This window comes from Lathyrus oleraceus, chromosome 7 (genome assembly GCF_024323335.1).
Source record: "Lathyrus oleraceus cultivar Zhongwan6 chromosome 7, CAAS_Psat_ZW6_1.0, whole genome shotgun sequence".
NCBI classification, from domain to species: domain Eukaryota; kingdom Viridiplantae; phylum Streptophyta; class Magnoliopsida; order Fabales; family Fabaceae; genus Lathyrus; species Lathyrus oleraceus.
In genome coordinates this window covers 522,648,054-522,720,142 of record NC_066585.1, presented here as the reverse complement: position 1 = coordinate 522,720,142, position 72,089 = coordinate 522,648,054, and the positions used below count along the sequence as shown (strand labels likewise).

The 72,089-nt window shown below is 35.8% G+C and overlaps 1 protein-coding gene and 1 non-coding gene across 5 annotated transcripts; one reads left to right on the top strand and one right to left on the bottom strand.

Annotated features, from left to right (window-relative positions):
- The first annotated feature begins 53,993 nt into the window (after window positions 1-53,993).
- Window positions 53,994-57,910, top strand: LOC127106415 (arginase 2, chloroplastic/mitochondrial). Of its 4 annotated transcripts, none has more exons than XM_051043708.1 (8): window positions 53,994-54,701; window positions 54,787-54,851; window positions 55,665-55,803; window positions 56,222-56,380; window positions 56,471-56,604; window positions 56,699-56,908; window positions 57,166-57,276; window positions 57,443-57,910. In XM_051043708.1, exons 3-8 carry the CDS (start codon window positions 55,665-55,667, stop codon window positions 57,707-57,709), a joined length of 1,020 nt encoding a protein of 339 aa, XP_050899665.1. In that variant the 5' UTR covers window positions 53,994-54,701; window positions 54,787-54,851; the 3' UTR covers window positions 57,710-57,910. The 4 variants fall into 4 exon arrangements, with proteins under 4 accessions (XP_050899665.1, XP_050899666.1, XP_050899664.1 ...); XM_051043709.1 differs by having other exon boundaries at window positions 53,998-54,701; window positions 54,793-54,851; window positions 55,665-55,799; window positions 56,218-56,380; XM_051043707.1 differs by having other exon boundaries at window positions 53,998-54,701; window positions 55,665-55,799; window positions 56,218-56,380.
- Window positions 57,911-63,361: 5,451 nt separating this feature from the next.
- Window positions 63,362-63,468, bottom strand: LOC127109398 (small nucleolar RNA R71). Its single transcript, XR_007796697.1, has one exon. It is a non-coding gene; the product is annotated as a small nucleolar RNA R71 (small nucleolar RNA).
- Between the last annotated feature and the right edge of the window lie 8,621 nt (window positions 63,469-72,089).

Here is a 72,089-nt window from a genome sequence, read left to right as displayed (position 1 = left end):
TTTGGAATGAATTATTGGAATGCTTGAATTTGGATTCTTGATGGAGCTTTGAGCGTATGGCTTGGCTTGTTAATGGAGCTTTGATTGTTCATTAGGATTGTACTTGTAGGGTTTATGTAATATGATGAACTTGTAAGAAAATATTGTGAAATGTAATTTGGAACATGACTTTGTAATTTATGGAAATGTTGTAATGGTTGTGTAATGTCATGGTTTTGTGGTTTATGTGCTTTGAGCACAAATGTATTTTGGAATTGGAATGAAATTGGTAAATGCTGAAGGTGAGAAAAACAAGAAAGGGGGGGTTTGAATTGTTTGGAAAAATAAGCGCTTTTCAAAAAGAAAATCACACAAGGATTTTATACTGGTTCGCTTATAACACAAAGCTACTCCAGTCCACCCGGCCGAGGTGATTTCGCCTTCAACAAGGACTTAATCCACTAATCTTGAAAGATTACAAACAACGTCTAAGAGAAAGATCTCTTAGTCCTCTCAAGTATACAGACTTCACAGAGTCACTTGAGGAAATAAACAAACAATAGATAAAAGATTTATGTAATCTAGAGTGCTTCTAAGAAAGCAAATATTACAGTATTAAGAACAAGAGTTTTTCACGTTATAAGCAAAAGCTTCGTGAAGATCTTAGAGAGCAAGAGTGTTTTTCTTGAGCGTTGATGTTTCAGTATAATTTTGGCTTGTTGGCTTGCTTATTCTTCAAAGTTGATTGCAGCCCATTTTATATATCAGTTGAAGTAGTAGTTGAAACTGGTGGATATTAAAATGAATTTACGCCATCACTTAAATAGCTTCTGCAGGATAACTTTCTCTCCTTGAAATGACTACTTACCACAAGTAGTATCTTCTTTATTGAAATTGGAGATTAACGTCTCTTTCTTAATTAGGAAAACCATTTGCAAATCTTTACTTGACTTTAACGTTACTCTTTCATGATTAGCAATTCCATGCTCAGAGTATTTGTGTTTCTGGAGAAGCTTGGAATCTTGCTTCTGATGTTGAGTTCAGATAGTTTCTTCAGACAGCGCTGATAACTTCTGGAATTTAGAGTTAGCATTGTTCAGAGTCAGAACTTCTAGAGCTTACTTCTTGTTCAGATGCTTCTGATACTTGTTGTTTTGCTCAGAGTTAGACTTTCTTGAACTTGTTTCTACTTCAGATGCTTCTTATCTTCTGATAATTTGTATCTGATCTGGTTTTGTATCTGATGACATCATCAGATTTCTTCCTTCTTTCTTTAGAATCCTGCACACTTAGAAACTTTTCGTTAGGGTGCCATTTTTGGTTTCATCCTTTGTTATCATCAAAATCAAGGAATCTGTTGTAGAACAATTTTTGTTCTTACAATCTCCCCCTTTTTGATGATGACAAAACAAACTTAATTAGCAGATGAAACATGAATAATATCAGATCAGATAGATAAGAGCTCCCCCTGAGATAGTGCTAGGGAGTTCAGAAGTTCTTACCAGAGCTTCTAAGTAAAGAGGTTTCTTGATACCTTCTGCAATTTCTTAAGTCCGGGTTAGATAAGTTTATTTTTAAGAAAAATATGTTGCAGAATGCTTAAGGTATTTAGACAATATTTTCATCAGAGCTATTAATGACTTCTCCCCCTTTTTGTCAGAATCAAAAAGACATAGCAAAATAAATAATTGAAGAGAAAAACATTGTATTTAGATAAAAGCACAAAGGCAACAAGAACATGAAAACATCAGAAAGCAAAAACAAAACAACAGGCAAACAAAAATCCTAAGTGTCTAGGGGTTCGGAGGCGGAGGCATTCTCTGAAGCAACATAGCAAGCATGTTCTGGATGTTGTCGTTGACAGTATCTTGCTTGTCCATTCTGGCCCGGAGTTCATTCTGATCTTGCTTAAGTTCTTTCAGAGTCTGAAGAACCATAGGGATAACAGAAGAGGACTCCCCCAGAGTCAGAGCCTGCTGTGCTTCAGCAGCGGCCTGTGCTTCAGCTTCTGCAGCAGCAGCATCTGCCAGAGCCTTAGCTTCAGCTTCCTTTTCCCTTAGGATTTCAGCTTGACGAGCCTTTTCTTCTTCCAATCTTCTGGCTTCTTCAGCTTCACGCGCAAGTCTCTCTTCCTCTAGCCTCCTGGCTTCTTCAGCAGCTTCTCTGGCAAGTCTTTCCTGGAGTCTTGCCTCAGCATCTCTGATGTAGCCATTTCTGACTTGTTCAGAGATGTTCTTCAGTCTAAAAGCCTCAGAGGTCATCCAGCCAATGACTCTGTTCCAGTGTGTCCTTACAGAGTCAGGATCATCACTGACTTCAGAGTTAATGGTCAGAGACTTGACCTTTTGTACTGAAGCCCCTGCAACCAGCATGATGGCTTCCTCAAGGGTAGGTATAGAAAGGTCAGGTTCAGAGGTATGAGGTGGAGATGTTGGAGGGCTGAGATTTAGAGTTAGAGGTTCTGGTTCAGTTTCTGATTCAGGTTGAGGTTCAGATCTTTGGGGTGAAGCGTAAAGAGGGTTTAAATCTAAGGGTTCAGTTTCAGTTTCTGATTCAGGTGCAGCAGAGGTGTTTGGTGGGTTGATATCAGAAGTGGGAAGGTCAGAGGGTTGGTCTTCAGAAGGTTGTATTTCAGAAGGGATGGTGGTTGTTTGTTGTGGTGGTGAAGTTATTTCAGGTTCTGTTGGTTGTTGTGAAGCGAGGTTTTGAGCATAAATTTGGGCTAAGGTTGGAGAGTCAGGGTCAGAGTAATCTTGGTCAGAGGAGATAGAAAGGTATGAGGGTGATTCTGGTTCTAAGGATGATGAAGAGGAAGTGCTTTGGTTCATTTGTTCAGGTTCAGAAGGAGGTATGAATGTACGGGCGATATTTAGAATTGGTGAAGATTGTGAAGTTCTGGTGGTTGAAGGTGGAATTTCAGAGGTTGTATAGATGGGTGGTGTTGGGAGAGGATTAGAGGGAGGAGTAGAGGAAACCATCAGAGGTTCAGAGGAAATAAGAGGAACAGACATACCAGTAGAAATTTGCAGAGGAGTTGGAGATCTGCTTCCAGAAGATTCTCCAATTCTTGCCTTCTTTGCCTGAGATGCTATCTTCTTCTCAGAGAGACCTCTCTTGTATCTGACGAAGTCTTCTTCTGAATCTAGACAATCGTCGAGGCTGAAATCAGATATGTCAACACCTTCATCCAGCAGACGATTAAGATAGATAGCAACCGCATCTTTGGGTTCATTCTTGTAGAACCTAGCAAGACCATGAGGCAGCTTCCTCTGATCTTTCAACGAATCCCAGGATGTGTCCAGAGTGGGTCTGACTTGAATCTTCTTGATTATTCCCATACTCTTGAGATTTCTGGCGTTCAGAGGCTTCCCAGTATCTATTGCCAGATCTTGCATCAGCTTGGCTTTCTCCAGATGATCTACCAACCCATTCTCAATGAAGACATCAGATATGAGCCTTCCCAGAGGGATGTAGGATCTGGGCTTCATGTTGTTCCTGGTTTCCCTTACAGAATCTCTGAGATATCTGAAGAGAAGTGCAGGAAGGCAGATCTTCACACCCTTCTGAATGCAGTACAGAATGCACTTCTGATCTGCATTGATGTAATCAGAGGAGTTGGATGCTGGGCGGTGGTGAATAGTTCCCAGAATGATCTTCAGCCACACTCTGAGGTTCTGATGCAGCTCTTTGTTCTTTGAAGGATTTCCTTCAGTGTTGGGTTTGAAGATGGTGGGATTGATTACATCAGTAATGTGCTTTGACCTAGGAGGGATGTTGTAAATCCTTTTTCCTCCATCTTTCTCCATGTTCAATAGGGAGGCAATTGACTCTTCAGTGATTACTATCTTTACCCCCAAAACATGAGAGACAATGAAATGATCATCAGCATCTGCAAATCTCCAGAACTCCTTGATGAGAAGTGGGTAAACAGGGCCATAGAGCCTTTGGAAATAGTTTCCCCAACCTTGTTTACGAAGTTCTTCAGTAAGATCAACGCCATTTCTCTTCAAGTTGTCGAAATCTACTAGTGTTTCACACAACACGTCCAGTCCTTCAAAAGGGGTTGCTAGGTTTATATGGGGTTCACGGTCAAGAATATGGGGTTCCTTGTAAACAGGGGTGATAGAGACGCCTGTAACCGTTGGAGTTGGAATGCTTGAAGTTTGAGCAGTTGAGCTTGATTCCATTTGTTGAGAAAAGTTAAACACTTCTTGTTGTTGAGCGTCCATGGTGAAGAAGAAGATGAAGATTGAGAGTTTGCAGAGAATGCTTCAGAGAGGTTTAGGGTTTTAGAGAGGGTTTGAGAGTGAGTGAGAGTGAAAAGTGTGTGAAATGTGAGAAAAGTGTTTAAATACTCTAAGTAAAACACATGCAAAACGACACATCAAATTGCGTTAGTACAAAGCTCAAGATTGCACGCTTGGGGGAAAAATGATTACAGCTAATTAATGAATGTCTAATCCCAACAGTACGCACACTGCTCAAGGAGATTTCAAACGTCTGTCCTTTGAATTTCTTTTGACAGCTGTCTAGAAGTTCTAGGGTTAGACGCTTAGTGTTCCACGTGTTGATGTATCTGATCTTCAGGAATACCAAAAGATTGATTCCTGGAGATTTCTAACTCAGATATCTTCTTAACTGGTAGAAGTATCAGAGTCAGAGGCAGAAGTACATTTGTTTTTATATCAGAGTCTCATTTTACATTTTCAGAGCCACACTTCATTCAGGGCAATTTTTAATGTTCAGATTTTCTAAGATGAAAAGAAATCTATCTTCAGCTAGAGGCTTAGTGAAGATATCTGCCCATTGATGTTCTGTATCAATGAACTTCAATGTTACTATCCCTTTCTGAACATAGTCTCTGATAAAATGATGTTTTATTTCAATGTGTTTGGCTCTGGAATGTAGAATGGGATTCTTACTTAAACAAATAGCAGCAGTATTATCACAAAAGATAGGAATGTTACTCTCAAAGATTTGCAGATCTTCTAACTGATGCTTCATCCAGAGCATCTGAGTTGTGCACAGTGATGCTGAGATGTATTCTGCTTCTGCAGTTGATAGAGCAATTGTTGACTGTCTTTTGCTAGCCCAGGATATCAGATTGTTTCCCAGAAGCTGGCAATTTCCAGATGTGCTTTTTCGTTCTAATCTATCTCCTGCATAATCTGCATCACAGTAACCAGAAAATCTATACTCTGATGTTTTCTTATACATCAGGCCCAGGTTAGGAGTTCCTTTCAGATACTTAAGAATTCTCTTAACTGCTGTTAAATGAGATTCTCTAGGATCTGATTGGAATCTGGCACAAAGACAGACGCTAAAGAGAATATCAGGACGAGTAGCAGTCAGATAGAGAAGAGAGCCTATCATACCTCGATAGAGCTTCTGACAAACCTTGTTGCTTACCTCTTCCTTTTCAAGAATGCAAGTTGGGTGCATGGGAGTTTTTGCAGAGTTGCATTCAGTCATGTCAAACTTCTTCAGAACATCTTTAATATATTTACTTTGATGGGCGTACGTGACTTCTGAAGTTTGATTAATTTGAATTCCCAGAAAGAACTTTAGTTCTTGCATTAAACTCATTTCAAATTCTGCCTGCATTAACTTAGAAAATTCTTGGCAAACAGAGATATTAGCAGAACCAAAAATAATATCATCAACGTAAATCTGGCATATCATGAGATCATTATTAAGGTTCTTACAGAAGAGTGTGGAATCAACTTTCCCTCTGATAAAATTTTGTTCCAGAAGAAAATTGCTTAAACGTTCATACCAAGCTCTGGGAGCTTGTTTAAGTCCATATAAGGATTTCTTAAGTTTAAAAACATGTTCTGGAAAATTTGAATTTTCAAAACCTGGAGGTTGGTTGACATACACTTCTTCTGAAATATAACCATTAAGGAATGCACTCTTGACATCCATTTGGTATAATTTGATAGAGTGATTAATAGCAAAAGATACAAGAAGACGAATAGATTCTAACCTCGCGACTGGAGCAAAGGTTTCATTATAGTCAATACCTTCTTGTTGACTGTAACCTTGAGCTACCAGTCGAGCTTTGTTTCTGACAACTTCTCCTTTCTCGTTCAGCTTGTTTCTGAAAACCCATCTGGTTCCAATGACATGAGTGCCTCTGGGTTTAGGAACGAGATCCCAGACATCATTCTTTGAGAATTGATCTAATTCTTCTTGCATGGCTGAAACCCATTCGTTATCTTGAAGTGCTTCATCACAAGACATAGGCTCAATCAGAGACACTAGTCCCAAAGGAGTATCTTCAGAGGTCCTGAAGGTAGATCTGGTTCTGACAGGTTCGTCCTTGTTTCCCAGAATCAAATCTTCAGAAACATTGATACGACTTTTAACTTTCTTTGGGATTTCTGGAGATTTAATTTCTTCAGAGTTCTGAGTGACAGTTGCTTCTGGAGTTTTATCAGATTCTACAAGAGTGATTTCTAAATCTGCAAACTTTTCAACTAGCTTTGACTTTTCAGGGTCAAGCTTATCATCAAATCTGACATGAATTGATTCTTCCACAATTTTGGTTTCTGTGTTGTATACTCTGTAGCCTTTAGAGCGTTCTGAGTATCCTAACATAATACCTTTCTGTGCTTTGGAATCAAACTTGTTCAGATGTTCTTTAGTATTTAAGATAAAGCAGGAACATCCAAAAGGATGAAAATATGAAATGTTTGGTTTTCTTCCTTTACACAGTTCATAGGGAGTCTTTTCCAAAATAGGTCTTATAGAGATTCTATTCTGAATGTAACATGCTGTATTTACAGCTTCTGCCCAAAAATGCTTTGCCACATTAATTTCATTGATCATGGTTCTGGCCATCTCTTGGAGTGTCCTATTCTTTCTCTCTACAACTCCATTTTGTTGTGGAGTTCTAGGGCAGGAGAAATCATGGGATATTCCATTAGAATCAAATAATTCTTCAAAATCTTTGTTTTAAAATTCTCCACCATGATCACTTCTGACTCTAATAATTTTAGAGTCAAATTCTTTTTGCACTTTGGAACAGAAACTAGTGAATACAGAGTGAGACTCACTCTTGTGCTTTAGGAATTTTACCCATGTCCAGCGACTGTAATCATCAACAATGACTAGTCCATACTTCTTTCCATTAACTGATGCTGTTTTCACAGGACCAAATAAGTCAATGTGAAGAAGTTCCAGAGGCTTAGAGGTAGAAACAACATTTTTCCTTTTAAAGGATGTTTTTGAAAATTTTCCTTTCTGACATGCTTCACACAGAGCATCTGAAGAAAACTTCAATTTAGGTAGGCCTCTGACTAACTCGAGTTTAGTTAGCTGAGAAAGTTTCCTCATGCTAATGTGGCCCAAGCGTCTATGCCATACCCATTGCTCTTCATGAACTGACATCAGACATTTAACATTTTGTTCTTTTAAATCAGAAAGATTAATTTTATAAATGTTGTTTTTCCTCTTGCCTGTGAAAAGGACAGAGCCATCGTTCTGATTAATGGCTTTACATGTTTTTTGATTAAAGATTACATCATAACCGTTATCACTTAATTGACTTATGGATAACAAGTTATGCATTAATCCTTCTACATAAAGGACATCAGATATAGAGGGAAGAGTACCATTACCAATAGTTCCGGAGCCTCTGATCCTTCCTTTTTGATCTCCTCCGAAGCCTACAAATCCAGCGTCTTTAAGTTCCAGACTTTGGAACATAGACTTTCTTCCCGTCATGTGTCGCGAGCATCCAGAGTCCAGGTACCATGATTGGTGTCTGAACTTTGCTGCATAGGATATCTGCAACATAGATAATCTTATCCTTTGGTACCCAGAATCTCTTGGGTCCTTTCAGATTAGTTTTCCCAGAGTTTCTTATAACTTTGGGTTTTCTAGCATTTTTAAATTTTTGTTCTTGTGTGTGTGTATAGTGATATGAAAAGGGAGACTTAAGTTGGTTACTGGTAGAAGTTTTATCTTCCTTAGGATCATACCCAATTCCCTTTTTATTGTTCTGACTAACTCCATAAATCATGGATGCCATAATACTCCTATCTATCCCATTTTTCAGAAATTCTTGAAAGGCTTCTTCGTATTTATAAATTATTTTATTTGAAGTTTGTGGTGCTTGAGACAACGCTTCTTCTAATTCTGAGCTTTTTGTTTTTGCTCCATCTCTTTCTAACGTTAAAGATCTGATTGTATCTTCTCGTGCTAGAATTGTTATCTCAAGTTCACTACATTCTTCAAATTTAGCTTTAAGACAGCCTTTAATGTTTTTAATTTTTGTTTTAATTTCTGATAAGAGCTAAGAGTTTCTGACAAGCATGATTCTAAATCAGATCGAGAAAGTTCAGAGAATACCTCTTCAGATTCTTCATCTGAGCTACTGGATGTGGTAGCCATAAGTGCCACGTTGGCCTGTTCATCAGAGTCAGATTCTGATGATCCAGATTCACTATCATCCCAGGTAGCCATCAGTCCTTTCTTTGTTTTGAAGGTATTTTTCTTGAAGCTTTCTTTTCTAGAGTTGTCTTTCTTTAGCTTGGGGCATTCATTCCTGTAATGACCTGTTTCTTTACATTCATAACAGGTAATATCTTTGTTAGCTTTACCTTTTGAAATTGACTCTGATCGATCCCCTCTGGGTCTTGGTCTTCTGAAATTGTTGTTCCTCTTTTTCCAGAGTTGCTTAACTCTTCTGGTTAGTAGGGACAACTCTTCTTCATCATCAGAGTCTTCTGGTTCAGAGTCGTCAGTATCTTCAGTTTCTGCCTGGAGAGCTTTGGTTCTGTCAGGTTTCCGTCTTTCAGATCTGGACTTTAGCGCTTGTTGAAAGGTATATTTCGTGTCGGGTTTTTGTTATCGTATCCACAGGGATTGTAAGATATCACCGCCGTTCGATGGTTGTATTAATCTTAGCTCAATGTAACAATAGGGTTTTGGTTTTAATCAAGTTATCTTGCATAAAAATTAATAAATTGCGGCAAAAGTTATGGTTTGATTAAATGAGAAATATTGTCAAAGTTAGGTTTCAATGATCACTTTGCATGTATTTGCTCGGTCAACAATCTTATAAACTCCTTTAGATGATAAATCATTTCACAAAGTCCTCTCAATATGTTTCTCTCGAACACATATTGTGAGTTTTGCCATTTTGATCCATTGTTTCTCTCGAACACAATCTATCAAAATGACAACTTTTTGGTTCAACCTTATGGTGAACAAAATCATTTGTTACTATCTCTAGCTAACAAACAAGTTTGGATGAAAACCTAGGTCAAGAGTCGGTAAACATCTCTCGATCATAAACCAACACAAAGAGTTTTAAATAGAAACAAAGTTTTCATCATATATTTACCGTTAAAGAGTTTACATATGAGGATCCTTACATTTACACACAAAGCTAGTAATCACCTACATCTAACCTTGACAAATGGATGACTTAGCTACTCATTTTCATGGTAGCTTGGTCGGCAAGTAAGGAAAGAAGGTTGATCAACATCCAAGTCGGATAATCGAAGTTGGATGGGAATCCACCTTCTTTTTGTAGAAGATGGTTCTAAGATGAAGAGAAAATGAAAACTAGGGCATAAAGATCCCAAGAACAATGCTGCAAAAATATCTAGAAGAAAGTACAAAAGTGGAAAAAGTTGGTAAAAATGAGGTATGGTGCTCAAAAGTGGCACCTGCTACTTATAGACCACTGTTGGGCTGTCATGTTCGCTAGGCGAGCAGAATGGCTCGCCTAGCGAGGGTCAAAAATGGGCACATAAGGCCCCTGCGCCCAGAGAAAACAGGGCCTGCTGAACTGTGATGTTCGCCTAGCGAACATACCTTCGCCTAGCGAAGGACACGCTTCAACCTTCGCCCCAGCGAGGTTGAGAGGTTTTGCTACTGGAATGCTCGCTGGGGACTCGCTAGAGCTTCGCCTAGCGAGTGAGTGCTGGCTGCGTTTTTCACCAAAACAGAATGAACTCGCTACCACCTTCGCCTTCAGCTCGCCTAGCGAATTAATTTGACAATTTACTGGAGCTGTTCGCCTGGAACTCGCCTAGCGAACCAATGCTTCGCCACAGCCTCGCCTAGCGAGCAGGCTGATGAAATGCTTGTATTCTTTGGTTCCTTTGCCAATTTTCTTGTGTCTTCATTTTTAATTAGTTCATGTCTTTCCTGCACAATAACACACAAATCAAAGGCACCAAGCTTGTTTATCAATGTAATGCATTCCATGTAAAACAAATGTGGTTTTGACAGTTTTAGCAAGGAAAAAGAGTGAAAGATGCCCACATATGATAGCTCTAATAAGCACTTTTGGGCATCTAACAGCGCTACGGACTTGTTCTTTTTCTGAGGCTCATCCTCCTCTAGTTCTATCTCATGGCTTCTGAGAGAACTGACAAGTTCTTCAAGGCTGATATTGTTCAGATCCTTTGACAGCTTCAGAGCAGTAACCATAGGTCTCCATTTCTTTGGCAGACTTCTGACTATCTTCTTAACATGATCTGCAGTTGTGTATCCTTTGTCTAGCACCTTGAGACCTGCAATAAGAGTTTGGAATCTAGAAAACATAGCCTCTATAGCTTCGTCATCTTCCATTTTGAAGGCTTCATATTTCTGGATAAGCGCCAGAGCCTTCGTCTCTTTGACTTGGGAGTTTCCTTCATGAGTCATCTTCAGAGAGTCAAGTATATCTTTGGCTGTCTCTCTGTTGGTGATATTTTCATAGTCGTTGTAAGATATAGCATTTAGGAGTATGGTTCTGGCCTTGTGGTGATTTTTGAAGACACGTTTCTGATCTTCTGACATCTTATTTCTGGGAACTTCAGCTCCATTTTCTAAGATTGGAGGTGTGTATCCATCTGTGACAATGTCCCAGAGGTCAGCATCATAACCCAGAAAGAAACTTTCGATTCTATCTTTCCAGTAGTCAAACTTCTCTCCATCAAAAACAGGAGGCTTAGCGTTATAACTATCTCTTTCATTTGAGTGGGCCATAGTTTTTCTCGTACTGGATCTCTCTACACTGTTAAGTGTTTGATTAGAAAATCAATAACAGAGCCGGAGCTCTGATACCAATTGAAGGTGAGAAAAACAAGAAAGGGGGGGTTTGAATTATTTGGAAAAATAAGCGCTTTTCAAAAAGAAAATCACACAAGGATTTTATACTGATTCGCTTATAACACAAAGCTACTCCAGTCCACCCGGCCGAGGTGATTTCGCCTTCAACAAGGACTTAATCCACTAATCTTGAAAGATTACAAACAACGTCTAAGAGAAAGATCTCTTAGCCCTCTCAAGTATACAGACTTCACAGAGTCACTTGAGGAAATAAACAAACAATAGATAAAAGATTTATGTAATCTAGAGTGCTTCTAAGAAAGCAAATATTACAGTATTAAGAACAAGAGTTTTTCACGTTATAAGCAAAAGCTTCGTGAAGATCTTAGAGAGCAAGAGTGTTTTTCTTGAGCGTTGATGTTTCAGTATAATTTTGGCTTGTTGGCTTGCTTATTCTTCAAAGTTGATTGCAGCCCATTTTATATATCAGTTGAAGTAGTAGTTGAAACTGGTGGATATTAAAATGAATTTACGCCATCACTTAAATAGCTTCTGCAGGATAACTTTCTCTCCTTGAAATGATTACTTACCACAAGTAGTATCTTCTTTATTGAAATTGGAGATTAACGTCTCTTTCTTAATTAGGAAAACCATTTGCAAATCTTTACTTGACTTTAACGTTACTCTTTCATGATTAGCAATTCCATGCTCAGAGTATTTGTGTTTCTGGAGAAGCTTGGAATCTTGCTTCTGATGTTGAGTTCAGATAGTTTCTTCAGACAGCGCTGATAAATTTTGGAATTTAGAGATAGCATTGTTCAGAGTCAGAACTTCTAGAGCTTACTTCTTGTTCAGATGCTTCTGATACTTGTTGTTTTGCTCAGAGTTAGACTTTCTTGAACTTGTTTCTACTTCAGATGCTTCTTATCTTCTGATAATTTGTATCTGATCTGGTTTTGTATCTGATGACATCATCAGATTTCTTCCTTCTTTCTTTAGAATCCTGCACACTTAGAAACTTTTCGTTAGGGTGCCATTTTTGGTTTCATCCTTTGTTATCATCAAAATCAAGGAATCTGTTGTAGAACAATTTTTGTTCTTACAAATGCAATGGTTATCTAGTGTTGGAAACTTATGACATTTACATAAAAAAAATGGTTGTAACAAACTTGGTTTGAATGAAATGAATTTGTGGTTTATGTAATTGAAAATGTGTGAGTTATATGGCCATTGGTTTATATTTTAGATTAATTGGAATCATGGATAGGGAATTGTTGTAATGGTTGTTTTCTTGAATGATTTGGGATAGTTATGGCATGGTTAAATTTAGGAAATTTTGATGGTCATGGTTGTTAAAAGGGTTAATGGATAAGTGGATATTTGGTTATAAAAATGGATATGGATTTTAGAAATAATCCAAGACTAATCTAAATGTCAATTTAAAATCAAAGAAACCAATAAAACCAATTAAAATCAAATTAATCTATAATTTGTTAAAATTAATTTGACATCAATTCTAACATTTATTTGAAAATTTAAAATCGATTAGAGCTTGAATCATTAGTAAAAAAAATAATTAAGATTAAACTGAAATTAGACTTAATTTGAAATTAAAATCAAATTGAAAATTAAAAAGTCAAATAACTTAAAGTATAATCCATTTTGTAATTAAAAGCAACATGGTCGAAAAGAAAAGCCTAGATAATGATCAATGTTTATCAAAATCAAGACAATATGGATTTGGGAATGGACGGTTGACTTTGGTCATGAATGTATGCAAATGAACTTTAGGCCAAGTGCCAAATGAAAAATGGAAAAACGAAAAAAAATTCAGGACCAAAATCAGGGTATGACAACGTGGTCCTTGTGCGAGGGAAGATCACGATGCCTTATTATTTTCTGATTTTCTTTACTTAAATAATTGCTATTTTTATTTAATTTTTATTGGATAATAGGATGTACATGGATCGCTAATATGAGCCTTTGATTAATCCCGATTTAATGGTCGAGATCAAATGAAAGAAACACAAATTGTAACCAACTTTAAAAATGCCTAAAATGCCCTCTCTTAGATAATTTAATTGATTTAAATAGTTTAAATCAATTAAATCAAATAAAATTGACAACTCTCTAAATAATCATGATAGAATTAAAATGAAGACATGAAAAATTCTATTTATTTAATCTGAATATTTTGGCGAAAAAATAAAATTAAAACGACTGAAAATGAATAGGAGTCGGGCAAAAGTTTGCTCAAAAAATTAAATCGGACGTACTAAAATGATCAGCATGAAATATACTTATTGAAAAAATACAGCGTTTTTTTTAATTTTGAAATAAATTGTCACCGGTTAAAAGGCTCAGACGGATTAAAACGAAACTGGAAAAGTCGTCGAAAAATGTAACGAGCACACTAGGTTAAACTACTTGAACCGTAGATTAATAATACTGACGTCTGTAGGCTTGATTTCGAAACTTTTTACCCGCTAATTTTGCACGCACTTGAGGAATAATCTAACCAATTTGTTTGTATTTTCAAGAATTTATTCCGACTGATATTTGAGGTGTTATTCATGATGAGATGCATATTATGTTGTACATATGATGCAAACTGAAAATGAAATCGAATTATGAAAGTTTAAAAAATGCCCGGACAAAATTGGGGTATGACAGCTGCCCCTATTTAATTACCTTGAACCAGAAGGTAAGATTGACAGTAGTCTTCGTACATTCGTGGTGGAAGATAATAAGATACGAAAATGCCCAAATTTTGTCCTTTGAAATGCAAGGAAGAAATGCAGAAAAATGCAGTGAGAAATGCGGTGAGAAAAGTTTATTAGAAGGCAAAATGAAACAATCAAGACTTTCTGGGAATTATCAGAACAATATCTTGGATGCCATGATCGAGATATTACAACCAGGGAATGATACCTCAAATGTACCTAAGATTTTTCTGAGCATTAGCAGAACAGTGTCTTGATTTGAAAGCACGAGATTCTCTGAGGATCAACGAAGCAGTAACTTATATGATATAATTGAGATATTCCATCAAGGGAATGATACCTTAATCGTGTCTAAGATTCTCCGAGGATACTAGAGCAGTATCTCTAAAAATAGGTGAGACTCTCCAAATTAATGAAGCAGTATCTCGAGCAGATAAATGAGATTCTCTGTATCAAATCGAAGTAGCATCTTATATGATAAAATTAAGATATTTGACCAAGGGAATGATACCTTAATCGTGTCTAAGATTCTCTGAGGATACTAGAGCAGTATCTCTAAAAAAACGAGATTCTTCAAATGAATGAAGCAGTATCTCAAAACAGACAAATGAGATTCTTCAGATAAATGAAGCAGTATCTCAAATAGATAAATGAGATTCTCCAGATAAATGAAGCCATATCTCAACTATTCGTCTGTTGGGGGGAATATTTTCGAAAAGACTCCTTTTGGAGGAAATTTACTGGCCAAGATCTGCAGGGGGAAAGCTCATAAGAGACTTTTTAGGGTAACCTCTGCTTGGGGAGCAATGATAGCAAAGATGTTGAGGAATATCATTATAAACATAAAAGTTGAAGAATGGTTTGCTGGGAAATAATTCCACGAGCACATGCAGGGTAATATCTTTATTTAGAGAAATACGGAATGTCCAGGATACATATGATTGACCCCGGAACCTGATATTTTGGTGTGATTTTTGTATGATGTTCTACTTTAGGTGGAAATACCATGCATGGGATGATGCATGAGATGTATGCAAGTATGCAATTGCTGTGGGATATTTAGGATGTGCATGGGAATGCAACTGATTTTTTAATTTTGTATAAGGTTATGCATAAATATGCCGACGATTGGTAAGATTATGTTTGGTGAAGGTTATGCATGAAGGTTATGCATGAATTGATGAATTGATGCATGCGGGAATGCAACTGAGTACTTGGATTTTTTTGTAGGGTTTATTTTTTTCAATGAGATTATTGGGGGATACCATCATCACAGGGTTGATGGAAGATAGTGAATGTCATCATCAAAGGGTTGATGGAAAGGATCATCATCAGAGGGATGATGGGAAGGTAAATGTCATCATCAGAGGGCTGATGGAAAAGAAATTGTCATCGTCAAAGGGTTGATGGAAAGAAACTTCACTATGGAGTGGCATCATCAAAGGGCTGATTGGAAAAGAATACGTCATCGTCAAAGGGTTGATGGAAAGACACTTCACTATAAAGTGGCGTCACCAAAGGGTTGGTGGAAAATAATTGTCATCGTCAAAGGGTTGACGGAAAGACACTTCACTATAGAGTGGCATCACCAAAGGGTTGGTGCAAAATAATTCGTCATCGTCAAAGGGTTGACGGAAAAGATTGTCATCATCCGAGGGCTTATGGAAAAGAATCGGTCATCGTCAAAGGGTTGACGGAAAATATTGTCATCATTAGAGGGCTGATGGAAAAGAATCGGTCATCGTCAAAGGATTGACGAAAAAGATTGTCATCATCAGAGGGCTGATGGAAAAGAATCGGTCATCGTCAAAGGGTTGACGGAAAAGATACTTCACTATGGAGTGGCATCATCAAAGGGTTGATGGAAGTAATTAAAAGATGTTATCACCAAAGGGTTGGTGGAAAATAATTCGTCATCGTCAAAGGGTTGATGAAAAAGATTGTCATCATCAGAGGGCTGATGGAAAAGAATCGATCATCATCAAAGGGTTGACGGAAAAGATACTTCACTATGGAGTGGCATCATCAAAGGGTTGATGGAATTTTTTTTATAGATGTATGCATATGATGCATATTAATGAAAATTTCTCGTTTTAGCGAGAAAGCTTTTGGGTATGGAACTTCCTGATTTGGCAGGAAAGTCATGTGTGTTTATTGTATGCAGTGCATGTGGTAATGCAAGAGGATTATTGGTTGTTTTTGGATTGATCTCCCTTTTTGAATGTGAGACTTTCTGGGTACCAATGTTGATTGGATTTTAGTTTATGAAGATGCCAACAAAGTGGACTTTTATTTTTGGTAGTTGCCAATATGCATTGGACTTTTGGTTTTGGAGATACCAATAGGGATTGGACTTTGGTTGGAGAAAGGTTTCGATTTCCCGACACTCTATATTTGACGATGCGATGTTTGGAGGATAAATATGGATGCCCTTGGTGCCCCAAGTTTCGATTTCTCGACACCAATGTGAACCCACCCAAACCAACAACCAATCACACAACATCACTCGACCACATACACACAACAACCAAACACCCAACATCGCAACCCGTTAATGCAAACCACCCAACAACCAACCATCCAATGTCGCACCCCGTTCATACCACCCACCTAAACACAAAACCAAGAATCAAACCCCGCATCCACAACTGTCTACAACCCAAATAATTCATATGGGTCACTTCATCGTAGCCCCCACCAATGAACATCCAACCACTGTTTAACTATAGTACGCCCTAGGAACCATTGCTTCGTTTTCAAAATGACTTAATGGCCTAATTTGGGCAACTATACCGTCCCTAATTCACCCAACCCCAACGCCCTAACTACGATGACATGGGCACTGAACTCCATTACGGAAGCGCCGTTGGCCAGAGCCCCTCCGGATATTGGGAGCAAATGATGAGACATCTGTCAAATACCGCCAGAACTTCCGCAGGACCTTCCAACCAGTCATCGCTCGATCAGGTCAGCACCCAAAGACCACAAACACCTCAAGAAAATCGTGGGAGACCTCGGAGACAAACTAACGCACCGGGATGTGGAACCGGGGAACGTTATAATCGGGCGGGTCATTAGTTTTTTGTTTGTCCAATGTAACCAATTATTACATACTTAATGAATTTATTTTTTTCATTATTATTTCTTATGTATTAAATCATAAATATTAAAAATTAAAAAAATTAAAAAAAATTAAAAAATTAAATAAATATTAAAAAGAAAATGAAAAAATAATAGGAGGGGTTGTATGCGCCAGATGAATTGGGGCATACACCCACCATGCAAAATACACTCAGGCGCCAGAGGCATTGACGCCTCCTCACGAGGCTCAATGCATGTGCGTCAATGCTATTGGCGCCTCCTCTTAGAGGTATGGGGGTGCGCCAATTCATCTGACACATCCTCTACCAAACTTGATTATTTTGGTATTTTTTTTTAAAAATTGATTATTTTCGATTTTTTTTAAAAAAATTGATTATTTAAAAAAAATCTAAATATACAACCTAATATATAATATATAGTACATAATGCTACATTTAATTGACATATATGATCAAATTTGTCATGACACCTAATTAAAGTGGTATTAAACACCACTTACCAATTCTTCTCAAATGGTTTAAATTTACAATATATTTTACTACCAAACTACCACATAAATATTATAGTAACAAATTCAATAAAAATAAAAATAAGTAACTTTGATAGATGATTTGTGAACAATAACTTATATTTCCTAAGATCTTGAAGTAAAAGTTTTTTTAACTTTTTTAATTTTAAATATAAATAAATATCAATAATATATACGTATTTAATGCATTTATTTTAAAAATATCTCTGTATTAATTATTTAATATTATAAATGAAAAATAATTTAATTGAAAATATATTAGTTATTATATTATCTCTCCCATGGATCAAGAAAATCAAACACTTATCTATTTTTTTTAAATAAACGTGATAGTACATTGTACAAATCCATGTCCATTACAATATCGACACGTTTTCAGTTTTCTTGTCATTTACCAACCAATAATTTTCCTCCATAAAATTAAAAATGTACACCTACCAATTGTTCAAATGAGGAGAAATGCATAGGACCACGTAGTAGGAGATAAGACTAGTGACCACACCACAAGCAAGGTTTCATATCCCTGCAATATTAAAACTACTGGGGCTAGTTTGATAAAGAGAGCACTATAAAAACATGCAATTAAAATTTATCAAAATGAATGATTAATTTTAATTTCGAATATAATTTTAATTTTTGAATTTTGAATTTTATTATTTAATTAAGATTATTTTTAATATTTGATAAAAAATATTTTAATAAAAATATTATTCTATTTCTTTTATTTATATATATTTTTAATTTATTTAAAATGATAAAATGTTTCGTTAATTACGAGACAAATAGTATATTTATCGATTCACATAGAAAAAACTTCATTTGCTTTGCAATAATTCTAATAATGCATTCCACTTACCCTCTTAACTAATAACTTTCCCTCGTAAGTAAGCACTTGACTAGCATAAAAGTTTCCACTTTTTTTTAACAAAATAGGAAATATACCATTAAGTTAATTATTATATGAAACTCAAAATATTTATGGGGGATATTCCTTCTTAATTCTACAACTTATATAAAGAAAAAATTTATTAAAGATTTGTAACATTTTAGCAAATGTTAGATAACATATATTATCATGATATATTTGAAAAAATATACGAGACCGCACATGATTCATCAATAATGAGTGGATATATCCCTAGTCTAAAGTAGAGTCTCTAGCCGCCCACATATTATTGTGTGTGTTAATTTATCACATTTTGCATCTATTTTTTTAGTCATATCGTCTGTTGTCGGGATTACTCACTCATTCACGGAAACAAGGGAAGTATTGTGTCCCTATCAATAATAGTATGGAAGGGGAAGTCAAAAAGGGGATGTTGCGTTCTTTAGTATAGTATGAGAAGTAATTATCCATTCTCCGTGCTTTTGAGAGATAATGTTCTTACTACTTTCTTAAAGTCTAAGATTTTGATACAAAAGATTCATATAAATATGCAGAGATGATGAGGTGCTCTGTGTACTGATGGTATGAAAGCAGAAGTAAAAAATGTTAGGGTCAATTCAGAGGGTTAAACACGAGGGAGCATTTTTTACACTTTAGGACTTTTCTTTAAGAGCAACACGCCTTTGTGAGAGAATTGTATGTGAGTTCTCGCACTTATAAATGTTGAAGTCTCCATATTTCTAACCAATGTGGGACTTCTCCATACAACTCACACTTATTATTCTAACATTCTCTCTCAAGTGTGAGTCTATCTACGATGCTCCCCCTCAAGTGAAAACTTCTTTTGTCCACATAAACATGTATCGTCGTTGACACTTTTTCAATGGAACACTCTATCCATGACCATGTGGGGATACTTTCGATACAAATGAGCCGTTATTTTCACTCGAGCCACTCTAATACCATTATTGGGGTCAATTAGGGGGATCAATCTTTTTTAGAATTGATAAATCTCTTGATCTTGATAACAATCAAGAACCAAGACCCACTCATCTAAAAACTTGATTGAACCCTGTGTGTATTCTTCATTCATCAAAACTGAATTACTTGACTAACACCTTGTAATGTCAGTGGTTGGTTCAGATTATGTGGCACTGTTCACCATCTTCATCCTTAGCCTTTTCCTTTGATTATTGACTCTCCTCTAAAGATTAAGTGTAAGGGAGACAAGTGGTACATTAGGTTATCTAATGTTTTTGTGTGTAGCTAGTTTTTATGTAACAGGTGCAGGTATCATTTCTTGAGTGATGTTTGGTATTAAGTTGTTATCTATCAAGATGAGTGTTTCCAATATACTCGAAGGAAGACTTTGTCAAGATCAAGTATCAACAGTCTGTAAGGGTGGAGTTGGAAGTTGTCATTCTTTGGTGGCATTGGAGAAAGATTGCTTGCAGACAAAGTTGGGAGTTTTTCAATATACACTCAGTTAAAGGCAATCGCTCAGACGAGAAATCAATGGGATCAAGGGATCGCCACACACGAAATACTTGGAGCAGGTTATTGGCTCAAGATCTTGAGGGATCTTATTTTTGTTAGTAGTTTAGTGGATGCATAATCAGAGGGAATTATCGTGTGATAGTTCTTTATAATCAAAAATTTGTAATCATTTTATCAAAATAGTGGAAGACTGTGATTATGTTTCGATGACATCATCCATTGAAAAAAGCGCATAGGCAAAGCGAGGATGAATGTCGAAGCACTATATATCTCTTTGTATCTTTCTCTTTCCTTATCTCTTTTATTTTACAAGGATTCATTCATATTTGATATTTCATCATTTCATGATTGCAACGATTGTATACCATATATGTTAGATCGTGCTTATATAGATTTAATGTATAAGCTTAGGTGTGCGGTGTATTAATCTTATGGAATCATCATAAAATCAATTATGCATTGTTAAGAACATCTAAGTAATATGTTTTTAAATCGCTTTGTTTAAAGCGACTTTGATTGACTTGTAAGTGACTTGCACTAGAAGCAATCAATCTCATGGTAACCTCATATGGCTTTATTCATTGAGATGCTTCCGAGCTCTCGTGATTTTGTGTTATGCTTTCGCGCTTCTTAAAATCTCTGATTTCATTTATGGGACCTAATTTTTTTTTAAATTGTCTAAAGGAAATATGGTTCTCTTGGGAAGGGTCATCGACCACTCAGTCAGTGGAAGACCTTTGAATACCTATTTCAAAGAAAGTCATGGGTCAGTTAATGGCCCTGACTTTTCTCTTCCTTAGAAACGTCTTTTCCCATGTTTCCCAAGACTAGGTGATAGGAAGATCTTGGGAGAGAGGCGATACCTCTTCTTGAGCGACACTTTATAGTCTTCTTTCCTTGGATGTCCTTTATATATCTCCCTAAGAGAGTCACCCTGTGAATATAATGCTACATGTACGTAAGGCTCATAAGGATGTCTTTGAGATGGAAAACATGAGACTCATAAGGGTCAAGGTTGAAGAATTCGATCATTAAGAACCACCATCGAGACCTTAAATGGTAAGTTTGAGCATAATTTGCATAGACAAGGAAATTACTTTCATTGATGAAAATAAATCAATGTATCCTAATGTTCCTATATCCATAAGCTAATGGTACACCCCAGGGAGGCCAATATACATGCCATCAAAATGGCACTCATATTCTAAAATTGTCTGCCATCATCAACGACATGACATGTGATACAAATGCTAAAAGTTGTCGTCCATTTAGAAATATCACAGGGGTGACAAAAATATCGCGATAATTAACTATTTCACTCAAAGGATCAGTAATTATTTCGTTTGTCCGGACCTCCAAAAAATATAGGCATGGGAACCTAATTTTGGGACAAAAAATCCTAATGACCATATTGAGATCGTGGATACTCCTCAATTTTCAAGATGCTAAGGGGCTAGAGAAGTACACATTATTCCTCTTCAATTTGAAAAAGGGAGATATCACCCTATTCAAAGCCTTAAGCCCAAATCCATCAACTCTTAGGTGAGGTACAATGTGTTAGGAGCTGGAAAATATCTAATCTTTAAGGAAAATTGTTATGTATTTTTTCGAAGAGGACATGCAAGCTTTGAATATAAGCCTAAAAAGGTTGATGCAATTGTGAATGAGCCAAAGAAAGGGTCGTCTAAAGTTTTTGAAAAATTATCAGGTGTAACTGGTTACACCTTTTCAAGTAACCGTTTACACACTAAAAAATTTCAAATTTTCATGAAAAATTTGATTCCAACATTTTGCAACTTTCATACATCAAAGATGATAATGTTTCATGAATATACACTCTTTTAGAAGAGTATTTTGCATGTATATGTACATGTGGTATCGGTTTTCAAAAAAATATCTTAGACACAAAACTTTTATATTTCAAAAGAGATTATGTGATATACAACTTTCACATCTCATAATTCAAACAAATTTCTACACTTTGAAATATGAAACTTTCTGCATGAACTTTCATACATATTCATTAAAGATTCATTCATATTATTCAGAGTACTTAAGTATATGTGTTTGGATTGTGATCAATACAAATATAAGATCAATTAATACATAATTGATTCAAGAGCTATAATTTCTATTAGAAACTCGTATTTGTGTATACCTTGTTATCCATAATTATTGGAATCAAGAGAGTGAAAAAGAAAGGATTATTTTCTTGTTTCACTTATTTTGGTTATATTAGAAGATTGTAGGATCGGTCTTGGTTGAAGACTTGTACAAAGATCTGACATAATGGAAAATCTCTCACAAGGAGTGTGGGGACTGAAGTACTCTCTGATTGTAAGGGGAACCAACATACATCGTTGTGTCCTTTACTTTATGCATTTATTTTTCATCATGTTTACTTTCATATTATTTTTGAAAAATAACAAAATTACTGATAATGCTTCAAATCGAGAAAAGTCCAATAAATATAATGCACCCCTCTCTTAGAGATCGGGAATAAACTTATAATTGGTATCAATGCGGGTTATTGGTAACTTGCTCCTTAGATCCAGAAGATGGCTTCCGCAAATCGTATTTTTAGAGATGATGCTCTAATCAAGAAATTCGAAAATTTCTTGAAAAAGAAAGGGGAAAAAAGAGTAAAACAGAAGCACCAAGAAGGAAAGTTACATGTTCTGAATGTGGAAAAAGGGGACATGTCAAAAGTGAATGTCCTACACTTGAAAAGAAACAAAAATTAAAAATCAAGAATTACAAAAGGGTAAAGAGAGCATATGTAGCATGTGATGACAATGGAATAAGTTTATTTTCAGATGAAGATCATGCAACCAAGACATTGATGGAATTTCACCATTCAAGTGATGAAGAACATGAGATTAGTGATTATGAAGTTGATTATAGAACTTCATATGATGAATTACAAAGTGGTTTTAATGAATTATATGGTGAATTTTTGAAACTTTCTAGAAATTTTTCAAATCAAAGGAAAACTATTTTAAAACTAGAAAGTAAGGGTAATGAAACAAAAGTGGAATTAAACTTAATAAAAAATTCATCTCTTGAGTCTAAAATTGTTGAGTTAAACCAAGTAATTATGAAATTTGAAAAATATAAAATTGATTTAGCAAATGTGTTAAGGAGTCAAAAAATTTCAAATGATAAATGTGGTCTTGGACTTACTAGCTCAGGTAAACCTAGTACAAGTCAAACTATATTTGTAAAGGCTATTAACAAATTCAACAAGGAAAAATAAAAGATGGAACATGTTGTAAATGATCATAAAAGGCCTTATAAAAGGAATCATGTTTTTAGATCTACTTGTTTCTATTGTAAATCAAAAGACCATACTACTAATGCTTTCTACATAAGAAATGATGACATTCCTTATAGTGAGTATGTATGGGTGAGGAAGGTATCTAAACCAAAAGGACCTAAAGAAAATTGGTTATCTAGATGGAACTGATTATTTTGTAGGTACTTGAAGGTCATATGCTAGCATTGTCAAATCAAGATTGATCATTCAAGACACAAGACCATATGATATGGTAGTTCTAAAAGTTTCATTGATTGAAAATGTGTTTTGAAGAAGCATCAACATTGATATCATCCTTAACATCAAATCCTTATGAAGGAGATAAGTGTCTAATTTTATGCTATTAATTTTCAATTATAATAGTATAGTCTTCCAATGCTATCACTTTGCTTTGTACTTTATTCTACTTTGTCTTCTTTTTTATGATGTCAAAAGGGGAATAAATAGTAGGTATTGTATTTTTTCTTGTTCATAATATTTTCAGGTGAGAAAGTCTTGAATTGCAAAAGCAAATGGGGGATATACAACATAAGGGGAGATTCTAGTTGCTACTCAATATTTCAAAAATTCACATATTGAAGCAACTCATTGATTAACAAATAAAATTTTAAAAGGATGATTTGTCATCATCAAAAAGGGGGAGAATGTGAAAAAGAGTTCTTCTTGTTCTTGGTTATAGTTTTGATGAAGACAAATGCATCAACAAAAAGAAGTCAAAGCTTGAAGACTAGAGCAATCATGTTTAAATGATCATAAGCTTTGGAAAATCAATGGATAAATCAAGATGGTTGAGTATTTTTTACAGCTCAAGTATATATATCTTAATTGCTCAGAATTATCATGATCCTTTCATCTTGTGCATGCATTCATTTTAACATTGTGTGGAACTTGTTTGAAACTTAATTTTTAAATACTTTTCACTTTCATAACAGGTGTAACAGGTTAAAATAACTGGTTAACCGATTACATAAACGTAAATATGGTTTTTCAAAAGATTGGTGAAAACATTATGTTTTTGGTAAATTGTGGCATTTAAAACTGACGTATCATGTGTAACCGATTAAACACTAAAATTTTAAATTTCCATGAAATATATGATTCCAACATTTTGCAACTTTCATACATTAAATATGATAATGTTTCATGAATATACACTCTTTCAGAAGGGTGGTTTCAGTTTTTAAAAAAAAAATCTTAGAGACAAAAATTTTATATTTCAAAAGAGATTCTTTGATATTCAACTTTCACATCTCATAACCCAAACAAGTTTCTACACTTTCAAATATGAAACTTTCTGCATGAACTTTCACATATATTCATTAAAGTTTCATTCATATTATTCTGAGCACTTAGGTGTATACGTTTGGATTATGATCAAGAAAAAGAGAAGATAAATTAATACATAATTGATTCAAGAGCTATAACTTATGTTACAAACTCAGATTTGTTTATACCTTGTTGTCAGGATTATTGAAAATAAGAGAGTGAAAAAGAAAGGATTGTTCTCTTTTTTCAATTGTGTTGCTTATGTTAGAAGATTGTATGATTGGTCTTGGTTGAAGACTTTTACAAAGATCTTACATAGTGGAAAATCTCTCACAGGGAGTGAGGGGACTACAATACTCTTGGATTGTAAGGGGAACCATGATACATCGTCGTGTTCTTTACATTTCAGCACTTTACCGCTTTCTAATCATCACCAAACCAGAAAGTTAAAAGCATAATTTTTAAGTAACCGAAAATTGTTCAAAGTACCTAATTCACCCACCTCTTAGGTGAAATCACTACTTACATTTTTTCCGTCTTATCTTCAAAACATGATCCTACATTGGGGTATTGATTCTAAAAAACTCCACTGAAAAGTTACTCATAATCAATAAAACCAAGGGGGGGGGGGGGAACAAATATGCACCAACACCACTCACATGAATACAAAATGAAGTTAAAAACAACAAAATAAAAGACATAAACTTACAATGGAAGAAATCATATAGTATAGAAATATGAGAAGATAAATCTTGATGGAATGGTCACACCCTAGTGTCGTGGCGGGAAACTTTTTAAGATTAAGCTATTGATTAACTTGACTCAGAAAAAGCAAGAGTCACCATTAAACTTTATTATTTTCAAAGGGAATGGGAAAAAAGTCAAACAAAACCTACAAAAGAGAAATCTGGATACGGGGGTTGGTTATACAAGGGGAAGGTATTAACACCCCTCACATCTATGGTACCATGGGAATCACTTGCAAATCTATGCTTATAAAAAAAGTTGGGTTGTTTATTGATTGATTTTAACTTGAAAAGACATTTTGTCGTATTCGAGTGGAAAACTCAGCTTACTACCCACAAGTATGAGGAAATGAGTATTTGCATCATCTTGATATGGAGAACTTTTACTTTGACTTTATCACAAGCATGTCTCAATATTCAAGTAGAAATGTCAATCATTTCTCAATATATTGTAGAAGTATATTGGTTTGCATCACTACAAGAATAGACTAATATCCAATCTTTTCAAAAAAAATCTCTTAAAGGAAAATGCACAAAGGCACAAAAAGAAGCTTTATAAGGTTTGTCTTTTTTAGAAGTTTTGAAAAAAAGTTTAAGTATGCTTAATTGTTTTAGCAATTATTGAGAAAAAGATTTTTTGGATCACCTAACAAAGTCAAGGTTTATTAAGAAAATGGTGTGAAGTTTAAAAACAAGAGGTTTTTGAAATAGGGAGAAGTTTTGAAAATTGAATAAGTGGGAAGGAGGTGAAGATACCAACCTAAATCATAAAGTAAATGACATGAAATAAAAGGTCTCATGGTAAGGTAGCCCAAGAGAAAGCCTTTGGGTGTGCAAGTGTACTAACCATAAAATGGAGCAAGCATTCGACATTAGTCAAAACAAGCATTCATTTCCCTTTGGATTGAGCCAAACGATGAGTAAGCACATGATTAGATGAATATCATAGTGAAGCTAGCGGAAATATACCCGAACGTATCGTACGTTCGAACATACAACAGAGTCGCCATCGAACTTTATTTACTCCCAAAGGAAAGGGAAAACATCGATAAAACCCGGGGAAAAGAGATAACTGGGTAAGGAATTCGGTTATGCAAGGGGAATGTATTAGCACCCCTAACATCCATTGTACTCAATGGGAACCACTTCGATCGTTCCTGCTCGAATGGGTGTGATATCTAAAGGTTACTCAGGAAAGAAGAAAAGGAAAAAAGAGAGAATAGATAGAATGCTCGGTGAGGATTGGGCCCCTCCTGCCTACATATCCTTATAGTGCAATAAGGAATTCAGAGATGAATAGTTCATAGAACTAGTGGTGGAAGGTGAAAGAAGAGTGATAACAAATATGGTTTGAACCAAAGGATAATGTTGTTTGACTCTAAAAAGGGATGAAATATGAACCCAAGAGTAAAACTGGAATTAACCAATATGTGGGTAGCCTGAAGCACTCGCTACTATACGGTACTGCCTAAAACAAAGAGAATTAAGTGTTTGGTTTCACAGTACAAACAATTATTGGTTCACAAGCAGACCCGAGATTAAGCTCAAAGAAATAGGTGTATTTGGCTCAAAGATAACAGTATATCGCATGAAGTGAATGAAGGTAAAAGATATTGAGTGTAGGTAGTGATTAATGATCCATGGAGATGAATGAGAGAATAGAGAAAGAATGAATAAATATGCTCGCGGAGGATTTAAATCCTCTTTCCTACGTATTCTCATAGTGTAATGAGAAAGTAAAAACTCCATAGTTAGTGGAACTGCGAAAACAAAGAAAGATAATTGATTGGATTGCCCAGAGGCAAAGCAAATTTCTTTAAAAAAGGATGTGGCATTAACTGATGATGGTAATCAACCACAGGGTATTCATGGAAACATGGTCTGAACCAAAGATGCTACCAGAGTTTGAGACTCCTTGTGGTAGGAAAAAATATTTACTGGGATTTAAACCCCACAAGGGAAGAATGAGAGATATCCAGAGTTTAAACTCCATAGGGCAAAGAGCATAGGGTGTGCCATAGTCTGAACTACACAAGGGAAAGAAACAAATTTCCAGAGTTTGTAACTCAATACGGGCAAATGAATAGGATGCCAAAGTCTGGACCTCAAAACAATATCAAAGGTTGCCAGAGTCTACACTCCATGGGCAGAATGAGTGAATGCTATAATCTGTAACTATACAAGGCAGGATAAATGATCTGAATGAAGGAGAATTGCGGTCCAAAACGCAGCGGAAATTAAAATTTCTCCTTTAGAGATCCTTACGAATGGTCATGATCAGTGATAGAATATTTACCTCTTGTGATGATCGAAACCTTTGGTGCAGATCTCTTGTGACGATCAAAACCTTTGATGCAGATCCACGAAGCGATCACGAACGTTGAACGATGACAACGTCTCTACTCAGTCCACACGAACGGGTTCCTTCAATCTCAGTGCTAGCTGGTACGAATGAAGGCTTTGAGTGAGAGAGAGAGAGTGAGAGAAAACGAAAATAATGCAACCGCTAACAAATGCTTTTGCACAAGGGTTCTATTTATAGAACCACTTGTGTGGGCTTCAAGCTAAAAGGCCCACTTAAGTGTATTTTGACCCATATCTTATAATATGCCCAAAATCACTTAAGCCCATGGTACCTTACCATATTTCGTATTCTACTCAAGTACACCGTACCTTACGATGTTCTATAATTCACTTAAGGGCACCGTACCTTACGGTATTCCTTAGTTACTCTATCTCTCATCAATCCGTCCTTTGTGTGTGACCCTGTAGGTTTTCGTGACGTTGGCAATTATATTAAATCACGCATTTAACATAATAAACAGTGAGCGGTATCTAGCAACACATCACTGCTACCCAAGACACGAAAATGTCAAGTGATTTGACAATTCCTTCTGTGATAATAATTATGTGTATAATTACCCTTTTGCCCTTATGTCTATATTGAACACAAGGCATAGACCGTGTCATCCTTGTCCAGTTCAATATTGGGCCCATAGACATTTATCCTGTTATGCAGGATGGGCAAATTCCATCTAGGTCACTCATGTCCCTCAACATGCTTTGTGGAGTGCCCATCAACTGTCTTTATGGTTATCCAGTTACGGACAACGTTGGATCAGCAATAAAGCACTCGACTCTACATCTAGGATCCATAGTGGTTTCAGGTCGAAGAGTGGTATACACTATTATCACCATGAGAATAACTTATGACACCTTGCATAACTTTCTATATAGTATTCTCATAGCGGGTCAATCCGGTATAAATATTACTCCTAATATTCATACCTATGTTTAAGACTTGATAACTCTTTATCCATGATCCATGAGATGTGATCATCAGTCTACAAACATAATAGTCTTAATGCTTTAATGTTATCCCACTTCACACTAAAGCTCGACTACGGATACTTTAGGAATAATGTCCTTATGTTTAATGTGTTCTCATGATTAAGTCACACTTAATACATTAAACGGACTATCTATTCCAGGGACTTTCTTAATCAACCATAATAAAGAGAATGCCTTTTATTATTCGATACAAGTACCAAAATGTATTGGCCTCTAGGGCTTACACCAACAATCTCCCACTAGCACTAGAGCCAATCAGGCATACCCCGTATGCCCATTGATCTAGTATGGCCATCATGCTTCTGCTGCGCAAGAGGCTTTGTCAGTGGGTCAACTATATTGTCAAGTGTAGGTACTTTACATATTTTCACATCTCCTCTATCTATCATCTCTCAAATGAGATGATAACGCCTAAGTATGTGTTTGGATCGTTGGTGAGATCTAGGCTCCTTAGCTTGTGCGATAACACCATTGTTATCATAATAGAGACCAATGGGATCCACAATGCTAGGGACTATGCCAAGTTTATTGATCCAAACAACTTCCTTTGCTGCACTTAAGGCAGCAATATACTCGTCCTCAGTAGTAGAATCAGCAACTGTATCTTGCTTTGAACTTTTCAAGCTCACAGCGCCACCATTTCAGCAAAACATATAACCATTGGAATCATTCATATTAAAGCGTCTCAGCACCTTGTCTATGTACTCTGACTTAGGCCAAGCATTTCATGATCTATCTCTATAGATTCCGATTCCTAATATATAGGCTGCTTCACCTAGGTCCTTCGTAGAAAAGCATTTCCCCACCCAAGACTTTACTTGTTGCAGGGTAGGGATATTGTTTCCAATGAGTAATATGTCATCTACATATAATACCAGGAATACGATCATGCTCCCACTAACCTTCTTGTAGACACAAGGCTCATCTTCGTTCTTGATTAATCCATATTGTTTTACTGTTTCATCAAAACGAAGATTCCATGAGTAGGTCACAGGCTCATCTTGATCCATGAGTAAATACATCACCTTGATCCATATATCTCAGGTAGGTGATGTATCCTGCCTGACCTACGCTGGTCTTGTTCTACTTGAGCAGGTTGCTCTTACACAACCACTTGTGTTTCCTGCTCTAATTCCTCCATAGGTGTATCGATAATTTGTGATTCTTGAATTTCTTCAAGTTCTACTTTCCTCCCACTGATTCCTTTGGAAATAAAATCCCTCTCTAGGAAAACTCAGGTTCGAGTGACAAACATTTTGCCCTCAGAAGGATTGTAGAAATAATATCCTCTTGTTTCTTTAGGATACCCCACAAATAAGCATTTGTCAGATTTGGGCTCAAGCTTAGTTGAAATTTGTCGTTTCACATAAACCTCGCAACCCCAAATCTTCATGTAAGACATATGTGGTTTCTTACCACTCCATATCTCATATGGTGTCTTCTCAACCTTTTTGGATGGAACACGGTTAAGTGTGTAAGCTGCTGTCAATAGTGCATGTCCCCAAAAGGAGTTTGGAAGATCAGTGTGACTCATCATGGATTTAACTCATTAGGTTTCATCCTTTTTAGTATTAATGTTATAAGTTGGCATTATGAGATCAAGGACATATAGTCCATTGTTCATTTGTGCAGAAGCATAGAATATATCATTCAAATAAATTGAGAAACAATTGTTCTTTATTATAAATGAAAAACCAAACTTGTCCAAACAAGAAATGGAAATAATATTCCTGCTAATTGCAGATACATAATAACAGTTCTCTAACTGAATTATAAAACCACTAGGTAAAGTTAATAAGATCCTACGGCTAAAGTAGCAACCTTTGCTCCATTGCCAACTCGTAGGTTAACTTCACCTTTTGCCAAATCTCTACTCCCTTTCAGCCCCTGCACATTTGTACAAGTGTGAGAACCGCATCCAGTATCTAATACCCATGATGCAGAAGTAGATGAATTAATAACAAAAATACCTGAAGTTGAAGTCTCTACTCCATTCTTCTTATCTTCCAGGTACTTTTGGCAGTTTCTCTTCCAGTGTCCGGTCTTACCGCAATGGAAGCAGGTGCCTTCTTTTGCTATGCCTCCATTAGGCTTCAAAGCATCAACGGTGGGTTTGGGTTTGGCAACTTCCTTGCCCTTCCCTTTATCACCATGCTTAGTGGGTCTTTTGTTCTGTCTCTTTCCATTTCCGATCATCAAATGGACTTCCCTTTTGACTTCAGATTCTGCTCGGCAGTTCTTAACATGGCGAGCAGTTCAGGAAGAGATTTGTCCATATTATTCATATTGAAATTTAGGACAAATTGACTGAAACTATCTGGCAACGATTGCAAGATCAAATCAGTTGCAAGTTCCTTTTCGAGGGGAAAACCCAATCTCTCAAGGTTTTCCACATACCCAATCATCTTGAGTACATGGGGACCTACAGGGGCTCCCTCAGCTAACTTGCTTTGAAAAAGGGCTTTTGAAACTTCAAACCTCTCATGCCTTGCTTGCTCTTGATAGAGCAACTTCAAGTGTTCGATCATATCGAATGCTGACATGTTCTCATGTTGCTTTTGCAATTCTGAGTTCATGGTAGCCAGCATGAGACAAGCAGTTTCATTGGCATCATCGACATGCTTCTTATAAGCATCTCTTTCTGCCTTAGGTGCAGAACTAGGAGGTTCCTCTTCAGGAACAGGTGTCTCCAAGACATACAGCTTTTTATCATGTTTGAGGACAATCCTCAGGTTTCGGTGCCAATCCAGAAAATTTGTCCCAGACAATTTTTCCTTGTCAAGGATTGATCACAAGATGTTGTTAGAGGTGTTTGCTGTCATGGTTATCTACATAAGGATTAAGAAAATATAAGTATCATTGACATATTTAATTAAGCCTTTAATCAAATATGCTCCCACTATTTTACTCAAAACAAATGACCCTCATCATTTGATTCGGAAAATCCCGTTGGAAGATTTTCTAGTGGGTCGAGATCCATATTTCACTTCGTTCTAAGTCCGCGTAGGCGGATTACACAAAACTAGGTTATTTAGGTAGGAACTCCTTCCAATTGTATCTCATACAACTCTCGAAAATTTCAGTTGGGTGAATAACTCCTTATTCGAATCCATCATATGGATCATTCCCAACTCTTACTTCTAAAACATATATGATATTATTATAATTAAGTTTGACCCATTGTCTTAGCAGTTGGATATTACAATTATCCCATCGCACCTTACTAATATAGAACATGCACCTCGCTTTGGCGAAACCTACATTATCCGATACTAGTCTTGATGAGTGCTAAAACTTGGAAAGCAAACATATATAATATCATCATAATTTGTTTAGTTAAGTTTGACCCATTGTTTTAGCAGTTGGATATTACAATTATCCCATCGCACCTTACTAATATAGAACATGCACCTCGCTTTGGCGAAACCTACATTATCCGATACTAGTCTTGATGAGTGCTAAAACTTGGAAAGCATAAACTTAATATTTTAGTTTGAGGGAATTGCAATTGTTCTGATCTCACCGGCTTGTTTATCATATAAATCGTCTCTCACATGCATCAACATACATTCACATGCATCAACATACATACAAACAAAATGAAATAGTTATGGCCCCTAGCGCAATTGTTCTCCCAAGCCAATGAGAGAACCTAAGCTAACCTACAACGATCTAAGCTTCTCCAAGCAAGATCTTCAAGGTTGTCCTCCTTTAATATTGAATTCTTCTCTAAGCTTCTCCAAGCAAGATCTTCAAGATTGTCCTCCTTTGATATTGAAATCTTCTCTTTCTTCATAACATTGTCTTCTTCTCTTTATTCATAACATTACATTCCAGAAGAAACTCGTTTTACATACAAGGGTTTGAGATGAGAAAAGAAGTTACATTAAGAGATCAAAAGGAGAGGCACGACACGCAGGTCGTATTTAAAAACCCAAAACAAAATAAAGGACTACTAAGGCCATAACTGATCACAACAAGGCAATAATAACAAACACATTATTATTATTAATTTTAATTCCTTTAATTAATTAAAACAAAATTAAATTTCGGCGACCGATCACACTACGCAGAGTTAGCCGGGGGTTCCAAAATTTTAATGAACAATTCATTTGAAATGGACATTGTTTTTGCATCAACACAACTCTTGCGTAGGTACAAAAAATAGAAACCCCAAAATTTTGACTCTGTGAGTGTGACGACCGTCACAGGCATGTGACGACCGTCACAGGCCATGTGAGTGTGACGACCGTCACACAAAACACGTTACGACCGTCACAGGGCCAAAAACAGAAACGCCTAGTTTTCTGGACTTGTGAATGTGACGACCGTCACACAACACGTGACGACCGGCACGCCCATCATGTTACGACCGTCATGGGTCTGTTACGAACGTCACGCGTCTTGTTACGACCGTTACGCATCCAAAATAACAGAACTTTGAAACAGTCTACCGACCTGTTCCAAAACCCTAAATTCACAACTCCTTGACGGCACAACCCTTGCGCCGTCACCAACCCTAATGCGCCAATTTCAGACCGTCAAACACACCTCGATTGTTGATTCAGTATGATTGATCAACAGGTCATTGCTTCACCATACTAATGTCGGATTCCGAAGCAAATGACCATTGATCGCTCAAAGGAAAACAATCATTTAGTGTTCGAATGAACGAAACAGAAACAGTATATCACATATACCGTATTTTGCATTAGGATTACTTATATCATATATAAGTTGATCGGTCTCAATTGCGTAACCTATGGACGATCGATGTATCGCTGCTTCACCATACTAATGTCGGATTCCGAAGCATAGTCAACATCAATCATCCAACTCGTACACTCATGATGCCAAACTTAATTACTCATTTAATTAATTGATTCATTCTGTCTTTTAATCATATTAATACAAAAAATAAACAGCTATCCGAGTCATGGTTTCGTAAGTGGCTCTGATACCACTGAAGGAGAATTGCGGTCCAAAACGCAGCGGAAATTAAAATTTCTCCTTTAGAGATCCTTACGAATGGTCATGATCAGTGATAGAATATTTACCTCTTGTGATGATCGAAACCTTTGGTGCAGATCTCTTGTGACGATCAAAACCTTTGATGCAGATCCACGAAGCGATCACGATCGTTGAACGATGACAACGTCTCTACTCAGTCCACACGAACGGGTTCCTTCAATCTCAGTGCTAGCTGGTACGAATGAAGGCTTTGACTGAGAGAGAGAGTGAGAGAAAACGAAAATAATGCAACCGCTAACAAATGCTTTTGCACAAGGGTTCTATTTATAGAACCACTTGTGTGGGCTTCAAGCTAAAAGGCCCACTTAAGTGTATTTTGGCCCATATCTTATAATATGCCCAAAATCACTTAAGCCCATGGTACCTTACCATATTTCGTATTCTACTCAAGTACACCGTACCTTACGATGTTCTATAATTCACTTAAGGGCACCGTACCTTACGGTATTCCTTAGTTACTCTATCTCTCATCAATCCGTCCTTTGTGTGTGACCCTGTAGGTTTTCGTGACGTTGGCAATTATATTAAATCACGCATTTAACAAAATAAACAGTGAGCGGTATCTAGCAACACATCACTGCTACCCAAGACACGAAAATGTCAAGTGATCTGACAATTCCTTCTGTGATAATAATTATGTGTATAATTACCCTTTTGCCCTTATGTCTATATTGAACACAAGGCATAGACCGTGTCATCCTTGTCCAGTTCAATATTGGGCCCATAGACATTTATCCTGTTATGCAGGATGGGCAAATTCCATCTAGGTCACTCATGTCCCTCAACATGCTTTGTGGAGTGCCCATCAACTGTCTTTATGGTTATCCAGTTACGGACAACGTTGGATCAGCAATAAATCACTCGACTCTACATCTAGGATCCATAGTGGTTTCAGGTCGAAGAGTGGTATACACTATTATCACCATGAGAATAACTTATGACACCTTGCATAACTTTCTATATAGTATTCTCATAGCGGGTCAATCCGGTATAAATATTACTCCTAATATTCATACCTATGTTTAAGACTTGATAACTCTTTATCCCTGATCCATGAGATGTGATCATCAGTCTACAAACATAATAGTCTTAATGCTTTAATGTTATCCCACTTCACACTAAAGCTCGACTACGGATACTTTAGGAATAGTGTCCTTATGTTTAATGTGTTCTCATGATTAAGTCACACTTAATACATTAAACGGACTATCTATTCCAAGGACTTTATTAATCAACCATAATAAAGAGAATGCCTTTTATTATTCGATACAAGTACCAAAATGTATTGGCCTCTAGGGCTTACACCAACACTGAATGCCAGAGTCTGAATTTAATAAGGGAAATAGAGTATGATGCCAAACTCTGAACTGTGTAGGCATTGAAAGAGCTAGCCAGAGTTTAAACTCTATGGGCAACATGGACCAATGCCAAAGTCTGAACTGTAAGGCAGAATAACATTGTTAGAGTTTGAACTCAAAGGGGAAAAAGGGGGCTTGCCATCGTCTTTAACTCTTGTAGGGCAAGGAAGCCAAGATTTGTACCTTATAGGAAAAGAAAAAGGATGCCAAAGTCTGAAATCTATAGGCACAATCAAGGGTTTCCAGAGTCTGCACTCCATGGGCAAGATGCCAAGGTCTGTACCTTATAGGCAAGGAACAACGTATGCCAAAGTAACTGTATAGGAAAAAGGAAGTTGCCAAAGTTTGTACTTTATAGGAAAGAAATGAGAATGCCAAAGTCTGTAACTGTAGGTAGTGCCTGAAGCAATTAATTAGGAAATGGGTGTGTGACCCTAAGATAATGACCCTAAAATGATGTATGAACATCAAGGAGAAGGTTTTGGTACTAAATCCAAGAGGACAGTAAGGGTGATTCACTATTGAGGAAGGATTGATGTGCAATGATGCTTAACTGTTGAAGTGTTGAATGATTGATGCTTGCTTGAGGAAGACTTATCAATGATATGATTCAAATTGCACTAAAGTCTATGAACAAAGGGGTATACCTTGAGCAACTGGGTCATTCGTTCTGTACCCAAAGATATTCTAGACAAGGATATGAGTGCTCTATTATCATCATTATTTGTCACTTAAGGCTCATGGCATACAACTTGAATTAGAATTGACAAGTTACTGATAATAGATCATGAGTGTTGATCCTGTTGATACAATCCCACTTGTTATAGAAGAAGACTTGACAATCATTTTTTTCGAATTGTGCTAAAGTCTATGAATAAAGGTGAATACGATGAGCTACTGGGTCATTCGTCTCGTACCCAGAGATATTTAGAATGAGTTAATGGAACTCGCCACTCTCATTCATTCTCTATTTCTTAAGGCTTGTGCCACACAATCTGAATCATGATTGACAAGTGTTGATACCTTTGTTGTGCTTGAGAAGTAGTCCATTTTGTCAGATATGCTTGATTGACATTGACTTTGAAGTCCTGATCTTGCATTTGAACCTTGAGGTCATGAGCTCCCGAGATTCAATATGTCCTATACAACTTGATCACTATGGACTCGCCCTATCAAGGGTCTTTTGATCACTTGAATAAGCTTGGGGATTACAACACAATACAAAGGATTTGGTTGACCAAAGTGATCTTTGGTCAACACTAATCAGCGGGATTCAAACAAATTAGCTAGGCTATGTACAACCCTAAATGAATTAATCAATGAAAATGGAATCGTATATCTCTAATTAAAACCCTAAGCTAAAGCATCATGCATTAAAAATCAGAATTTCTACCTATAGGCAAAATGGTCAATATGCCAAAAATGAATTAATTAGGAAAATAGCTTCTAAAAAACAATATTCGATCAAACTAATTAAAGCCTAATTATATCTAATTATGTGAAAATCTAATTAGTCTAAAGTCTAATTATCCTAATCAAATCTAACCCCATAACATAATCAAGCATTAAGACCTAATTAAATTCTAGAAACCCTAAATTCTATAATTCTAATTAGGACCTAAATTTAATCTCCATTTCTAACCTCATTACCCTAATTAGATTCTAACAAAATTAATTAATCCCTAATTAGTTCTAATTATCTAAATTAACCTAAATTCCAATCTAACCTAAAATCTAATTAAACTAATAAAAAACCAAAAATCCTAATTATTATAATCAATAAACAATCAAAAAACATGAAAAAACAATATGAAAGTAATCTAATAAACTGCACTTGGGCCCTAATTGACGAAAAGGGGGGTGCAGGCCCATTCGGGAGTAAAGGAAGGCCCTAAATGGCCCGTTTGCATGGGTTGGACGCTACTGACGCCCATATGCCAATATTGATGGACGCCTGGGGGTATGTTCAGCAAGCAGATGTTGTGGAAAATGAGTTTGGGCTTTAGGCCCATATGTATTCACATAACTCGGTCCATGCCACACATAACCAAAAGGGGAAATTTGAATTTGAACTCAAAACAACGCTTATCAAAAGAAGCTAAAAACGTGAATGAAAAGAATCACCAATGGAAATGCTTCAGCCTAAACAATTTAGAGCAATAAGAAAGTCATGTTCAGGGATCAACATTATCATCACTGAGTCTTCACCGATTTCGACATCGTATTTTGGAATTCCAGATTATGCATTTTGGATCAACATCGTCGTGTTTTCACATCCGACATCTTGTGGCGCATCTCATTTGCATCAAGGATTCATCATCATCGTTTTCATGGAATCTTCATCACAAAGCTTCTTGTTTTGGAATTCAAGAATTCCGTTCAAACGATAAAAGTGGATTGAAGCAAGAAAAGAGACTTACCGGTTTCGACGCGGAGGCAAAAATAGGTACAAATCCTTTGTATGCTTCCTTTAATATTTCACCTCTGTGTATGCCTCTTCTTCTTCCCACTTATGTAGATTATAAGAATTGAGAAACTATTGATTTTATGTTGTTGCTATGTTGCGTGAGTTTATTCTGTGTGAATGAATGCTCTACGTGAATCAAAGTGTGAGGATGAAGCCTAGATTAAGCACAACTGGAGCTTCAATGTGAAGCTCTAGTGGCTTCCTAATAGAGCTTTATGTGAGGTTGAGAGACAGAATAAGATGAAGATCGAAAGATGAGTCCAGTTTTGAGATTTTTGTGCAAATGATGTTTATATAGAAGTGTCAAGTTAACAGAAAATGGTTAGAGAGCTCACCCTGTTAAATTCTGGCAGTGGAAGGTAGTTAAGTGTTATTAACACTATTAAATCTCAGTTACAACTGGCATTGGATATGTTGAAGAAGGTGGTTAGAGATAGTTATTTAAAGGTTAGTTAGTTAGGGATTAACTTATGTTAAGTGAGGTTGGCTTGATTAACAGGTTATTGAGTTAAACTAAAACATGCTTGTTAGCTATGTTCCCTTTGACTCATTTTATTCACCCTGCACCCATTAACTGTTAATTGCCTAGCTAGTAAGGAACAATTCAATGGCACTATTAAAGTTATCCTGTTGTATGGTAAAATATTGTCAGTTTGTATGGTAAAATATTGTTATGCTTGTATCTCTGACCTTGGTTTACCGTACTTGGATCAAATCAAAACTTACTAGAAGAGTCATTATGTTGCACAAATGGTGATGTAATGCTGTTGAAATCAATTGATGCAATGTTGGATTTCTGTTAAGAACTGATGCATTTCTGCTGAATGAATGATGTTAGTGATTGCATTGCAAATTTGCTATTGAATGTTAGTGCAGAGTGGTTGTTAGCTCAGGAATTAGCTGTTGCTTCTGTTACATTGTTGTTAGTATAAAATTAGTATATTTGGTTAAAGTCAACTGTTGACCAAAGTCAACACTCGGTCAAAGTTGTCAAATTTGGTATTTTTTCCATGTAATGAACATTGTAATGGATTGAATGAATGGATTTTTTTTTATTTGAATGAAATTGAATTAGTTTTGAAATGAATCTTGTAAATTAACATGCTTGAATTTGAAATGAAATGAACTAAGTGAACATGACTTGTAATTTGAATGGAATATGACTTGAGTATGAATGGAATCAAGACTTATAATAGAATCAAACTTGACATGAATGGACTTGAACATGTATGAAATGAACTAGCTTGAAATGGATTGAAATGACTTGAACAAAATCAAACCAAAGATCCACAAATGAAACATGAAAGAATGACACAATGACCTTAGCAAGAACAAAAAGGTATAATGAACTAGAGCCTAACCAAAGATCCATGGACCAAGAAACAATGGCATGATAGTGATCAGATGAAATGCCATGGATGAATGGAAGCAGATGAAAGTTGTGGGGTCAAGAACTTAGATTAGAACCAATGATCAAGAAGAAGTGATTATTAAATGAACCCTTGACCAAGAAAATGAGATCAAGCACCATGGATGGTGAAAAAATAGATGAAATTAGGGTTATTAACCTACACAATGGGTGGTAGACATAACTAGGGTTTATGGAGCCATGATCAAGTGGGAGTCCCAACTTAGGGTTTATATAGTCAAGATAAGGCCAAAATAGCATCCACAAGTTCCCAGAGAAACACCATCAAGAATTTGGGTTTGAATGACCCGGGGAGTGCCATGATGAGGTCTCCTTGAACCCACCTCTCAAAGATCCATCAAATTAGGGTTTCACTCCCAACATGACCAGATGAAGAGACAAGTCATACTTCTAAGGTTTGATCCACACACAAACCCTAGCTTTGCAATCTACAGAGCTTTGAACCCATCAATTAACAAATGTCAACATGAATGAATGCATATGAATGAAACATGAATATGTACAAATGAATCTCAAGTCAAAGGTTGAGTGAAAAGATGAAAATGGGAGGGAAAATTTTGGGGTATGACACATAGGGTCCAGAGGAACAACAAAGCCGCAAAGCCATAAAGAAACATCCAAGTCTTGAATTGAAGATCAAAGGGTCCAGAGGGATCACAAGGTCTCAGATACCACTCAAAGCAAGGGAAAGCAATAAGCCCTAAGGTCCAAGGTCCAAAATACTCCTCAAGCAAAGTATAGTAACACAAAGTCCATAAGATCAGATTAAATCTTTCTAGGGTCTTAGTCATTTATAATATTTTTGTTCTTTTGAAACTAGAAGCAAAACAAGGCAAAAAGTAAAAGGCAAGAATGCAAATGACATGAATGTAAAAAGTATAAATATAAAGACATAAAAGTAAATATTATATGTTATCACAATTAATATGTCAATGTTAGTGTTAATGATGATTCTACCGAGTCGAGACAATTTAGCGTTATGTTAAGAAATCGTAAGTGGACTTATGTAGAAGTCACACCTATCTGAGGCCGGTCAATAACAATTTATGTGTCAAACATGTTAGATAAATGTACAAATATCATTCTCCTAAAACAATGTAACACAATAGCTAAGAACAAAAGAAGAAGAGATGTGGACATGAAGAGAGACTGGAAAACAAGCTCAAGTCATCACAAGGGATGAACCTTCATAAAAAGTATTTTTAAATGATCAAAAATAAAATTGAAAATGAAAATTAAATGAAAAATAAAGGAAAATATCAATTAAATGCAAAAATGACTTTTAAAATTATGTAAAAAGTATATGTGATGCAAACTATTTTTATGTAATTTTTATAAAAAATTTGGATCAAAATAAATTAGAAATCAATCAAAATAAAATCAGAAAATAAAAATAAAATAAAATGAAAATAAAATAAAAGAAAGAGATAAAGAAAAACATGTTTGAATTAGGGCGCCAACGACTACTTTATTTGAAAAAATGCGCACATGTCAACTTCATCTTCAACCTTGGTTCGATTTCTACAAATCACAAACTAGGTGTTTTTAGCATGAGTCAAGCAAGGATTCATCATCAACATCCATCATAATCCATGTCTTTTTACTTCAGAGCTATTGATTGACTATGAGCAAAGAGAGTTTGCTCAAGAACACGAAGAACCCTAGTTCTTCAAAGTAAAATTAAATGATGAATACGAAGAATAAATTCCAGGTAAGTGAGGGTTTTTGATTAGTGGAACAAGACGAAGAGACTGGTAACTCGTTTGCTCAAAAATTTAACTCGTATCTACCTTTTTAGTTGAAGCTTTAAACGTTAGCAATGGTGTATTTGGAAGTCTGGTTCCAAGGAATTTCAAGCCACATCAATGGTTTAGTTAGCTTTAGATGATGTTGATGAGTGATTATGGGCGAAGAAACAAAGGTAAAAGAGCTTGAATTAAAGAAGTGGTTAACTGGTTTTTTGAGGTATCGGGTTCAAATGGTTTCATGGTTTCTTTTGCTATCCAAGCTTGCAAGTGAAGGAAAATGTTTCCCCTATTTATAGGAAAAGTGTTGTTGAGCTCACACATGTGAAATAGATCTCAATCCGTGTGAATGGAATTGGAATTTTGTGATTTGCAATCAGTGTGAGAGCAAGGGTGAAATGTGTGAGTTAATGATGAGACCACGTCATTTTTCATTTGTTCATATGTGTTTTGCTTTGCCAAAGACATTTCACATGTGCAGGTGGTCCGATTTTGAGATTTGCATGAGTTTCATCACCTGAAACTTGTGCAAGAAGTAGAGTTTGAGGTACCATGTTGGAGCTTAGGCCAAATGAAATTCACTCGTGCATTTTGAGATGTTCTTTGTGCCAAATGATCTCCTCATGGTGAAGAATCAAATTCAAAAAGAATCAAATTAAAAGTATGCTTGAGTTGAAAATGACATGGATAGAAAGTTGGGGTCATGACCTGAAATTCTAGGCCAGGCATTAGGTCGACCAGGTCTTGGGCCTACTTTTGTGCACACATGGGTATCTGAGAAAATTCCAAAACTGATGGACTTAGAGGTAACCTTGATGTTTGAACCTTGAAGAAAAGTTGTAGAGGAGTTTAAATGTGACATTTGGCTCAAAGTAGATTCTAAAAATGTTGAGAAATGATAGAGTTATGGTGTTTGGACCAAGGGACATGCCATACTTGATTTTAGGTCAACCAAACATGTGCCAACTTGTGATTTTTTGCCCTTTTCTTGCATCCAAAGTCCCAATATGAAAACTTGAATACCAAATGAAGGAAATTTGATTGTCCCTTAAGTAATCTTGATAATTGCTTGAAAATTGGATGAAGATGGCATGGAAATAAACACATGAACCATACTTGAATCAACTTTGAAAACATGCACCAAATTTGAACTTTTATTGACCAAATGATGTTGAATGAAGCTTGACTTGAATGTGACCTAAGATTATAGGTCATGCCTTGGAGTAAAAGCTCTTGTGGACCACTTATTGACCAAACTTTGATCTTGGGAATCAAAACCCGAATTTAGAAACCAAGTTTGATCCTTTGATTGCAAGTCCCTACCTTGTACAATAAGAAAAAAGAAATAACATATATTTTTATATTTTGAATAAGGTTAACAAAGTTAGAATGCAAGCAAGCAATAGAGGTAAAAGCAAACAAAAAGGTGCTTGGTGATCTTCCACAATGGAAAACCCAAAGAGATGAAGGTTATGAGGATACCATGCTTGTGATCTTGGTTTAAATGCAAATGATATGATAGGTGGAATGTTAGGGATAAAATTGGGGTATGAAACCTAGTATCATAACAAATAGAGGTTGGTCAAGCTTACCAAGAATGTTGGATTTCGCAGGGGAATACCAAGATGCACCACCATCACTCACATGAATTTAAAATGAAGTTAAAATCAACAAAAAAGAATAATCTTTCAATGAAAGAAATAATATAGTAGAGAAATACGAGAAGATAAAGCTTGATGGAATGGTCAGACCCTAGTATTGCAACAAATCGAGGTCAGACAAGCTTACGAAAAATGTTGGATTTGTCAAATAACGAAATTTTAGAGCAAGTTTTCACGATGAAGGTTCTAGTATCACTAAAACTTGAGATTGAACCTTCCTAGAAATACATCTGATCAAAGCTAACAAGACTATAAAGATCATCAAGTTGTACTTGTAGGAATTTTCTAACATCTATCCTCTAAGACAACTGTAGAAAACAAGAGGTTCTAAGTTCTTAAAAATCCTAAAACCATGCTATGAAAGGCACACGATGAGTCAATCTCAAGAATACACAATTCTACTATAAAAACTTCATATATAAAGTTGTCACCGACTTTGATATTTAAGTGTTTGCATATACACCCACATCATTGGACTAAAATTAAGTCATTTTAGAATTCATCATCAAATCCTCATTCACAGTTAACATGAAGAAAAGTCTCTTCAAATTTAAAAGGGGATAGAATCATCATCTAATTTTAGTAAATCGATTTAATAACAATATAACTTTGAGTGTAAATATACAACGTAATATATAATATATAGTACATAATGCCAAACTTAATTGAAATACATGATCAAATTTGTCATGACACATTTTTTTCCAATAATTGAGTAAGAGGAATATTTTCATAATTAAAATGGTATTAAGCACCACTTAACAATTCTTCTCTAATGGTTTTAATTACATTATATTTTACTACTAAACTACCACATAAACATTATAGTAACAAATTCAATAAAAATAAAATAAGTAATTTTGATAGATGATTCGTGAACTTGTTCACTTGTAATTGTATAAATCCATTTCCATTACAATAAAGACACGTTTTCAATTTTCTTGTCATAAACAAACCAATAATTCCCCCCCTCTTTTCCCCCTACCAATTGTCCATGCGTAAGGACCACATAGTAGGAGACAAACTCGTGACCACATGCAAGATTTAATATAAAATTTAAACTATGTCGGTCGATTTTTTTTTATGTACTATATATTATATAAGTAGTGATCTATTTATAAAATAAAATTGTATTGCAATAAATGATCAATTTTAATTTTTAATATAATATTAATTATATTTTTTTTATTCTTTAATTAATAATACTTTTATCATTTATAATATTTAATAAAAGATATTTTAAGAAAATAAATACTTTTAATTTATTTGAAATGACAAAATACATGAAAAATGTGTATTTACCAATTCAAATAGAAAAAACTTCATCTGTTTTGCAATGATTCTAATAATGCATTTCGATGTTAAACAAAAACGAATAATTTTTCCTCGTAGCAAAACAGTTTTCACTTTTTTTAGCAAAATAGTGATGTATATATTAGTGCGTGAGACATTTTTAGTGAGGAAAAAAAGAGAGAGAATAAGGAAAATAAGGATCGTATTATTGAATTGAATGATATAACTGAATTATAAAATATTTGTTTATATAGACCTAAGTGACTTGACTATTAAGTAAAATAACAAACTAAGTAACAAACCCTAAATCATAATTAACTTTGGGCTTGAGTCACACAACTCAACTTGAATTATATTTAATATCTCAACATACCCCCTTATAATCCAAGTTGTCGAAACACATTAATCATTGTCGATCTGGACTATTCATAATTTTTTCTCAACGTTAGGAACTTGTCGATCTTTAATTCTTTTGTGAAAATGTCGTTCAATTGTGCTTCACTTGAGAAATGTCTTACTTCAAGTTCACCTCGATTTACCTTCTCCTTTAAGAAGTGAAATCTAGCTTCTATGTTCTTACTTTTTTCATGCAAAATTGGATTTTTCGCAAGATTTATGGCTGACTTGCTGTCAATCTGCAGTACCAGAGGTTTCTTCACTTCTACCTTGATCTCTTTCAGCAAAGATTTCATACAAATTGCTTGACATGCAACATAGGATTCTACTATATATTCATCCTCACACGATGATAATTCCACCACAGGTTGCTTTCTAGAACACCATGAGATTGGGGCACAAAATACTTGAAAGAAATATCCAATAGTGCTTCTTCGATCTTCCTTATCTCCACACCAATCAACATCTGAATAACAAGTAACCATAAGGAAAATAAGGATCGTATTATTGAATTGAATGATATAACTGAATTATAAAATATTTGTTTATATAGACCTAAGTGACTTGACTATTAAGTAAAATAACAAACTAAGTAACAAACCCTAAATCATAATTAACTTTGGGCTTGAGTCACACAACTCAACTTGAATTATATTTAATATCTCAACATACCCCCTTATAATCCAAGTTGTCGAAACACATTAATCATTGTCGATCTGGACTATTCATAATTTTTTCTCAACGTTAGGAACTTGTCGATCTTTAATTCTTTTGTGAAAATGTCGTTCAATTGTGCTTCACTTGAGAAATGTCTTACTTCAAGTTCACCTCGATTTACCCTCTCCTTTAAGAAGTGAAATCTAGCTTCTATGTTCTTACTTTTTTCATGCAAAATTGGATTTTTCGCAAGATTTATGGCTGACTTGCTGTCAATCTGCAGTACCAGAGGTTTCTTCACTTCTACCTTGATCTCTTTCAGCAAAGATTTCATACAAATTGCTTGACATGCAACATAGGATTCTACTATATATTCATCCTCACACGATGATAATTCCACCACAGGTTGCTTTCTCGAACACCATGAGATTGGGGCACAAAATACTTGAAAGAAATATCCAATAGTGCTTCTTCGATCTTCCTTATCTCCACACCAATCAACATCTGAATAACAAGTAACCATGACTTCTTTGCTTTCAGAGTCTCGTCGAAATAAAATTACATAGTTTGTTGATCCTTTTAAGTATCTCAGGATTCTTCTTGCAGCCTTCATGCGTGACACCCTTGGTTCACTCGTATATCTGCTCACTAATTCGACTGAGAAACATATATCAGGTTGACCGCCGCATACATATCTCAGAGATCCCAAAATTTGTTTGAACAAAGTTGCATCGACTTAGGCTCCCTTTCCATGCTTCTCCAACTTCAATTTTGGTTCGATAGGCGAAGATGCAGGAGTCAAATCATCCATTCTGAATCTCTTGAGTATCTCCTTGACATACTTTCGTTGATGTAATATCATACCTTGCTTCTACATTTGAAATTCTATACCTAGGAGGTATGAATACTTTCCCAAATCTGACATTTCAAATTCCTTCTTCATTAGCTCTTTGAACTTTGAAAAGTTCTTCAAACTATTTCCAGTTACTAGCAAGTCATCTACATATAAGCAGATGATTGTTATATCTTGTGCCATAAATTGAACATAGACACCATACTCATATTTTCATATTTGACGAATCCCAATTCGACCAAATATGAGTCGATCTTCTTGTTCCATGCCCTAGGTGTTTGCTTGAGACCATAGAGCGCTTTGTGAAACTTGTATACTTTCCTTTCTTTCTCATGAATCACAAACCCAGAAGGTTGTGTGACATACACCTATCATCTAAAGGTCCATTCAAAAATGTTGGTTTCACATCTAAGTGAAATATCGACCATCCTTGCTTACATGCCAAGACTACCACTAGCTGAACAGTTTCCAATCTTGCGACAAATGCAAAGACTTCAGAGTAGTCGAGTCCTGCTCACTGAAGAAATCCTCGAGCTACCAATCTCGCCTTATGTCTTGCTATCGACCCATCAACATTGTGCTTCAACTTGAACACCCACTTCACTTTGATAACTTTTGTATGGGCTGGCAATTCGACCAACTCCCATGTGTTATTTCTTTCGATTGCTTGTAACTCTTTGATCATATCATACTTCCACTTCATATTATTTAAAACCTCTATATACTTGATTGGTTCAACACCTGCAAGTAAAGAAAAATGAACTAGTTCTCCATCTATTGTAACTTCATCATCACCAATCACTTCATAGTCTTGAAGTCTTGCTAGACGAGCTCTAGTTCTTTTAGGTCTCTGACTTGTGCTAGGCATAACCTCCCCGACTTTTGAATATGTCGGGTATGCATCAACAACTTCGACTTCAATTGGAATATAGACAATATCTTCGACTTCAACATCATTACTTGCTTCTTCGAAATCATAGCTCATCAATGGCTTGTCAATTGCATTACTAGAATTCCAATCCCATGCAGAATTTTCATCAATCACAAAATATCGAATAATCATAATCTTCTGACTAATTGGATTGAAAAGCATGTATGCTCTAACTTTAGACTAAAATCATAAACAAACGAAACAAAATACCTGTTTCCACCAATGGTATGCTCCTCAAAAGGATCACATACATTTGAATTTACAACTTTGAGTATGCAGGAGGATCTCATTCGCATAGTCGGAACAAAATACTTCATGGACTGCTTTCTGACTAGACAACCTTCACAGAGTTTATCGGGCATCTCAAGACTTGGTATACCAATTACCATATCTTGAGTGATCAGTTGATTGAGCGACCTAAAGTTCAGATGACCAAACCTCAGATGCCACAACCAACTATTTTTGTGGTCGACAACTGCTTTCAAACATTGTAACTCATTCGAGCTGATCATGGTCTTAAATTTTCTATTCTTCGATAGAGGATATTTCAAGACCAAGTTATTATGGATGTCGAAAAGTTCTAAGGCTCCATCTTTCATAACCACTAAGAACCTCTTTTCGACCAGTTTTCCAACACTTAGCAGATTGTACTTCATTCCAGGGACATAGATCACATCTTTGATCAAGACTTTCTCTCCATCACTCCTTTGAATAACTATGTTTCCAGTACCTTTATCTTACAACGAGCTATTTTCAGCAAGTTTGACCTTGCTCTTCTCCGACTTGTCGAAATCTACTAACCATACTTTTGACTAGTCATGTGATTCGAGCATCTTGAGTCGAGGAACTAGATCTTGGATTTGACATCGTCATATGTAACTGCAACCATAACCACCATATCATCAGAATCATATGAATCTTGACGTTCAAGGTTCTCTCATTCTTCGTTGCCTTTTGTCGATCCCTTATCTTTCCTGTACCAACAATGCTTGGCCAAGTGACCCCACTTTTCACAAATATAACATTGCACACCTTTTTTATCTTCTTTGTCTTTTTTCTAAGAATTTCCTTCTCTTCTTTTCAAGGATTCATAAGCTTTATCATCGACCTTATTATTGTGAGAATTCGATTAAGACTTCTTGCCCTGAGTCTTATCGATTTTGCCTTTGAACTTGTTGGAACCATCATTCTTCTTCCATGACTGAGCCTGTAGTGCTTGTATCGAGTCTTGAACTCATTTCCTTTTGACAATCCTAATCTCATGCGCCTCTAACAAACCAACCTAATCTTTCAGTTTTAGGGTTTCAAGATTGTTGGATTCTTGAATAGATACGATAACATGATCAAAGTGAGAGGTCAACGTACGCATTACCTTCTCAACTATCATCTTATCAATTAGGGTTTCACCCCAATCCTTCATGAGATGTACGAGTTTCTGCACCTTTGACATATAGCCTACAATCTTTTTGTCTTCTCCCATCAATAAAAATTCATATTTTAGTCACAAAGTTTACAACTTGAAAACCTTGACTTTCTCACCTCCTTCATAGTACTTGACAAGAATATCCCATGCCTCTTTCGCCGATTTTCAGCATGAGTGATTCTGTTTAAATTAGCTGCATCAACTGCCGATTGGATGTAAAACGCCGCCTTGCAATCCTTCTTCTTGGGATCCTTGTGAGCGATTCTCTGTACGCCGTATTCATCTTCACCAACCGCATGAACACCATTAGTAACCATTTCTAGGGTTTCATGAAATCCAAATAGAGATTGCATCTATTTTCTCCATCGAGGCCAATTATTGCCGTCAAGAGTTGGAAGGGAGTTTGGTAAATTTCCGTTACCATTCATCTTTGTAGTGATTGATCAACAACAACCCAGGATCCCGGAAACACGATCTCTGACGTGTGATTCTTGAAAACACGATCCAGAATCTAACTGGAGCTCCATATACCAATTTGTTAGTACACAAGGCACTTTTAGTAACGAGAGAAAGAGGGAGACTAAGGAAAGTACAAATTGTATTATTGAATTGAATGATAAAATTGAATTACAAAGTGTCTATTTATATACACCTAAGTGACATGACTACTAAGTAAAATAATAAACTAAGTAACAAATCCTAAATCCTAATTAGATTTGGGTTTGGGCCACACAACTTAACTTGGATTATATCTAATATCTCAACAATATACCATTAAGTTAATTATTATATGAAACTCAATATTTATGGGGGATATTCCATCTTAATTCCACAACTTATATCAAGAAAAATGTTACTAACGATTTGTAACATTTTAGCAAATGTTAGATATCATATATTATACTGGTATATTTGAAAAAGATCGACAAGAGGCTGAACATGATTCACCAAAAGTGATTGGATATAGTCGTCACCCAAAGCAGAGTCTCTAGCCGCCCACATATTATTATGTGCGCCCATTTATCACATTGTGCGTCTATTTCTTAGTTATATCGTCCGTTGTCAGGATTACTCACCTATTCATAAAAACGATGGATGTAATCTGTTCCTACCTATAATAGTATGGAAGAGGAAGTCAAAAAGGGGATGTCGCGTTTTTTAGAGTAGTATGGGAAGTAACTATTCATTCCCCATGTTCTTCAGGGATAATGTTCTTACTTTTGTTTTAGAGTCTAAGATCCTGATCTAAGAGATTCCTATAAATATGCAGAAATGATGAGGTTCTCTATATACTGATGTTAGGAAAGAGGAAACCAAAAATGTTAGGGTCAATTTGGATGGCCAAACACTAATTTTTTACACTTTGTAGCTTTTCTTTAAGAACAACACACCTTTGTGAGAGACACACCTTATACTCATCCAAAATCTTAAGGCGATAGATGTATGAGTTCTCCATCTTATAAATGATGAAGTCTCCATATTTCTAACCAATGTGAGACTTCCCCACACTACTCACACTTGTTATTCTCATCACTCCCCCTCAAGTGTGAGTATATCCATAATGCTCCCCATCAAGTGGAGGTTTCTTTTATCCACATACACTTGTATCGCCATTGACACTTTTTCAATGGGACACATTATCCACAACCATGTGGGGATACTTGCGATACAAATGAGTCGACCCCTTCACTCGAACCAGACTCTGATAGCACTGTTGAGATCAATTCAGGGGGTCAAACATGATGGATCATTTTTTACATTTTGGAGATTTTCTTCTTTAAGAGCAACACACCTTTGTGAGGGACACACCACATACTTACTCAAAATCTTAAGATGGTAGATGTGTAAGTTCTCTGACTTATAAATGCTCAAGTCTCCATATTTCAAAGCAAAGTGGGAGGTTTCCACACTACTCACACTTGTTATTCTAAAACAAAAAAAGGGGGACATTCAAATTCACTAATTAAACCATTTGTATATAGAGCGCCTCATCATCTCTATGTGAATTTGTTCTAACAACACAACAATCCTAAATCCCCTAACAACTCTATGCAGCTAGGGGTTATTATTCATTGAATTTTTAGCCAGTACAATAGAAATGTAAGTGATCTCCCATTATAAATAGCTAGATTTTTCCATTTGCTTGGTCATTGAAATTATAACCATTTTTCTTTGTTAGAGAATTTGGTATGTAGTACTAAGATAAGATAACTAGATGTTTGTTTTACAGAATTTTTTCTCTAACAATTATAAACAACTTCTTTAAAATGTTAATTGTTTTCATACAGAAAATGACGTCAGTTGTAGCACACAGGGGCTTCAAGCAAACACTAGACAGAGCAATTTGTGTGATAGATGCTTCACCTTTGCTTCTTCAAGGAAAAGCAAATTGTAATCCTCTAAAAGTTCTATCTGCAACTTGATCGTCTCATGAAATTCCAACACCACCATCGTCGCTAATAGATCCTCGTAGAGACTAGGTAGCCCTTAAGGCTTTAGGCACTGGAATGGTCAAAAAGCACATGTGTTCGTTTTCCTCTTGCAAGGGCATGGGGGCTAATAGGCCTTAGTAGGTTTATAATAATTTGGGGTGGTTAGGACTTGCCTACGGAGACAAGAAGTCTTTTAGAGAGATGTTTTATGATAAAGTTAGTATTATTTACTAAAATATTCTTATTAATTATAATTAGTGGAGTATTTGAAAATACTCAAAGTTAATAAATAAATAGGATATAATAGTAAAAAAAATTAATAAATATTATATTAATATTATAAAAAAACATTTATTTTGAGACAGAAAAAAATTATAAATAATATTTTTTATGAGATGGAGATTGTACTGGATAAACTAGGTGTAAATTTGACCTTTATGTCACAAATTTTCTCATTTTCCTAATCCTCGGTTTCACTTGAAAAAACCTTTAAATGGAACTAGTTTATCCCCTTAAATTTGATTCACTCGTTGACAAGTCTTAAGCAAAACAATTCATAGCTACTCAACATGATATGTCTAATTTTTTTTACTTGGTGTAAACTTATATTCGAGAAACATTTTTAGGAATCCAAAAGGTAAGTACCAAAATTCCTAATAAATCTTATGTTTTCTTTTATAAGTTATATTCATTGAATCCTATGTATACATTTCATATATGCAAAACTTCACAAAGAAAAAAAAAACACTTATGATAGACTTTTTGAGATATATGTATTGACTTTTATGATAAAATTTATATTTAAATATTTAAAGTTGTCATAGACTTGAATATTTGAGTGTTTGCATTAAAAGGAAGCCATTTCAGAATTCATCACCAAATTCTCATTCACAATTAACATGAAAAAAAGTCTATTTCAATTTAATAATAAAATTAGTATTATTTAATAAAATTTTCTTACTAATTATCATTAGTGAAATAGTTGAAAATAGTAAGTTAATAAATAAAAAATAGTATAATAATGGAAAAAATTAATAAATGTTATATTAATAATATTATAAAAATATATATATTGAGACAGAAAGTAAAAAATTATAACATATTTGAATATTTAAAGTTGCCACATACTAAAGTTTATATTTAAAGTTGCCACTCAACGAAGCAATCTCAAGAACACACAATTCTACTCTAAAAACTTTATATTTAAAATTATTAGAGATTTGAAAATAGTTGAGTGTTTGCATATACACTCTTACCATTAAACTAAAACTAAATTATTTCAGAGTCACCAAATCCTCATTCACAATTAACATGAAAAACAAAACTCTCCCAATTTAAAAGGGAATAAAATCATCACCTCACTTTAGTTTTAGTATTTCGATTTAGTAACAATATAACTTTGAACTTGGAGATATATGTAAATATGCAACATAATATATAATATATAGTACATAATGCTACATTTAATTGACATATATGATCAAATTTGTCATGACACCTAATTAAAGTGGTATTAAACACCACTTACCAAGTCTTCTCAAATGGTTTAAATTTACAATATATTTTACTACTAAACTACCACGTAAATATTATAGTAACAAATTCAATAAAATAAAAATAAGTAATTTTGATAACTTATATTTCCTACGATCTTGAAGTAAAAGTTTTTTTTAACTTTTTTAATTTTAAATATAAATAAATATCAACAATATATATGTATTTAATGCATTTACTTCAAAAATATCTCTGTATTAATTATTTAATATTATAAATGAAAAATAATTTAATTAAAAATATATTAGTTATTATGTTATCTCACCCATGGATCAAGAAAATTAAACACTTATCTATTTTTTTTAAATAAACGTGATAGTACATTGTATAAATCCATGTCCATTACAATATCGACACGTGTTCAGTTTTCTTGTCATTTACCGACCAATAATTTTCCCCCATAAAATTAAAAATGTACACCTACCAATTGTCCAAATGAGGAGAAATGCATAGGACCACGTAGTAGGAGATAAGACTAGTGACCACAAGCAAGGTTTCATATCCCTGCAATATTAAAACTACTGGGGCTAGTTTGATAAAGGGAGCACTATAAAAACATGCCATTAAAATTTATCAAAATGAATGATTAATTTTAATTTCGAATATAATTTTAATTTTCGAATTTTCAATTTTATTATTTAATTAAGATTATTTTTAATATTTGATAAAAAATATTTTAATAAAAATATTATTCCATTTCTTTCATTTATATATATTTTTAATTTATTTAAAATGATAAAATGTGTCGTTCATTATGAGACAAAACGTATATTTATCTATTCACATAGAAAAAACTTCATTTGCTTTGCAATAATTCTAATAATGCATTCCACTTTCCCTCGTAACTAATAACTTTCCCTCGTAACTAAGCACTTGACTAGTATAAAAGTTTCCACTTTTTTTAACAAAATAGGAAATATACCATTAAGTTAATTATTATATGAAACTCAAAATATTTATGGGGGATATTCCTTCTTAATTCTAGAAAAATGATATTAAAGATTTGTAACATTTTAGCAAATGATAGATAACATATATTATCCTGATATATTTGAAAAAATACACAAGAGGCCGCACATGATTCTTCAAAAGTGAGTGGATACATCCGTTTTCTAAAGTAGAGTTTCTAGCCGCCCACATATTGTTGTGTGTGTTCATTTATCACATTTTGCACCTATTTTTTTAGTTACATCGTTTGTTGTCGGGATTACTCACCCATTCATGGAAACGAAGGAATAATCGTGTCCCTATCCATAATAGTATGGAAGAGGAAGTCAAAAAGGGGACGTTGCGTTCTTTAGAGTAGTATGAGAAGTAATTATCCATTCCCCACGCTTTTGAGAGATAATGTTCTTACTGCTTTCTTAAAGTCTAAGATTCTGATTAAAAAAATTCACATAAATATGCAGAGATGATGAGGTGCTCTGTGTATTGATGGTATGAAAGCGGAAGTAAAAAATGTTAGAGTCAAACACGAGGGAGCATTTTTTACACTTTAGGACTTTTCTTTAAGAGCAATATACTTTTGTAAGAGAATAAGTGTGTGAGTTCTCCCACTTATAAATGTTGAAGTTTCCACATTTCTAACCAATGTGGGACTTCTCCACACTTGTTATTCTAACATTCTCTTTCAAGTGTGACTCTATCTACGATGATCCCCTTCAAGTGAAAACTTCTTTTATCCACATAAACATGTACCGTCGTTGACACTTTTTCAACGGAACACTCTATCCACTATCATGTGGGGATACTTTCGATACAAATGAGCCGGTATTTTCACTTGAACCACTCTGATACCATTATTGGGGTCAATTAGGGGATCAAACACGAGGGACCATTTTTTACACTATGAGCCCTTTTTTTTAAGAGCAACAGAGAGACATACCACATACTCACACAAAATCTTAAGATGATAAGTATGTGAGTTCTCCCACTTATAAATGTTCAAGTCTCCATATTTCTAACTAATGTGAGACTACCCCACACTACTCACACTTATTATTCTAAAAGAAAATATTCAAATTCACTCATTAAATCATTCGTATGTAGAGTATCTCATCATCTCTACGTGAATTTGCTCTAAAAAAAACAACAACTTTAAATCCTCTGACACCTCTATGCAACTAGAGGTTATTATTCATTGAACTTTTAGCCACTAATAAGTGATCTCCCATTATAAATAGGCAGGTTTTTCCATTTGTTTGTTCATTGAAGTTATAACTATTTTTCTTTGTAAGAGAAATTGGTATGTAGTACTAAGATAAGATAGCTAGATGTTGTTCTGCAGGATTTTTTTCTCTAACAATAGAAAATAACTATTAAATGTTAACTATTTTCATGCAGAAAATGATGTCAATAGTAGCATGCAGAGGCTTCAAGCAGACACTAGACACTACAAGAATAACTTTGTGCAGCCACGTGATTTAGTGACGTGAAATGCACGTGGCAAAAAATGCCAATTACGACGTGAATTTCACGTGGCTAAAGGTAAAATATAATAAAAAAATGGAATGACAACTTTTCAGGTTGGGGGGAAATGAAAATAATTAAAATTTGGTAGTGACATGCAGATCACGTCGCTATTTTAAATTTAAAATTCAAATAATGTTTTGTGAAATGTAATTCACGTCGCAACTAGTGACGTGACAAGCATGTGGGTACAGATGACCGTTGAATGGTTTGTGGCGTGTAAATCACGTCGCAAATAGCGACGTGACAAGCATGTGGGTACAGATGACCGTTGAATGGTTTGTGGCGTGTAAATCACGTCGCAAATAGCGACGTGACAAGCATGTGGGTACAGATGACCGTTGAATGGTTTGTGGCGTGTAAATCACGTCGCAAATAGCGACGTGTTTACCACGTGGGAACCTTTCCTTTACCTTCCCTCTTCTCTCCCTCTTCCCTTCACCGTTTCATTCTTCTTCTTCTTCGTTTCCTCTTCCCTTCCACCGACCCATTTTCCCCTTCAACCCATTTCTCTCCTTCAAGCTTCAGATCCATTGTGAAATTGGAAATTTAAAGGTAAATACTTTTATTATTTCAACTTAAACCCATTTCTGTTTAATATATATGAATTTTATTTTAATTATTGTATTTTTTTTTTAAGAAATAGCTAAGAGTGAATTATTCATTCAAGAATTTGGAGCAAACAGATTCAAAGTCTTCATCCAGGTATATTCAAAATTGTGAAATTTAATTTTTTTTTTAATTATTTTCAGATTAGTTAAATGTATTGAGTTTGGACTGGATTATGTGTTGTACTTATTATGTATTAAAACCGAATTTGTTTGGACTGGATTTTGTTTTTGTGCACATTATGTATTAAAATAGAATTTGTTTAGAAATTTAATGTATTATATATTTAGAATTTGTTTAGAATTTGTTTATAAAACATATACCCTAATGTATTATATATTTAATGTATAATATATAATAGTTTTAAAAAAAACAGAATATTTCATGTGGCAACATACCATCCATTTTCAAATGTTGTGACGTGATATTCATGTGGCAAAGTTGTGTCATGAATATCACGTGGCAAAGTTTAAGCGCAGAAGGAAGTTAATTCACAATGTTGCGACGTGATTTGCCTTTGGCAAATTAGCGACGTGTTTATCACGTCACAAAAAGTTGCCACACGCGTTCCAGCGACGTGAATCAACACGTCGCTATTTTTGACTAGTGAAGTGATTTTCACCTTTGCCACGTGATAATCATGTGGCAGGGGGGAGTTTTTCTTGTAGTGAGAGAAAACAACTCGTGTGATAGATGCTTTACCTTCACTTCTTCAAGGAAAAGCAAATTGTAAAGTAAGTAAAAGCATTATATATTTTATTATTTTAACTAATATTGAAGCAAAAATAATTTTTCAATTTAATATAGACTTTTGAAAAAATGGTACAAAATAAATTATTATAGTAATATCTCTCGCTTCTATATATAAATTAAATGCTTAATGTTTTATTTGTTCTTTTGTTACTAAAGATGATCTCAAGTATAGCACCATTAGGCTCCAGTTTCGCCCAAGCTCAAGAAAGAGTAACTAAATTGACAGAATCTGGTCAAGATGAGGTGATCAATGCGTCACTTAAATTTCTTAAAGAAAAAGCAAAGCTTAAGGCAAGTTATTTCCTCAACTTACTTATTTTTGTCATTAAAAAATTTTATGAAATCAACTAAATCTTCCATTTTAAATATGGTAAGAAAACAGACCGATGTAATTTTTAGTAAATTAAGAATTATAAAAATAAAAAAATGAGATGGATGTAATTTATTAAAAATATTTAAATTTGATTTTGGACTGAACCATATTAAATATCATCCATTAATAAATGTGATTTAAAATAAAAATATTATCACTGTCTTATATGTATACAACTGCTATAAAGTAGAAAGTAATGAATTTTTTTTTTAAATGTTAAATTTCTTTTTAATTTCGCCATTAAATTTTGGTAGAGAGAGAATTGGAGAGGGAATATTTTTTCGTAATTAATTTTCGACCCATTATATAATTGAAAAATTGGTTAATTTTGTCTAGGGAGAAACTGCGAATGGTATTTTAGGCGGTGCTATAGCAACTTCAACTATTCTTGGAGTGCCTTTGGGACACAATGGATCATATCATGAAGGTCCCACATTTGCTCCTCCTCTCGTTAGGGAGGCCATTTGGAATGCTAGCACAAACTCAACAACCGAAGAGGGTATATACATATCTTAGTTGTTTCAACTTAGAAGTTAATTATATAAGCTTTTAGATTTAAATTCAGATTACCACTTTTTTTTGCCTGCAGGCAAAAATTTAGTTGACCCACGTGTGTTTGCGGATGTGGGTGATATTCCTATCCAAGATTTGCGAAATTTAGGAATCAGTGAAGATAGATTGATGAACTTTGTTAGTGACTCGGTCAAGATAGTGATGGATCATGTATACTTATTAATATTATTCTTCATTTTTATGGTATTAATTACACAAATTTATTTTATTTTTATGGGTTTTGTATTGATTATTATTCTTGTAGGCTCCATTGCGTCCCTTAATTGTGGGAGGTGATCACTCAATAACATTTCCTGTTGTTAGAGCTATCTCTGAGAAGCTTGGAGGACCTGTTGATATTCTTCATTTTGATGCACATCCAGATATCTATGAAAACTTTGATAATAATTATTATTCACATGCTTCACCCTTTGCTCGAATCATGGAGGGTAAATATGCCAAGCGACTGGTGCAGGTATTTTTAAAAATCTTAATTCATCTATTATCATATTATATACTTAACATCAAACTTTATCTTTCTTTTTACCATGTACTTCAAATACTTTTCAATCAGTATTCCGGGTGTAATGGCTGAAAGCCATTTTGCACCATCCACAATGAGAGATCCATTTGCAATCTCAACCAAAATTTAAAATTAATATTTTAATTTGTAAAATAAATTGCATATGTATGTTTTTTCATTCTACTAACTCATTAATTTATTTATCCTAGGTTGGTATACGATCAATAAATGATGCTGGAAGACAACAAATCGAAAAATATGGAGTAGAGACACATGAAATGAGAAATTTTGCAAAAGATCGCGACTATTTAGAGAATTTGGTATCTTTCTCTTCTCTCTATTTCTCTTCCCCACACTTTGTGTGTGGTGTTCTAAACTCACACTTGCTTTTTCTCAACAATATCTACAATTTTTTTTTACGTTAATACATAAATATAAATAAATGTTATTGTTAAGGATTAAACCTTGATAAATTTATTTGTGCAGACACTTGGTACGGGTGAAGGTGTAAAAGGTGTATATGTATCAATAGATGTTGATTCTCTTGATCCAGGATTTGCTCCAGGTGTGTCTCACATTGAATCTGGAGGTCTTTCTTTCAGAGATATTCTAAACATTCTTCAGAATCTCAAAGGCAATATTGTTGGTGGAGATGTTGTTGAATTCAATCCAATACTTGATGTTAGTAATAGAATGACTTCACTTGTTGCTGCTAAGTTGGTTCGAGAGTTGGCTGCAAAAATGTCTAAATGATGAATTAAGTGGTTCTCCTACTGTTTGGGATTTAGTTTTTATTAAGTCTTATTTAAAATATTAATAAAAGAGTTAGTGTGTAACTGTGCTTTAGGCTTTAACTAGTCTAAGTCAATGCACATTAATGTTTGTGCCTTTGTTTTTAATTTGCTTATTTTGAGTTTATGACTAAATAAAGACTTGTCAATGTTTTCTTTTTAATGTTTGTGTAGATTTTCATCTTTTCATCATGTCTTAAAATAAATGTCATATTTCATATTTTTATAATGATTAAGAAAATATAATAAACAAATAAAAGAGAAAAGTAATTTTATCAAATTATCATATTAATTATTGGTGTATTCAAATTATCATTAATACAAAATAATAGAGTAATAAATATAGAGTATTTATTAGAGGATACAATTGAAAGATAAAAGTTAAAATTACATCGGAAACAATGAGTGACAATTATTTTCTAATAAATTTTTTTTTTTTGTAAATATGACATTTATTTTGGGACGGAGGGAGTATAACGAATGAGAACAAGCTTTACAACTTTCTTGATAAGACAAAAAAAACACAAGATATAACTGATACTAGGGGCATAAGCGGATAAAAACCCCGATTATATCGATAAAACAAAAAATTAAGGTGGTTTGGTTTGGTTTTTAGTTTTTAGGAACTGCCAAACTGGCGAAACAAAACTTATTTCACTTTAACCAAAACTCTCTATAAAAGTAGAGTTTTGATACAAGCAGGATCATATTCCATCCAAATTTAACACACTTTTTCCTAAACAATGAGTGATTTTTCCAAAAATTCCAAAGTCGACACTTCAAGTGAAGTTAACGATGCAGTTGCTAAAGACGCTCCAAGAAAACCGAGGTGTCAAACCAAAAAGGCTAAAGGTTCAAAAACAAGGTTTGATTCATCAACAAGAGCATTTATGGCAAGCAACTCATCAGTGGACAAGAAGAATAAGAGACGTCTTCAGGAAAAGCCTGGACTCTCACTCTGACTATGGTTCAGATGTTGATGAATTTCCCTTTGACTTGTCCAACTACCTCATCTCCTGTGTTTATTTTCCAGAGGAATTTGGAGAAGATTTATGCAATTTTAAATTTTTTGTTCATAAGGAAGTCAGTCTTTGTATCTCCCCCTTTTTTAAAAATAAAAATGGCTTTTTCTTTTCTTCTTTTCTCCTTCACTATTTATCACTTGTGTCCATATCTTTTGATGCACCAAGAAGAGCGTGTTTAAAGTTGTTTTTTAACCCTTTCCAACCAATAATAAGTTGTGAGCAAGAATAAATTCAATTAAGAATTTAAGTCACAACTGAAAAGGACATAATTAAAGGGAAAACGAAATTGAATTAAATTTTATCCAGGAAATTTGATTGAAAAGATAACACAATTGTTTTTGTTAAGATAAGAATATTTAGGGAAAATTCCAAATATCTTAGCTTAATAAAACATGATTGGTTATATATATATATATATATATATATATATATATATATATATATATATATATATATTATATATATATATATATATATATATATATATATATATATATATATATATATATATAACTCAAGGATTAAAGAAACAAAATTTAGACGAAATCATACTTATATATTGAACCAGGGAATTATTTCACATAGTGAACTGTCTGGTTAAGAGTCAGATAATAGATAGTCATAAATAAAATCAGAACATAATCTTCATGTTTCTCTTTGGATGTTCAGAGTTAGAATAAGTACTTGGTTTCAAAATGAGTTTTAGTTAATGGTCTTGCACACTTGAACAAACATTAGTATACCCTATTATTATTTAAATACTTTTTTATCATCAAAACCCAAGGGAATTAGAACAAAACAATTTCGTTCCAACAATCTCCCCCTTTCTTATGATGACAAATAAAAGTATTTAAGAATAATGGTTGATGATTTAATTAACTAGTTCACTGCAAGATCCGAGGTTTGTAAGCCCCCCCTGAGTCTAATAGTCCATATGATTAGGTTTGTAAGTTCCCCATATGTTCTATCTAGGTTAATTAAATATAAAAATTTAAAGCACATATATAATTCTTCAGAATTTAAGCAAGATAATAATTATCATATTTCAAGTGCTTAAATATTTTCTATATCTACTCCCTCTTTTGTCATCAACAAATAATAAGGAATTAGAAAAGATACTAAAGAAAAATATTTTCATATAAGTGAAAATCAAAAGAACCATGTTTGGGATGTAATTAGAATTAGGATAAAAATGGTTTAAGAGCATGTTTAATTTGAGAATTGATTGGAACGGTTAGTAAACAACACCTGCAGTTCTAAAGATGGTTAAAGTAGGTTCTTTCTTCTAGGATTTTAGAGAAATGGAGCAATCAAGTCTGGAAAGACATGTTTGGAGATAATGAATTTACTACTCACCAATTTCCATTGGGGCATAATATTCAAAACTTATTTAACTTTAACCAATACTCTCTATAAAAGAAGAGTTTTGATACAAGCAGGATCATATCCAATCCAAACTTAACACTCTTATTCATAAACAATGAGTGGTTTTCCTAAAAATTTCAAAGACGACACACCAAGTGAAGTTAATAATGCAACTGCTAAGGACGCTCCATGAAAACTGAGGTGTCACACCAAAAAGGTTGAAGGTTCAAAAACAATGTATGATTCATCAACAAGAGCATTTATGGTGAGCAACTCATCGTGGCCAAGAAGAGTAAGAGACATCTTCAGGAAAATCCAAAATTCTCCCTCTGACTATGATTCAGATGCTAATGAATTTCCCTTTGACTATGTTGTGTTTATTTTCCAGAGGAATTTGGAAAAGATTTATGCAATTTGAAATGTTTTGATCCATAAGGAAGTCAATCTTTGTACCTTCCCCTCTTTTTAATAAAAATGGCTTTTTCTTTTCTTCTTTTCTCTTTCACTATTTATCACTTGTGTTCATATCTTTTCATCCACCAAGAAGAGTGTGTTTAAAGTTGTTTTTTAACCCTTTCTAACCAATATAAGTTGTGATCAAGAATAAATTTAATTAAGAATTTAAATGACACAACTCAAAAGAACATAATCAAAGGGAAAACAAAACTGAGTTAAATTTTATCCAGGAAATTTGATCCCAAAGATAACACAATTTTGTTTTGTTAAGATAGGAATATTTAGGGAAGATTCCAAATATATTTTCTTAATAAAAACATGATTGGTTAGATCTATTTATATAACTCAATGATCAAAGAAACAAAATATTATAACTGCCTTCTATCTATACAACTACTAAAAAGTAGAAAGTAATGAAAAGTATTTTTTTTAAAATGTTAAATTACTTTTCAATTTCGTCATTAAATTTTGGTACGAAGAGAATTGAAGAGGGTCACTAATTTTTTGGGAGAAACTGATACCGTGAAAATACATCATATATTTGCCTTGATTTACACTCAAAGATCATACCACTTTAGTTTATATTCCAATTATTTCGCAAGTATTCGAGTTATTTTTGCAGGTATTTCAATCTCCATGCATAAATGAGCAAAATGTAGAAAAGAAAGAAAAAGAAGAAGAAACATATGAGAAAGCATCAGAAAAGCAGAAAACAGAAGAACACAGAAATTGCTGATGTGACGACCGTCACAAGGCGCATGACGATCGGCACGCCCAGCCTGTGACGACCGTCACAGGCCCATGACGAGCGTCACATGGCCAGAATTCACGCCTTGAAGCAGTAAACAGAAGCGTGCAAAACGTGCCTATATTCTCGCAACATAACCACTTTCCCGTGGATTTCTCAATGAACTGAGTCATTCCTTATTTTCCTCGACTGCCATGACCTACCAAGAGATATAAAAAGGACAGAAGTTGGAAAAAAGGGGACGTCTACTCTCCCCCGACAATTTATATTTTCTACAACATTTTAGCTTTTTAGTGTTATTTTCCTTCAGCAGCATTTGTTTTACCTTTCCGAAAGTCAGTTACCATTCCGTTTAGCATTTCCGTTTTCCCCTTTCCTTTCCGTTTTTCAGTTAGCCAAAGTAGTAGTTTCCTAAACTGGGGAACTACTACACTTTATTTAATTTAGTAAGCAATTGTATCGAAGAAGCAGAATCCTACCGACCTGTGGAGGACTGCTCAAGTACTCCAAGATTCGACGTACTCTGTTAATCCAATTGCCAGTTTTTTTATTCAATTATTATTATTATTGCTCTGTTATTATAATTATGTTTGCTGCACTGTTAATCTGTTTATGCTCGTATGTGTTTACGCTATTTAACATGTCCGACTAAACTACCGGTATCGGTATGTAACAATTTAATCAGACGGGATTTAATAATAATCGGTGAAAACTCCTTTTCTCAAACAATCTTTTCGGCTGTGGTTTTTAATTTAAATTTAATTAACTTTGTCACAAAAGTGAGAAGCTATTTAATACGATTTTGCCACGAGAGTGGGAAATTAACTAAGGTGAGAACCAGCAATTGCGAGAGCGTGAGGCTTGAACTGGATAGTAAAAACTAGGCATTGATTTTAAAAACAGCGAGAGCACTTTAAAAGCAATTAGAACTTATATATTTTCAAAAAGTATTTTTAACTTCAAATGGGACAGCGAGAGCGTACATTCTGACTTAAAGCTATAGGTCATATCAACAATCACGAGAGTGTGAGATAAATCCTTTTAAGTAAGTATTTTCTACTGAAAGATATTTGGTATTTAAATTATACACCGGTGACTTATTGAATCACTGACGATTAATGTCTTGCATACTGATTCCTCCTATTAATACTTTCTTAAAACTTAACTTCCCTTAGATTTAATTTTCTGCAACCAAACTTCTAAAAATCATTCCCTTAGCTAAACATAGTAACGTCGGTAGCATTAGTTTGACCATCGGTCCCTGTGGGTTCGATATCTTTTAAAACTAAAACGACTAGACTGCGCACTTGCAGTCAAGTACCCGATTGACTATATTCTATATACAGTCACGACCCGTATCAAGTTTTTGGCGCCGTTGCCGGGGATCTGATTTAGTCAAATAGTGTGATTCTTTCATTGCACGGTATAGACTAAGGTAAAAATAAAAACTAATCTTCTTTCCCTTATTTCCCCTGATTGTATGCCAAGTACTCGCTCACAAGGCGATAACTTAGCACCACCAATCGCAGAATTAGAGCGTTTCTTATATATAAGACGCCGAATACTAGAGTACCAACAAAGGTACGATATTCCTGATATCTTCTTTCCTACTAAACAAGACGAAAAGCCAACCATGGATGAAGAAGGACCACATAATCGTCCTCTTAAATTCTACGCTACCCCGTCCCAACAAGAACCTCACAACAACATTATTGCCCCTGCTATCAATCGAAACGATTTCGAGCTAAAACCCTCATTATTATCAGCCGTCCAACAACATCAATTTGCTGGAAATCCTACGGACGACCCTAATGAACACCTGACCAAGTTTGTGCAGTACGCAGACACTGTAAAGGCGAATGGTGTATCTCAAGATGCGATAAGACTACGCCTCTTTCCTTTCTCACTAAGAGACAGAGCTTGGGCTTGGTTGCAATCCTTTCCATCCAACTCAGTTACAACATCGGAAGAACTTAAGAACGTTTTCTTATCCCGATATTTTCCGCCGAGCAAAACTGCTATGCTGAGAGCTCAAATCAACGGATTTCGACAAAAAGATGTAGAATCTCTCTACGACGCGTGGGAGAGATACAAAGACATGATGCGGATATGTCCACATAACGGTCTCGAAGACTGGGTGATCATTCACACATTTTACAATGGGATTATGTATAACACAAGACTAACAGTAGACGCTGCCGCAGGTGGTGCACTTATGGACAAGCCATACAACAAAGCCTATCAACTCATTGAAAATATGGCCCAAAACCATTGCCAATGGGGAGGTGAAATAACTCCAGTAGAAAAGTCCCAAACAAAGAGTGGAATGTACGAAATCAGTAGCCTTGACCATGTTAATGCCAAGGTAGATGCCCTTGTGCAAAAGTTAGATAACTTGACCATACCACCCGCATCCACCGTGGCTGCCGTGACTCCAAGCTGTGAGTTATGTGGAAACCCTGGACACACTGCACCAGAATGTCAGATATTACCAGGAGTCCCAACCCATTTGGATTCAGGGCCAGGCCCCTCCTCCGGGAGTGGTTCCCTTCAATCTTTCGATTTGAGAACATGATGTCCTCATCAGGAAAGTCAAACCTCATAGGTTGGTAATCATCAATCGGTTGCTCTGCAAGATAGTCTGACAAGACACTTCCCTTGATGGCTTTTTGTGAAGTGTATTGGATGTCATACTCTGTCAGTATCATTTGTCACCTAGTAACCTTTCCGGTAAGTGATGGCTTTTCAAAAATATACTTGACTGGATCCATTTTTGATATCAATAGAGTCGTGTGAGTCAACATATACTGTCTTAGTCGGCGAGCAGCCCATGCCAAAGCGCGGCAAGTTTTCTCGAGCAATGAGTATCTTTGTTCACAGTCGGTAAACTTTTGCTAAGGTAGTATATTGCATGCTCTTTTCGACCTGACTCGTCATGCTGACCGAGCACACAACCCATTGACCTTTCTAACACAGTCAAGTACATGATCAACGGTCTTTCCTCTCGGCCTGTAGACTGGCCCCGATCTTGATCTCTTTCTTGTCGTCTTCGGTACCAACGTTGATGGTCTCAACCACCTCCTGATAAGGTGTAATAGCTCGGTCCTCCTGTTTCAACAATCTGGCTAACCCTTCAGGCAATTCACAATCTTCCTCAGCCCCTTCTTCGGCTTGATAGATAGGATTGTCGAAGTCATACTTTGGCCATAGCAGTGTCGTTAGCAGTGAGATTCGGGTGGTCGGCTCTGCATGATGGAGGATCATGCTTTACCTTAGAATGAGAGATTTTTTTTTTGAAAGAAAGGAAAAACGAAAAAAGAAACATTGCCATTTTTTGTAAAAAGTAAAAAAAACTGAAAGAAAGAGAACACAAAATTGTTTGCAAAAGCCGTCCTTTATTGATGATAAAAATAATTGCGAAACGTAACTAAATGGATGGCCCTACAGATGAGTCATTACACCTTGGGCAAAGTGTAAGACTTTATTATGCATGTAATAAAAGGAAAACAATAAAAATCACTCTTTCAGTAGAGTAACCCAGACGGTTTTTTCAGACGACCAATTGCCGAGCTTTTCTCCCGAGACACACGGGCGAATCCAGCTATCTAAGTCACAGTCGCTGTCAGCCTTGTCTTTATCTGCAGCATTGACGATGTGGGGAGAAACCAAACCCCCGCTGGAGAGAGTACCGATTTCATTCTTCTGAGATCCCGGAGCATACCCCAATCCAAACTTGTCTTCTTTGATGACTGGCTCCACAAATTTGCCCCAGCCTTGGGCATTAACAGCTTCAACCACTTCGACAGCATTAATCCCCTGCCCGCCGTGAGCCGGCATCGGGTTCTGGATAATATTAGGCACCGGAGCAAAATTGATAGCCTGGGCATCTCTCAAATCTTGTACCTTTAACTGGAGAGCCTTGCAATTATCTGTAGTATGGCCAGGTGCGTTGGAGTGAAAAGCACATCTGGCGTTGACATCATAACCTCTAGGCAAATTATTGGGATCGATTGGTGGGGCCAGAGTTCTCAATGTAACCAGATTCATGTCAATCAGCTTGGGAAGTAATACTGAATAAGGCATTGGGATTGGCTCGATGACCCGGTCCGTCTGCCTTGGACGTTGTTGATAGTGTCTCTGCTGACCCGGATTACCTCCTTGTTGTTGATTGTTGTACTTGGGTTGTTGTTGCGGATGACATTGCGGTTGAGGAACAGGTGTTGGAATAGTGACTGCGGCCACTTGATCTTGATAATAATTAGGGCGTCCTCTACCCCTGCCTTTGCCGGCATACACAGCGCTTGTCTCGCCTTCTTTTCTTCGCTGACCGTTACCAGCAAACGGTTTCTTGGAAGCACTATTGTCTTGAATTCGGCCCATCTTCAACAGACTCTCGATTCTTTCTCCAGCAATTACTATCTCTGCAAAGCTGGTTGACGGACAAGCATCCAATCTCTCAATATAATTGCCTTGAAGAGTGTTCATGAACATGTCCGCCATCTCCCTTTCAGACATAGGGGGTTGAACGGACGCAGCAATCTGTCTCCAACGCTGAGCATATTCTCTAAAGGTCTCCTTGGCAGTCTGAGACATACCTTGCAACAAGGTCCGATTTGGAGCCATGTCCAAGTTGTATTGATATTGCTTGACAAAAGCCTCTGCCAAGTCTTTCCAGCTCTTGATGGTAGCACGAGACAAATGAGAATACCATTCACGAGAAGCTCCAGTTAGACTGTCTTCAAAATAGTACATCCACAACTTTTCATCTTCCGTGTGAGCTCCCAACCTTCCCAGATAAGATTGGAGATGAGTGCGTGGGCAAGAAGCCCCGTTGTATTTCTCAAAAGTAGGGGGTTTGAACTTGTGAGGAATCCTTACTCCCTGAACCAGACCAAGATTTGTGACATCAAAACCTACGGAATTTTGAGACTCCAAATATTTGAGCTTCTCAGCAAGCTCATCCATACGGCGAGTGGTCTCGAGGGCTTCGTCGTGCAAAGAAAATTGATCATACTGACAATCTTCAGTAACGGGGTGCCCGTTAATCCGAATTCCTTGATTCACATTGTACCTTCCGCCAATACCATTTCCAACATTTCCCATGTTGCCAACATTACCCGAGTTTCCATCAGCATTTGCGTTACCCGCGTTACCAGTGTTCACAGGGTTATCAGCGTTCCCAGGGTTACCAGGGTTCCCAGGGTTACCAGGGTTTCCCTCAGCATTTGGTATCTCCAAATCTGGATTGGGCCTCGGCTGCTCAACCAATTCCCTCAGCTTTTCTTGGCCTTCTGCCATACCAGTCATCAATGTCATGAACTGATCCATCTTTTCACGCATGGTTTTCCTTTGTCGGGTATCTGTGGACTCGCTTGGGACCAATAACTGCCTGATACAGGGAACAAACATTAGACACTGCGGTGACACCTGCAAAACAGACAAGGGCTAATATGCATGGTATGCGATGCACTGCTTGTTCAGTTTTAAGGCACCCCTGTTTTGAAAGGGAATACCCTGCAAATGAATAAGCATGAGATGTTGGATGCAAATATGCAGATGATGTTATGCAATGCAAAGGCATGTCAATCAGAATTGATGTATCTGCTTGAACATCTGTCGGGTTGCACTGCCTGGAGAGAAATTAAGAGCACACCAAACAAAGGTCATGGGATGGATCATGTTATCCTTAATATCAACCACCCATTTTGGTGGATTATGGTTTACACCTTATCAACACCCGAGTTTCATTGATATTAAGGATACCTGATCGGATTAACCATGAATCAAGGGTTTGTTGCAAGTCACGAGCATGGAGTTTAGGTTAAGAACCACCCAAAAGGAGTGTACTAAGGTTTAAACCTGCCAAACATGTTCTACAAAAGGTTCCCATAGTCATAATCCCATCTTTCGGATATTATCAGAGGAACGACTACTCGTATTCCAACAATATTCTCAAGAGAGACTCTTATGAGTGTAGTATCGCGTAACAATCGTATCAAATCTTACATTTGAACGACTTTCGCACTACGTTCTACGAATAGGCCAAGATGGGTTTGGTAAACTAAGGTCCTCGGCTTCTTAGGTCTATATTGGAACAAGTAATGTCTAACCACAACTTACTTATGTGACATTATTGATCTCAACATGACCTCCACCAAGTGAATGGGCTTGCAAGTCAACTCGCTAAGGAATACTCCACACAAGTTGACAGGACTATGCCATTCTCCTATCCTAAGTGCACTCGAGTTCGGGTATAGAACTCATCTCACAAAGATCACCAAGCAGCCAGCCAACAGAAACAGCAATGATATATACACAATGCAATAAGGTAAAGCAGGTAAATAAATAACTGTACAAAAGCATGAACACCCAATAAACAAACAAACTACAAAAGCTAGGAGGGACTCGCTTAGGGCAGATGGACCAGCAAGAGGTCAACTTCTTTCAGTCCCCAGTGGAGTCGCCAGCTGTCGCAACCTGAAAAATACAGTGCGCGAAAAAACAACCGGCGAAAGAAAATGACAGAAGAGTCGCCACCGTGCGTTATTTATCCCAAGGGAGGGAAAGGAAACGCTCGAAGTAAACCTGAAAAAGGAAAGGACAAGACGGGGTCTCGCAACCAAATCTTGGGTTCGGGAGTCGGTTATGCAAAGGGAAGGTATTAGCACCCCTACGCATCCGTAGTACTCTACAGGATCCACTTTTGTAGTTTTCGTCTAAAGGGTGTGGGTTTATCTTGTGCTGTTTGCCAAAAAAAAGGGTTAAATGAAAATGACTCGCGCGGATGTCGCATCCACTGCATACGTATCTCATCTGAATATGAGAATCAAAGTCTTCGTAGCTCGGCTGACCTATGGGTTGGGGGATGTGTGCTCGCTAAGACATCGCGTCTTATGCCTACGTATCTCATCTGGCCTGAGAATCAGAGCAAAACGTAGTTCGGCTAACTACGGGGTTATGGATTGGGTTTTGGGCGAACGACGTCACTACGCAATCTACCGGATGCTCGACCTTTGGAGACTTACTCGCCTGTAGTAGAAGGAGTTAGCGTGTTGCTTTGGGTTTTAGGGTTTGGGATGCTCGAGGGCAAAAAGGCAGTCCTTGATGAAGGAACCGCGCTACCTGCAGGGATATGAATACAAAACACAAAACATGTATCTCAAAGTAAAATGCCACCAAAGGGCTCAAACGTTGCCTCCTATCGAGGTCTTCCAGCTAGGAAAGCAGTAAAATGCGGGAAAAATGTAAAAGTACCACGCGGATAAAGATCCGAAGTAACAGCAATTAGAGGAATGGGAAACCCTGAGATCCTTCCAAGCTAATGCCATCAAAGAAAAGTGAGTCAGTACAGGTAATCGGAATGAACCTCCAGGGGTTATCCCACAAATAAAGTGGGAAACCACGCAAGTTATCCCTGCAAAAGTCATGTGAGCCCTCACAAAAACTCAACAAAAGGGTTAGTGAAACACCATAAGCATTTTTTTCATGATCAACAGTATGGTTTCAGAAAAACTCAAACCATGTGGCATACACTCAAAAATTAAACGGTTAAACATTCAAGGCATTGTTTATACATTCATATACATATTAAACCCATGGGCAAAGGTAATGGGAATAATGGCAAACCTGATTGGAGAGCTTGATTGAAATTGAGTTGCACCCGGGAGGTTTACAAAACAATCTTCAGGGTTTATGTGAGGCAGAGGCGATTCTGTGTAGCTGAGTTCCCTTCGGGGTTTGGAGGCTGCTCTGAACTCCGTTAGGTCTTCTCTCACTATCTTTTTCCTCAGGGTTTTGTTCCAAGGAAACCTCAGAGTATTTTGCTTCTCTTCCTTCTTCTCCTCTTCTGTGTGGCCTTTTGTTTCAATGAAACTCTAGTATTTATAGGCTAATATTGGTAGCTTAGTGGGCTTTTGAGAAAGGTCCAAGTCCAAAAATTTTTATTATATTTTATTTATTTAATTATTTATTTAATTAATTAATTAATTAAAATTTTTTATTATTATTTTTTTTTGTAAATTTTTTTTTTCATTTATTATTTTTTTTTAATTCTGATTGACATGATGAAATGCAATATGAAATGCTAAATGAATGCATGAATGAGGAGGGCAAATTTTGGGGTGTTACAATGCCCTTAACCATCTGTAAAAGGCTCAATATGGGAGAATTAAGACCAACCAAGATGTCTGTTCAATTAGCTGACCGCTCAATCAAATATCCTGTCGGTATACTAGAGAATGTCCCCGTACGTGTAGGACAATTTTACATTCCTACAGACTTCATAATCATGGACATCAAAGAAGATGCCAGTACATCTATTATATTAGGATGGCCATTTTTAGCTACCGCCGGAGCTATAATAGACGTAAAGAGAGGTAAGCTGACATTCGAAGTTGGAGAGGAAAAGGTTGAATTCATCTTAACACAATTCTTACAAGCGCCAACTATAGACGATACCTATTATCTACTTGATGTCATAGATGAGTGCGTAAGAGAGATGGAGATGCAAGAAACCACATACTCTGATATAATGAAAATCCAAATCCCTCCAATCTTTGAAGACGATAATTGGCCTGAACCATACCAAAACGAAAGTCTAAGCGAATGCTTAGCACTTACACCCAACCACATGCCATGCCCAAAGAAACCTGACTTGGAATTAAAAGCACTACCAAAGAACCTAAGATACGAATTCCTAGACACTGACTCAAAAGACCAGTAATAGTCAACGCTGACTTGGGACAGATGGAAACTGAAAAGTTACTAGATGTCTTAAGAAAATATCCAATTGCGTTAGGATATAACATCCCCGACCTAAAAGGAATAAGTCCTTCTATCTGTATACACCGCATTATGCTGGAGGAAGATTGTAAAACCTCTAGAGAACACCAGAGAAGGATCAACCCAATCTTAAGTACGGTAGTCAAGGATGAAGTAAAGAAGCTACTAGATGCTGGAATCATATACCCGATCTCCGATAGTCAATGGGTTAGCCCCGTTCATGTAGTACCCAAAAAAGGGGGTGTTATAGTTGTTACGAATGAGAAAGGCGAATCTATAGCACAAAGAGTTGTGACCGGAAGTAGAATGTGCATCGATTATAGAAAACTAAACAAAGCCACTCGGAAAGATCATTTTCCTCTACCTTTCATTGACCAAATGCTTGAATGATTGGCTAAGCATTCTCACTTCTGCTATCTAGACGGTTATTCAGGATTCTTTCAAAATCCATCCTGACGACCAAGAAAAGACAACCTTCACATGCCCTTATGGTACATTCGCTTACCGAAGAATGCCATTTGGATTATGCAACGCTCCCGCAACATTTCAAAGATGCATGATGGCAATCTTCGCTGATTTTATAGACGACATTATGGAAGTCTTTATGGACGACTTTTCTGTTTGTGGACAGAGTTTCGAAGGATGTCTATCAAACCTTGAAATGGTACTCGAAAGATGCGTAAAGGTGAATCTCGTTTTGAATTGGGAGAAATGCCATTTCATGGTCCAACAAGGAATCGTGTTAGGTCACGTAGTATCTGATAGAGGAATTGAAGTAGACAAAGCAAAGATTGAAATCATATAGAACCTTCAACCTCCGAAAACCGTACGAGAAATACGAAGCTTTTTAGGACACGCCGGTTTCTACCGACGTTTTATCAAAGATTTCTCGAAAATTACCAAGCCACTTACGGGTTTATTACTGAAAGACGCTGATTTTATCTTTGATGAAAAATGTTTAACAACATTCAACCAATTAAAAACATCTTTAATCACCGCACCCATAATGCAACCACCTGACTGGAGATTACCTTTCGAAATCATGTGTGATGCGAGTGATTACGCCGTACGCGCAATACTGGGACAAAGAAAGGATAAGAAACTTCATGCTATCTACTACGCAAGTAGAACACTAGATCCAACCCAAATGAACTACGCCACCACTGAAAAGGAACTTTTAGCTGTCGTGTTCGCCTTGGACAAATTCCGTTCCTACCTAGTAGGAGCGAAAATCATTATCTATACTGACCACGCCGCTATAAGATATCTGCTAAGTAAGAAGGATGCCAAACCATAGCTTTTAAGATGGATCCTGCTCTTACAAGAATTTGACTTAGAGATAAAAGATAAGAAAGGTACTGAAAACGTAGTAGCAGACACTTATCACGAATCGAAGGGAATAAACCTGAACGAATTCCAATCAATGATGATTTCCCTTACGAACGACTTATAGCCCAAATGGAAAGCGACATGTCTGAATTAACAATAAATGATACCGAAATAGAAGACTCCGTGGAAGAAATTCATGCGAATGCAACTCTGCCATGGTATGCTGATTTTGTCAACTACCTAGCTGTTGGAGTGCTTCCACCGGACCTATGTTACCAACAAAAGAAGAAATTCTTTCATGATCTAAAACAATACTACTGGGATGAACCTCTAATTTTCAAAAGAGGTACCGACGGTATTTTTTGTCGAGTGTTCCTGAGGATGAAATAAACGACATAATCTCTCATTGCCATTCCGATCCCTATGGTGGGCACACAAGTACCTCAAAGACCTGTACTAAGATCCTACAATCGGGTCTCTTTTGGCCTACTCTATGGAAAGATGTCCATAATGCGGTTATAAATTGCGACCGGTGCCAACGCACTGGTAACATCTCAAGACGCGACGAAATGCCACAAACAGGAATCTTAGAAGTGGAAGTCTTCGATGTATGGGGGATTGACTTCATGGGACCATTC

Bases quoted from the DNA above. Each gene is read 5' to 3' on its own strand.
- LOC127106415 (XM_051043708.1), top strand. From the start codon at position 55,665: ATGATCTCAAGTATAGCACCATTAGGCTCCAGTTTCGCCCAAGCTCAA. The intron at 55,804-56,221 runs GTTATTTCCTCA...TTGTCTAGGGAG, and splicing joins AAAAGCAAAGCTTAAGGCAA to AAACTGCGAATGGTATTTTA. The intron at 56,909-57,165 runs GTATTTTTAAAA...TATTTATCCTAG, and splicing joins ATGCCAAGCGACTGGTGCAG to GTTGGTATACGATCAATAAA.